Consider the following 57,426-nt stretch of genomic DNA (forward strand, 5'->3'; position numbering starts at 1 on the left):
ATTGATTATTTGCTTGTAAATAGGACAGCAGGACTCGTTTAAATCAATCATGTTGAGGAATTCCAGCGAATAAATATTTTGCCAATTATTTTACATGAATTTAATTATTTTGTTACGACGTATATAGGCAAAACATTGAAATATGATAAAGAATGATTCATTTTGCTTAAATAACATATTGTAGTGAACTACAAGAGATTTTTCAGCCTGACCGTAACTCGTGTACCGTTGAACCACTCAAAGGAAAAACTGGTACGTAGGTCGTACATAATGTGTCATGTACTTGCCGGCTATAAAATAAAAGACCTCCCTCCACTGGCTGTTGCTCCCAGTCTCTACGCTGCGTCGTGTTTGGCTGAACGTCTGGTTACCTTTCCCTAACAAAAAGTAAGTAATATTTTTATTATCTCTCAGTGTTCTATTTTTAATTTTAGCGGGAAGCGTTCGGATAGTTTTATTCAACATGAAATATTTTTAAATGTGACATTTGACTTTTTGTGCAATATTTTTCATAATGTTATATTCAACGCGTATGATTTGTTATTATCATGTTATTATGATTACGTAGTTGTAGTTTCGTATTATGACTAGTGTTTGAGTAGGTAGATACATGCAATTATTTTGTAGTAGAAACGGCTAGTGAACATCGAGTACAGGGACATCCTACGTACCTACTGAGGTACTTTGGACAATCGCCATTGTAATTTATATTCACAAATCTTAGCCTTTAAATTTGAAAATATTTTGTATACATAGCTACTAGTCTAATAAGTTGAATAGAATTGAAATAATTCTAACGACATACAGAAATATCATTTTTGTGAAGTGGTAAATGTTATCCAATAAATTTCATGCGATCAACTTGAAATAAATACAAGTAAAAGTAAGTGCTAACGAATTAGAGAGATACTATATTATTATTACAAAATATAGTGAAACATATTGAAGAAATAACTAGTAATAACTGGTCTAGCTAAATAATTTTTAAAACAAGCAACTTAAAGCTAATTCTATAGTATTTTATTGTAATTCAGATATTATGTTTTAAAATAATATAGACGAAGACTAAGAGGATAATTTTAATGTTTCATATTCATAAGTTGTACATAAAAGGTACGATATGTATAAACTAAAATATAACAAAAATAAAAGTAGCATACACATATAAATATTGTATTTTAAAGAAATATAGCCTTACTCGTATTCTACGTATGTCACCTTGAACCTTTTTTTGGCTCTCTAGCCTAAGTTCATGTAGATTCTATCATTGATTCGTGCATGGCGTAGTAAGGTGAATGGCTACTTCACTCTACGTGACTCTACATTGCCGCATAGCCTTCGCGTTCCCACGTATAATTGGCTATTTTGCACCTTGTTATTTAATAAAATATTCATGGTCTTTTTACTGTTATTCACGCATGTTGTTATCGGAAATTATTTTTCATTTTGACTTGAAATGGTAAAAAAATTACCAAAAATAACTTTTGGAAACTTTGCTGAAAATAATTTTATAATAGGAAGTTTTATTAAAATGTTTTATGCCGCTGCAAGCCATTAAAATGTTAAAATTATTTGTACAAGTGTGAAGTAATATTAAATGCGAAATAATTATAAACGCAACAGACCAGTGTCAGCCGAAACATATTTTTTTACCAACATTTCAATGAAGTATAATATAATACATACGTACCTCATTGTGGATTACAAACATATCGACACTAGTGACGATCAATATAAGATACAGAATAAACGTGAGTTATTTTTGATAAAAGTTTCTAAACGGCCTAAATATTCGATAAAGTTTATTAAAAGTTTTTATATATATAGCTCAACACTACCAACAATAGCGTGTCTAATAATTAATACCATATAATATTCACCGTGACCTTCTAAATTTATTATCATGAAACAAACGGAATCAATTAAAAACAGAGTAAAAGTACGATCTATAATAATAATAATTTATATTTCTTGATCGTTAGATTAACCTTTATAGGAGGAATAGGAACCTTCTGTACCTACTGCTGTAAAGTAAAAAAATAAACTATATAGGTAATTTTCCATTAGTGTGCTTCTTTCCAGGCGTTAAATATTGAACGATGTAAAGTTGTTTTTTGTCAAATTAGATTAATAATTTAGAATTGTACTGATTGATCGATAAATTGCAGTCGTAAAGAATAATCAGCAATTTTTGAAATGTTTCAAAGCGTAGAGAGAATTGCGTTGGCCATTTGTATTTATCCCTTTATAATCTTATAGCTTCATGTGTGTAAAACATATTAACTATCTTTACAGCAGTAGTTATAGCAACAAACGCCACATGGCATAGGCAATTATGGAAGAAATGCTCCTAGTGTAGTCAAATCGGCGCCTCAAAAGGTCGATAGCACTGGAGCCGTGCCAAGTTTGCATTCTACAATCTAATTTCCTATTCGGCATAAATACGTAGCGATATAGAGTAATAAATAATTTGAAACAGTGAGCTTAGAACCAGCTTTCGGAAGAAATGTGTAAATCATTTAAAAGTCATCCACATCTCGTCTTTATTTTTAAGTATGGGTTTAAATCTATCATTTCGTTTATCAAATTCTAAAGAGGGTTAAGAATCAACAATATTTTAGATGAACGATTTACTAATAATTTACTTTCACTTTTACCGAGAATTCTAGACTTGTAGAATTTTATTGTATCAGTACCATGGTTTGTGACAACAACACAAAAGGAATAGAAATAGCTTTCTCGCAAGGATTTTGTATTTTGACGAAGCTACTAAAGGTACAGTAAGTACCACCCTACCACATTGATTTTTAGGTTAAACACGTCTGTTACTAGTAGGAAAAATCAGCCTAACGTCATTACTTAGTATAATGGACAACGATTTCGTAGAAGCACGTAATACATCAAAGCTAATGACAGGATTGTGTTTGTGTCCTCGCATAACAACACGACATTTTTATTGATTGAACAGAAAATGGAAGTAAATGACAATTTCGATTGCTAGAAACATAACAATTTAGTAAATGGTCAATTCTATTCCGTCCTGTTGTAATTCGTTTCTGGAAAATCCGCTGCCACCAATTTTCTTCTAGCTAGGCTTAACGCAGAATAAGCGCTACTTACTAACACTTTGAGGCCTACTTTGATTTTAAATTTTAGGACTATTTGAAGGAAACAAGTGCGTGAATCTTAGTTTTTCTGTCATATGCCGAAAGTATCAGCGACATCGACAATTCATAAAGCTTTCCAATGTATCATTAATCTTATCATAACAGCGAAACATCTGCAATCTGTCGGCTTTCGGAAGACCGGCTTTCATGTTTTGTTGGCAGATGTCCATGGGCGGTGATGGCCGGTAATGTTCTACATCACACACATAACTACATATTGCAGTGTAGTCTATATGGTGTATGTGTACGAGTACTAGCAGTTAATAATGTCCTTGAAAGACAAAAGTCAATTTTTTCCTTTGAGGTGAACAACACTTAGGGGTATGAAAAATAGATAGTAACCGATTCTCAGACCTACTGAATATGCATATAAAATTTGGTGAAAATCAGTAAAGCCGTTTCGGAGTGACACGAGAATTTTATATATAAGATACTCAAAGCAAAAGTACTCTAGCTAGTGAATACTGACCATGACCAATGACTCTACTATTTATACTGCACCAAGAGTTGTCCCCGATGACATAATATTGCGGAGATACCTAATTACGAGTAAATTACCATCTATTTAGTATTCCTTACCGTATTAATTTATCTAACGCATACGCAATAAGCCTGCTCTTTGCAATGGTTTAATAAGTAATTATCTTATGTACGTACAATACAAAACTATTTCAGATAAGTTTACCTACTGTAGTGCTTGCTGTTATTTATTAATTATCTCGGATAGTGAAGTGTCCATGTAAGCAATTTAATGAAAGCAATAGATAGATAATACAATTGGTTATGACCTTGACATTGACACGAAAAATACTTATAACATTTATAATTTATTTATTGTATTTAGGTCATAATTTAATTTGTCGCGAATAATATTATACAATACACAATGGGCTTGCAAAATCGATGAAAATGCACAACATGTAACAGTATTCTCTCTTTCTTAAATATTGTAGTAGGTTAATTTTAATCTAGAATCAAAACGTTTGTTAATATTAACCTATATGAAGAAAATAACTATGTACAGTATATTTAAAATATATTTCTAAAGATGAATCAAGATCTCATAATAGTAAAGGTTTTAATTTGCAAAAATATGAGTAAAACATGAATTTAAGAAAAGTTTGGTATACATGTACCTATTTGATGTGGACTTTATGCCTTATCAATCTTAAACATACATGGTAGTGATTACAAAGGTATAAGTACTTTCATAAGTGCGTTAAAATTATGAGCTTATGTTTTAATGAGCGCACACTGTCACAGGAAAACGACAGGATAGAGCAACCACTTTAGGTAAATATTAATAAGACAAGAAGACTAAGTGTTATTTAATCTGCAAAAAGTAGCTTAACCGCTCAATCCTACCCAGACAATAGGGTTTTGTTGGCCGAACAAATCGATTTTCATCGTTACCTTTTTACAATGGTTTTTCTACAACCGGCCTCAATAAAAACATGAATTGATGTGGCCTTGTGTTGAGCGGTATTACTTCATAGCTGCAATTCCGCATTGAGTTAGGATCTGTGAATCAGTACCGTGACTTGCATTTAGAAGTATCGGATACTTTAATGAGACATTGAAAATTATCTATGCTCTTACTGTTGATAACAATAAACAATTAATTGCAACTCAAGCATTACACCGCTAAGTATGTACATTGTACATACTAAGCATGAATAGCGTTTTATAATCTATTGATCGCTACATCTCCACCGTACTGTTGAAAACGGGTAGTCAAAAGTTTTTGTCAAATACTATTCATCTCTTAAGAGTTTCATTAAATCTATTGGACTAAAACTTTACCAGTAAGGCTAGTTTCATAGGGCTCCGTATGAGAAGTTAAAGAGTGATTAAGTAGTCGTAATCTAAAGACGCAACTTACAGCTTGCTGAGCCTGAATACTGTCTCAGCAGAGTAGAGAACATTGTGTTGCATTCCATAGTTATCTATGAGGTAAAATATAAACATGAATCCAAAGGAAAAATCAGCGCCAAAACATGCTAACATAATTAATGGTTCCCCGAAAATATGTGCGAACAATAGTATTAAATTATGCTTCGTATACAAACACAACTAGTTTGACCTGTTTTTTGGAGCTCATAATTTATCCTCGTAATATTGCTTTGTGAGTAAGGGGATTTCCATTTTCTAAATCAATGTTTCCGTCTGGTGCTCGACTGCTGTTAATCGTTCTGGCAAATGTTTACTTAGTAATTAATGTATCACCAGACTACTCGTTAATCACTTCTATATGAGAGCCGCAGGTAAACTTAAAAGGACGATTACCATACCGATGTAAATAAATTGTTTTAAACCTAAAACAAAGTGTTGTTAAGTACATTTTCATTTCATAGGTTGATAAAGACCAAATCGAATACTTTACTCTATTATAATATTGGCGGTGACACCAAATATATGGCGGTGATACATGTAGGTACACTTTGGGTGCAACTGTAGGTGGTTAAGCCAGTGTCTTCTTTTTGGCCTTATCCACTTAAGGTGTAAATTGTTTTTTTTAGACTTGCCCTAATTTGCTTACCTGAATCGCTCAGCGGAGCGAATCTCATGCGGCGCGCGAAGTATATTTCGAAATCCAAATACATACTTATTTTTTACTATCCAATTTATTATAGTTTTCGTCATAACCATGCGAAATAAGTGATGATTATTGTGATGTACCGAAGTTTATGAGATTCGATCGGCCAGGAATGCATTCATAATTTTTTTGATTATTTTTTTTATTACCTAAGTAGGTACCAAGAACTTTTAAAAGTAACTAAATGGTCCTCTTATGTAAGCCGGTATATTGCCCTTGTTATGTGGTACATTCGATGGCAAATCCGCATGCAGTCCGAACCAATCAACGAATAACCAGTCAATACATTGTGGTTCGTGCACGTTTTATTAGTCATGTTTTTTTTCAATGTAGTAGTGTATCATGTGTACTGTTCTCATGTATGATGATTAGTTAGTAGTGTATTTGACTTACTGTTCTCATGTAAACCCTTGATCGCCAGCAATGCCCATCGATCTGTACTACGTGCCCGGCTCTGCGCCTTGCAGGGCCGTGCTGCTCACCGCCCGGGCCCTCAACGTCAACCTCAACCTCAAGATCGTGGACTTGCACCACGGAGAGCACCTGCAACCTGAATACCTCAAGGTAAATATTATTATTACAACTATCGCAAGCGCCTCTGCTCTTACGTTGCCGTTGTCCGGGATTACAGGATTGAAACAATCACTTAAGCAACGCCAAGCGCAGACGAAAGTAAGATAGGACACCGCTAGTAGATAAGCATTTAAGGAATTTCGTGCTTCGAAGACCAGGATTCTGGCTGTTGTCAATAGATAGTCGTTAAATCCTCATATGTCTTCTACTAATGGGGAGAGAGACGTTTGTCTTACGACCGGATATAAGAAGACTAGAATAAAATAATATTTTACATTTCCATAAAATGTACCTAATTATAAATAACAATCAGGAGGCATACATGATAAAACATAAAGAATAATAAATGTAACATACGATTCAGGACAATAATATAAATATTATTTCCTATCTATTTATAAGCTCATACTTCATTATGATTTCCTGTCGCCTGAGGACAGTGGACGTAAATACGCGGCAGGAAACAAGCCCATACCAATACTGCAATTATTTTGAAATTACAGACACAATTATTTATTCGAATAAATGTGGCAAAACAATTAGACTCGTAATATCACTAAACACACAGATACAGACATTTTATCTTGTGTCAATTAACAGCGCTTTCAATAGCCACAGCTCTATTGCCATGCAATTTTGAATCACACTGCATTATATTTGGAGCCAAGTTTGTACGTTTGTATTTTGAAGGTCATCCATTGCGTAAATGACGTAATTCTGAGGGCGTTGATCTTACATTCCGACTTGTTTCACCTGCAGAGCTTGCAGAACTACTTTTTGATTTTTTGGACTTTCAAACACATTCTAAAGCTCTAGCATTCTCTTTTATTATAGTAAGTGTATCATTGAGTCTAGCAGCTATGGGTTATGCAGTGTGAGGATATTACTTCAATTGAAGTTGGGTTCCGATCTAATACTCAAATAAATACCTTTATAAACTGTAACAAAATATTGCAATACCTTTCAAGTGTATATAAATAGAATTTAAATATTAAATTTCTTATCTTTCCACGATGTGATAAAACTAACAACAAAACTTCATGGCATTCCTTGCTATTTGTTTTCATCCAGGATACTGCAACATTGAAAATGTGATATTCTAAATTAATTTAAAATACTTTCAAAAATGTATGATCTAAATATAACGCGGATAGTTCAAAACTTCCTATCTCGTGGCGCGGCGCTAGCAGCGCCGGCATTCCAGTTTAATATACCGGTTGAATTGCAACCTCGACATTCCCTCATCTGTTGCACCATAACTCGTTACTCATGTTACTTTTAGATACAATAAGTACAGACTGCTTATTTACCTTACTTATACTTTCCTTCTGTACAATCTAGCACATATAAATGTGACAAAAAATAAACTGTAACAGAAATCAAGCCGACAAACAAATGAAATTTCTGCTTCTATGTTTCTCGTGTTGTCCCTTTTTATCCCGACGTACTACGAAATTTCTATGATGATATATAAACCTGTAAAATGTACCTTATATTATTTCCAAGTATGCGCCTAATTTTTGATGATTGATCGCAAGCTGACACTATAATTATGTTATGATTGTATCAAATTGGAGTGCCTATTCTATCTGCATAATTGTTAGATTTATTAAATCGATAACAAGTGAAATTGCTCACGCGATATTTCGTGCCAGCAATCAAATAAAGATATTCCGTCAACATGATGTTGTTGTCGATGTTTTTTCCAACTCAACTTAACCAAAATTCTTTTATTTCCCCAGCTGAACCCTCAACACACGGTCCCGACGCTAGTGGACGATGGCCTCTCGATATACGAGTCGCGGGCCATCATGGCCTACCTGGTCAACAAGTACGGCAAGGGCAGCAGCCTGTACCCCGAGGAGCCCCGCGCGAGGGCGCTAGTGGACCAGCGTCTCTACTTCGACATCGGCACCCTGTACCAGAGATTCGGAGATTACTTTGTAAGTTACGATACTAGGTTAATCAATGAAAGGTACTCACGGAATAAACACCCATAAGACCTTATGATATATTCACAACTCACAATTGAACTGGGATCCCCTAAACATTATAAGTTAATGTTCTGGTCATTATGCATTTGTAGCAAATTGGAATATCTGCATACAATCGCAACGTTTACGATTTAAAGTACTTATTAAACGATAGTCGAAGAAAATTACTAGTAAAGAATTGGTTCACGCGATATCTCGTACCCTCCAATTGGAAAATCAACAATCAATCATTGACGCTTCGCCAACGTGTTGTTAATTGGTTGGTACCCACGACTCCCGTTTTAGAACTCTGTACTGATCTGACACAAAAAGCGTATACGCGATTTAAATCCCTAGCTAGACAAACAGTAATGGAGTTAAAATTTTCTTCCGGATATTTAGTCTCGGAAAAAAGGAGTATACCTCCTCATATTCACCACGAAACAGGGAATTCCATTGTACGATCATGAAAAAAATCTTAATCAGTTGTAATCTTTCCACAGTACCCACAAGTGTTCGGCGGCGCGCCAGCCGACAAGGACAAGCTAGCGAAGGTGGATGACGCGCTCAAAATCCTCGACCTGTTCCTGGACGGGCAGAAGTTCGTGGCGGGCCCCAACCTCACCATCGCGGACCTCAGCCTCGTCGCCAGCGTCTCCAGCTTCGAGGCCTCCGACATCGACTTCAAGAAATATGTCAATGTTAAGAGGTTTGTCCAAGCTTTTTTCAAACTCCGTCAGTTTGATACGTGTTATGAAATTGTAGTATCAAAGTCATGCAGTTTTCCTAAAAATGCGTGCTCACTACCGCTCATACAGTATCACGGACGAGTAAGACATGAAATTAAAATGGAATATATCTTCAGTTTTCCTAAAGAGCCCTAAAACATGGAGTCTTCATAAAAAAGATCAATAAGAGCTCTTTTTCGGAGGAAACCTTTGTGGAAAAAAGGTTTACCACATCCTTCAAACCAGAACATAGCGATGCTAACAATAATGTAAGGCAAAAATAAATGTGGCACTGGTGGCACCCGAGTCTACCTAGAAAAAATGAGGTAGTCATTCAATTTGGAGTAATTTTTCACTTTTATATTTTCGGACAGTCTTATATCATGGTTAGGAAAAACGACAACTGAAACCTTTGTAGAACATTTTTTCCCGAGTCATTGATAAATTAATACGAAACTATTCCTTAATTCCAGATGGTATGAAACAGTAAAGAGCTCGGCGCCCGGCTACCAAGAAGCTAACGAGAAAGGCCTGGACGCGTTCAAGGCGCTCGTCAACAGCATGCTCAAGAAGTAGACGGGATACGCATGCTTTACAGTAACCATGACTGCTCTCCTGAATGTAGCGTGCTAGCACGTCAGAGCATGCTACATAAGGCTAAGACATAAATACACGATACGGCGTCGTGTCGTATTTTTTTTCGATGCCCTTGGTAGATGAATATTGGTGATGCAATCTTAAGATATTTTGGCTGAAATTAATATCCATAATTCACAATGGCAGCATGTACAGTATTTTCTGCGTTTCTGTCTGTTTTTGTCTCGTCATTATGAATGATAGAAATTACAAAAATAACGTAAGACCGTGTCCCCTATTTTCATCGTAAAACCACGACACACCGTCGTGCCGTGACACGACATCGGGACATTTCACGACCCGTATCGTGTGTATGTTTTCGCCGTAACAACTTTGTCACGCGGTCATTGGTTACTTCTGTCAACGGTGTGCTGTTTGGACCATGTACACGATGCGAATTATTAAGAACATTTACTGGAACCTCTAAATTTTCCATGATTAAACTAGCAAATTTTGTATAAGTACTCGCAACACATCCACAGATTAAAATAAATCATTTGGAGGGATGAATCCAGTTTATTGGCATACTTTTACTTAAAATGCGATATTTACTGAGGTTTTTATTATGGTTGAGTGTTAACAATTTGTATCGTGTAAATGTTCTTTAATCGACGTAATAAAGCATCTGACGTACCACGTATTATCTTAGTTATGAAGTATTTTAACGCTACGTCTACATTCACAAAGTTACTATTTTTCTGTCACCTTTCGTTGCTATTATACCTATTCTACTTACTTGTTGATCTTCAGAGTTTTGTAATATAAGCGATAGAGATTAAGGCACAATAAATAAGATAAATATGCAAGCGTTGTTTTATTTTTACGATTCCACAATCAGTAGCTATCAACTGGAACTATTATACAGGGTGCTCCGTAAGTACCACGACAAACTTGGGGAGAACATAGGTAAGGGTAGTAACACCTTTAGTAAGGTATTTTTTTTTCCAGAGAGGTCAGACCCTCACCTATGTTCTCCCCAAATTTGTCGTGGTACTTACGGTTCACCCTGTATAATTATTGTTGAAGTGCAAATGAATTTAAGCCGTGGCAACTGCTGTCCATAGACATCTATAATTAACCTCCGATCTTCAAAGAATTTGAAAGGAGGTCATTTTTTTGTTTTTGTTGACGAGGGGGAAACCTTCAATAGGTACCCGGTGCCGTGGGAGCGACGCAGGATTATGTGGGATTTTTACCGCACTAAAACCCCCTCGGTGGCCGTCCTCAGCGCTGCGTAGAGGGCTCCGGGATCTCCAAAGGAACGCACCGGAGTCCTCTTAGCGCGTTGCCCCGTCGGGCTCCGCCCAGGTGGTGTGTACGACGGTATGCGACCACACATACTGTCGTCCTTCCCGGGGCCGTAGGCCGGGCGGTTCCAACTCCCACTCTTGCCGCCCGCGACCCCAGAAGCCCCATTTTAGTCGCCTCTTATGACAGGCAGGGGATACCCTAGCGTAGCCCTATTCTAGTCCCGGAACTACAGGGACACAGGACATACCGATTAAATTTGGAAGTCGTTCGACGAACCGCTAAACAATGGTGTAGTAAAATTACGAAAGCAGGGAAGAGTTAAACCTTTTTTCATATTAAACTAGCAAACCCGGCGAACTCCGTTTCGCCACCAGGTGGCTTCGATTTAGTTAACATATCGTTTGGGGATTAAAAGATGAAGAAAAAATATTTTTTTTTGTTTTATATTTGAAAAGGAAAAAAAATATTTCATTTCACAACAGTAATGAATTCATTTCGATTAAAAAAATGAAGTGTAATTTAGTTGAACTTTATTTGCCCTTGCCAATAAATGATTGGATATTGTAACACATCGTACAAACGATGAGTCTTGTTTATACGATGCATGATATTGCTTCTTCGCTGAATGACAATGTCTCGTGATGTAGTTGGATCGCCAACAATAATTGCAGCAACATCATCAACGACGGGTGCATTGAATCTTCGCACATGTTCTCCTGTTGGGGTACGATCCGCTCTTATCCGATGGCATTCGTCCAATGCTGTTTTGAACATATTTACCGCAGCGTTTTTAGCTTTCAAAAATGCTTGCAATTGTTCAATAATTCGTCTCTTTAACTGTTGTGTTCCCTGTATATTGCACCGCACATTCAGCTGATCCACCATCGACGAAATGAAATATATTTGCAGAAATTGATGCGGTTCATCTGGTGTTGGCACCATCGAACCATGCAAATGATATATTTGTCCAGATACAATCTGTGATGGCAAACAATTAAGATAGAATAATTAATTTATTTATTTTTGAAGAATATGGTTTGACTTCTGATCGTGTGATGGTGTAGTGTGTGGTGTATGTGTAGATGTTGTGTTGCAATTGGTTGTGTTGGTGTGATTGATTGGTGTGAGTGATTGGTTGTGTGTGTTGTATCTTTTACCTTGCAAGTCGGCATGAAGCCGACTTCTCGAATGATATTAGCTCCAAAGGAAGCCATGCGAAAGCAGTTATTGTATTCAAGGATGCGTTGAAATCGGTCGAAAGAAAATGGTTAGAATCGTGATCAGTTCCATCGAACAATGGTTTCAGTGGCAGTGGTGGTGTAAGTAATGGATCCAGTTTGACTTTTCCACTTATGCAGCACAATCCAGCCGTTTCTCCTTTGAACTTTAACGCATTGCAATATCGGCATACAGTCGTCATTGGTCCAATATCTAAATGGTCATCATCACTGTAGTTCGCAGTGGGATCATATTGGAATGCCAAGCGATTGTATGATGCCGATGATCTTCGTGTGCTCACGCGTTGTCTCAATCGGGCATTTTCTCTTATTATATTTTGTCTTGAATACACTTGTTGCTGGCTTGCATGTCTTGTGCGGCGGCCGATGTTCGCACGTCGTCCTCTCGGCATTTTGGACTATGGACCGACTGGTGAATTTAACCTCAAATGCACGATCCACATAATTTACACAGTTCAACTTACCACCTTAAGGACAAATGCCTGCTGTTAAAGTTGAATAAAAATTTGCACAATACACGTGATTGATTTGATGGTTTCCAATTGAACTCTTAGCGTTTGAAAGATCGTGCGCATAATAATAAATGTCACATGAAATTAACTGAGCAGAATACAATGAGTAGCTGTCAAACAATGTATCACGCACCGGCGCTTGGCCGTTGTAGTACATGCTATGTATCAGAGATGGCGCTGTATGTGAAAAATGTGATTTTCCCTGTTTTCCTGCTTTTCTCTTGAAAATTTTCCTGATTTTTTTTGCTATAAACCTCACGGAGCCCAAGGCCTTTCCAACGAATGCAAAATCGTGGAAATCGGTTCGTGCGTTCTGGAGTTATAGCGTCAGGAAGGAAAACCCGACTTATTTTTATATAATAGATAAGTATTTAAATGAGTGGACCCCTTTTCGTGTCACGCAGGTTACTCCGCACGCGTATCCCACACGTAGGTACACGTAAATTAACTCCCTGAAGTCTTTCACTATCTAGGTGCGTGTGGTAAGCATGACACGAAAAATATCCAAAGCCTATGAAAAACTACTTGTCATCACACATTTTAATAATTATTTCAGATGTAAAAATATATTTTAATGGGTAGTTGATTTTTTTTTTGTTTTTTGGAAACCTTCAAAAGGTACTCGACGCCGTGAGAGCATGAGGGATAATGTGGGACTTTTACCGCAGTAAAACCCCTCGATTACCTACCGCCATCGGCACTGCGTAGAGGACTCCGGGATGTCCAAAGGAACGCAACCGGAGTCCGGAGAGAATCAGTTACTGTCTAGTAGTAGGAATCTCCACCTTTCAATCGGAAGATCCGTGGTTTGAATCCCAGGCACCACCGTTTTTTTCAAAGTTATGTGCGTATTGGGAATGGAGTTATTACTACGCACTAAGCCATTAAAGAATAATATGCAACTTGTATACTAGGCATACAGGTTTCATATTATTATTTTCATTAATTCATTGTATATGCCTAGCATACAGGTTGCACATTATACATAGACAGTTAAACCTGCCTGGTAGAAAGAACCTCTTGTGGTTCGACTCCGTCGATACCACCGGCACACCTATTTCTACCTCATAACAGAGTTAAGCGTTGCTGTGCTGGTTTGAAGGGTGTAGTAAGGGAGACATACTTATGCGAGGCGTTCCAGCTTAGTTATCAGGTGTAGCGGCGCATCTGTGGCCGACCTCAGGTAGGAATCGTAGGTAGGAATCAGGTAATCAGGTAATTCCTCAGGTAGGAATCCTATCTGAGGTTGATTACCGATGTCCATGGGCGGCAATAGCCAATTGCCAATTACTTCAGATGGACTGCATGCTCGTCTACTACTCCTATATTATAAAAATAAATGTTGGTACTTGCATAAGATTTTTAACATAATTTGCAAGTATATTTATCTTAACTGATCTGAAAACCGGACCTGAAATGAGTGTTCATTGATTACTTACAGTTAAATATTTACTCATGACCTATGGTTGACCGCTATCCACCACCAACCAAAACAAACTCTAAAACAAATATTTGTAGAGTTTAAAACAGAACGAACGTTATAAGAACGAACATAATGATGACAAAGCGGCTATGAATCTTATCTCACGCAAAATACACAACAGCTTATCACGATGACAGTGCAAAATTTTATCCCAAAAATTGTCGAATGTTCCAAAATTTTCTATTACTATCGTAACTATGAATCAAAACAGAATACTTACTACTTTATTTATCTATGACTTATATCTACAAATAAATAAAAACATTGTTACTTGACACTTTTCTACAAATAAAAACAAATGTCAGCTTATATGGTAATTATATTTTACATAGATATATTTTTAAGATAACCAAACAAACAAATTATTTTGATATTGTACTTTTTTGGAACTGGAAAATGGTTAAATATTAAAATCTATCTAAGTATTAATCTAAACGGGTATTTTATGATCGACTATTTCTTTATTTTAATCCTAAAATTACTTCAGCATGGTCCAAAAAAATAAAATACGGTTTTATTTTTTTGTGAAATTAGACAGTTGTAGGCTTCTTGTAGTTCTTCTTTCTGCTTTTTTAGTACGGGGTTCTTCTAGAGCACCGCCACTGTGGTTTTCGCTACTGCCAGTATTTGAATAATATGCATAGTGTAGTTACGCAGAGGCTGTAAAGTTCTACATTCCACCTGTACTATTGTACCATAAGTAGTTAGGTTTCAAGAATTTTATTGTCTAAATAAATAACAAAATTTCACTTATAAGACAAACTTAAGCTAATACAGTAAAACAATTTCAGTAAGCTTGCTTATACATAATGAGTTACTCTAATTAAATTTCAATATTTTTAATGACGTGCGCTAGTGCTTCCTTTTTAAATTTATTTATATTTTTTTTTTTTATGGGTTTAGGTAACTATTGTATAGTTGTAATACTCATTCCACTAAGCGCACTAAATAACACTTACCAGTTTCAGGACCTTGAGGGGTCTTAATTATGTCGCCAGCGGAACAACAAAACAACTTTTTTATCTATGGAAGATCTAGTAATTATGAGGTGTGTTCATATTGCACCATGTATTCTGATATAATATGACCAAACGTTTACGAAGCCGTGGCAGTGAATTTGTTTTCAAGGCCAGGCATATAAATAAAATACCAGCCGTTGTACAATTCAATGTGCGATATCAACTCGTTGGTTCCGAACGTGTGTTCAGTTGTTGGCTGTTGCATTTTCCACACCTTTTCCGGTGATTCTCAAGTTGTCTACTAAGTTTTCGAGTGCATTTGAAATTAATTCGTGATAAAACATTTAGTAAGTATCTGTGTAAGTGGTTTGTTTATTAAAATTTATATACTTACTGCTCTCCGAACTTCAAAATGTCTATATCTTAAAAGTAATACAATTAAAATTATTTTGATATCAATACGATTACAGATTAGGCTTTTTAACGACACATAAGTATTTTCCAGCATTTCTGTTTATTGAAAAGCTTCTTAAAAAGTAGGTGTGTAATTACACGAGATTTAAAGTTTACTAGTACTTTTGTTTGTTAGAAACCTTAATCTAAATACAAACGGAGAAGACTTAATTAAAAGATAATTAGGCACCTATACAACAAACTTATTTATCGATATCTAAATATCATCATTTTTTAATTGAACGAAGCAGAGTACATACATTAACGATTATTTTCGGTAAAGCATCATAAGAAGTATAAACTTCCAATAACATTAACTATTTGAAACAACAAGTCTATGGAGCCTATGCAAGTACAACGTTCTCAACGGTCGAGTGTTATCTCGCTCTTAAAAAAATTTCAAAAAGGGTACTATTTGAATTCAAAGCTGCAACAGAAACATATTTTAAGGAAATTAATGTAGAAATGATAATGCAAATGCACAGATCACAGATGCAGTATTACTTCGTGATAAGGGTGAAATGCCTCGTGGCGTAACATACACTGAACTGTACCAGAATACAGCAACTTAACACCATAGTTATTAGTATATCCTTCGTAGTCGATCCTCTAATAATAACTTCAGATTTTTTTTAATTTGTTACCCTAACAATATTTTCAGAAACAACGCACAATGACGATTGATCTGTACCTTATGCCCGGTTCGGCTCCGTGCCGTGCAGTCAACCTAGTAGCGTCAGCTCTCGGTATTTACGACAAAGTAAACCAGCGTAAATTGGACCTGATGTCTGGCGAGCATCTAAAACCTGAATTCGTCAAGGTATAACTTCTTTTACCATTTTTTGCATATAATATTTTACGCCATTGAAGGATGTTGATTTTACGACTCGTAGGATAATTGTTGTAATCATAATAATATGACACGTATCTTACTCAAACAGTTGTAATATAAAAAATCAAACTCTTAGTATCGTTCTACATCCGCTTGTGATTTACGAGATGTGATCCGATCCGCTCGTAAGTTCTAGCGTTTTACTAGAACTCAAATCACTTCTCATTTATACTTTGAGTCCGGCTCGAGGGATGAAAATATATATAAGTATTTCACAATAACCCAAACTTTAAAATATTATATCTTTTATTACATTATCACGACATAATTTTATCAAGTAGCAATAAATGATAATCGTGATATATGTATGAAATAAAAACAATGTTCATTATTTTACTTTTCTGATAAACGATGAAATTTTAGTAAATATACCTTTATTTCACAGCTCAACCCTCAGCACACAATTCCAACGCTGGTGGACGATGGTTTCTCGCTGTGGGAATCCAGGGCCATTTGCAGGTACTTGGTAAACAAGTACGGTGGGGCCAACAACCCTCTCTACCCTGCCGACGTGAAGACTAGAGCTGTTGTAGACCAGAGACTAGATTTCGACATGGGTACACTGTACGCCAAATTTGCAGTATACTTCGTGAGTGATTATAAGAAGCCTTGCTTATAAGAGTATTAGTGAAGGTTTCATAAAATATTTTGTTTGCAAGGTGTGACCGTAAATAATGTTTGGAATATTTGGAAAGCAACAAAATCTAAATAGACCTTTTGCCACTAGTTGAAAGAATAATAAAGTTTCAGCATTCGAAGTAAGACGTTGTCGGTTACAGATATTAATGGCCGGAAGAGAGCACTTAACACCATACTCTACTGCATCACTTCAGTACTATTATCGCAGTATATGAGAGTCGTATGCGTATCATGTCACAAATTATGTTTGTAGGGTGTGTTTTTGTGGCTGAACATAACTTATCGAGATCGTTGGCTTATAGAAACGCACTCTGCAAACATTCAATTGTTTGAAACTTTGAATGCATTGCTAACGTATACATATTTTAAGAAAAAGAATTGCACATTTAGTTTAATTTGATTTGAATCTCAAATATTATTTTCAGTACCCCCAATTCTTCGGTGGCAATGTAGAGGAGGGTAGCCTACAGAAGTTGCAGGACGCCCTAGGCTTCCTGAATGTGTTCCTAGAAAGCAGCAAGTACGTTGCTGGTGATAACCTGACCATCGCTGATTTGTCCCTTGTGGCTACACTTTCCACCATAGACGTAGCTGGGATTAGTTTGAAAGAGTACCCAAATATTTTACGGTAAGTAACAATAAATTAAAAACTAAGGTAACTTACGCATAATGTGTGCAGCTTGTTATTATCTGATCGATTTTTATGGTTAGCCCCATGTCCTTTTGTCTTAGAAAAGTATAGCTCCGCTATTGACCTTGGACAGATGCCCGGACAAGACATTAGGCGCGCCATTGTAGTACTTTTGTGCGGACGTTTTCTGAGTAGGTACAGAAAGCTGTATTTGGAGTTGGTTATGTGTAGGTAGGTAGGTAGCGACAGTGACAATTTATCACCTATACCTATGTTATATTAAAAAAACTAGATAGTCGATAAAGCCACCATATTACACTCATTGCTCCTGACGCGTAGGTATGTGCATTTACATTAACACTATGTCCGAGACTCGCGTATAAATTTAAATAAGATTTTCCTATTAAAGCTAAATGCATTCCCTATCGAGCTGCTCTACAATATAACTCGTTCTACATGAAATGGATCTGCCCAATATTTTCCATTCCATTTTTTAGTTTGTATTTTCTTAGGAAATACACAGAACTCAAAATGCATTCCACATTTATACACGTGTGTCGAGGTCGATTTTATGTGCCCATGTGCTGTTCCAAATATATCTTGCTATACTACTATAGCATAAAATATTTTATGTAAAACACTTGTTTACAGCATTTTGTGTTACAACATTCCCTTTATTTCAGCTGGTACGAATTGGTAAAGAAGACAGCTCCAAACTACCAGAAAGCGAACGCTGAGCCTTTGGAAGAGTTCAGGACAATGATCAAGAACAAGAAGTAGAGTTACTACCACTAACAATTGAATATTCATTTTAAGTGTATTAAGATATTTCTCAATATATTGTTATACTAAAATAAGAATATTATGTATAAGACGCTATGCAGCATTTAACAATTTTTTGTAAGTAACTTTGTAACAATATGTGATACACTTTTTTATTAATTGTTGTTCTTGATTCAATTTATTACAAATAAACATTCAAAACACCACTTTTTGTTTGAACTTATGGTCCTGGGAGCCAGTTCCAGACACAACATAAAAAGACAGAATTTACTTAATATTTTACTAGCTGACCCGGGAAACGTTGTTTTGCCATATAAATAAAAAAATGTTGTACAACCCTTATCACTTAGGGGTATGAAAAATAAATAGTAGCCAATTCTCAGACCTACTGAATATGCAAATAAAAAGATTATGTCAAAATCGGTAAAGTCGTTTCGGAGGAGTACGGTTACTAAAATTGTGCCACGAAAATTTTATATATAAGATTTATCTTTGTCTTTAATAAAGTAATTTCAGATAGGCACTAAAAATAACCATGCATATGTAAGACATTATGGTCTTATATAACTTATACAATACAACTTATACAATAACATATTTTAGATACAACAACACCGCTCGTCTCTCGCGAAATCATATCTCAAGCGGGCGCGAGGCCCTAGTACCGATGTGTTGGCGATTAACACTGTCAATAAGTGAACCTTACCAAAAACCATGGAGTATTAAAGGAATTGTAAGCTAAAATAATTCCAACGCTGTGTAAATGTGTGAGCCACTATCATATATTCAAGATAAGACTATCAAAATCGAGATAATTCAGAGTTTTGTGGAAAAATCTTGAATAATAGTGACAAACATATCTTGAATGTGTGAATGTAAACGCTTTCTGACTTTACATCAATTTTAACAGGACAATACCACAAAATATAGTTGTGACAATACTGTCTGCGGTGCGAATGTACTGGGCGCCGACATATGAGGGGCGCCAAAACCCAAGCCACAGTATAAGGATATACAGTATTTTATCTTCATACAAACGCACGAAACGCAAGCCACGCCTACTCGCCTCGGGCCGGTACTAACTCGGTACACGAACATTCGTGAATGTGCCACGGTGACGAGCGGGTGATGTGACGGTTTTGTAAGATATTTTGTTGTTTCAAGAATAATATGGCGAAGAAATGTTATAGACTATATTGTGTTGTTTTTGGTTGCTTCAATTCGTCAATAACACATCCAGATATAACATTTTTTAAACTGCCTGGAAACTACGAAAGGTAAGACAATTACAATGATTTTTATGTTAATACTAGATACTTAATCTACTAGGTACTACTACTACTAAATTAGATTAGTTTTTAATTAATACAATTTGATATTTTAAAAAAATACGTATGATTGTTGTAATTTTGGTTCAGTAGACAGGTGTCAGAGTTTGTTATTTGAGGTTATCCCTCTTCTGAATTAATAGAATAAAACTATTTCTTCGACCAATTTACAACTTTTATTATTCCCGCGCAAAATAAAACTCGAAACTGTTGATAAACGAAGGGCTTGCTTGCACAACGCACGCGTCGTATTTATTCGTCGTCGCGCGGCGCAACAAAGGCTGAGGGCGTGGCTTAGCGGCCTTTCGGCACCCGTTTGTTCGCGCGATATGCCGCCGAGGGACTATTCTGAATGAGGTAATATAAATATTAGAAAATGAGAATTGATCTTAATTTATTTAGATCAATATTTTATTATTGTTGTATTATTTTAAGATCGTCAAAAATAAGAAACTACCATTTGAAAAGTATTTTCTTGATAGGTCAACACCTTTGTTTACATTTTGGACACCCAATTATGAATAAGGGCTGCCTGCCTACAGTTTTTTAATTACATCTGCATACTTGACTTTCTTTTTAATTTTTTGATTGTAAATGTTGTATTTTTTATTTAAACAAATGAATGTTATAGTAAATTATATAGAAAGTGTTGAATGAAAATGCATGTTATGTTTTTTAATCTATATATATAAAAGCGAAAAGATACTCACGTTCAAAACGTATGAATCAAGGTTTTGACGAAACTACTGAAGCTACAATCATGAAATTTGAAATATAACTTCATTTTATAATGTAGATGCGCACTAAGAACGGATTTTTTGATATTCCACCGTTAAGGGGGTTAAATGGGGGTTGAAAGTTAATATGAAAGTCCGTCAGTTTTAAAGCAAACTGGATGAAAATTGGTATTTAGCTTTCTGATTTAAAGTAATAAAAATCTAATCTAAGGGTTTTTCCAAAATCAACCCTAAAGGTTGTTAAATAGGGGTTGACAGCTTATTTTAAATTTTGCTAATTTGAAAGCCAGAACTATGAAAGTTAGCCATTGCTTTACTGGTTAGATATAATAGAACTTTAGTTCTACCATTTTTGGAAAATCAACCCCTATGTGGGTTAAATAAGGGTTGTAAGTTTGTATGAAAGTCCCCTAGTTTTGATGTAAACTGTATGAAAATCGGTATTTGGGTTTTCGATTAAAAATAATTAAACACCTATTTTACCATTTTTGGAAAATCAACCCTTTAGTTGGTAAAATAAGGGTTGCCAGCTTATTTTAAAATTTTCCAATTTGAAAGCCAGCACTATGAAACTAAGCCATTTCTTTACTGGTTAGATATAATAGAACTTTAGTTCTACCGTTTTAGGAAAATCAACCCTTATGTGGGTTAAATAGGGGTTGTAAGTTTGTATGAAAGTCCTCCAGTTTTGATGTAAACTGTATGAAAATCGGTATTTGGTATTTCAATAGAAAATAATTAAACATCTATTTCACCATTTTTGGAAAATCAACCCTTAAGTTGGTAAAATAGGTGTTGACAGCTTATTTTAAAATTTGCCAGTATGAAAGCCATCACTATGAAAGTTAGCCATTGCTTTACCAGTTAGATATAGTAGAACTTTAATTCTACCGTTTTTTGGAAAATCAACCCTTATTTGGGTTAAATAAGGGTTGTAAGTTTGTATGAAAGTCCCCCAGTTTTAATGTAAACTGTACGAAATTCGGTATTTGGGTTTTCAATAGAAAATAATTAATAACCTATTTCATTGTTTTTGGAAAATCATCCCTTAAGATCGTTAAATGGGGGTTGGAATTTTATTTCAAACTCCGTTAATTCGGAAGCAAGGAATATAAAAAATTGCATTTGGCTTTTTCCTGTTGGAAATAATAGAACTTTTTTAACACCATTTATGGAAAATCTACCCTCAAGAGGGTAAAATAGGGGTTGAAAGTTTGTTGGGAAGTCCGCAGATTTTGAAACAAAGTCTATGAAAATTGGTATTCAGCTTTCTGATTGAAAATAATAGAACACATATTTTACAGTTTTTGGAAAATCAACCCTTAAGGTTCTTTAATAGGGGATGGAACTTTATTTTATAATCCGTTAATTTGGAAGCAACCGCTATGAAAAATTATCATTGGACTGAATGAAGCATCTAAGTGACTGTTTTTTTAGATGAACCCTTAGACGGCTATAAAAGGGTGTATTGTTGAAGATACATATATAAACTCAATGTAAATTAATTTACTTTTAAATATATCTATGTGTCACTCTTTGATTTGATCAGTCTGTCTGTCAAGTGTATGTTGAATGTAGTGTACAGATTCCAAGTAATATATCGTGATTAATCCTGCAAGTTCGTTTATATTATCCTATAACTCCTTCAGGTTATGGGCCCAGATCACAAGAACACCGCGCGAATATTAATATTGGATAATATTGAACAATATCTTGTAAAAATAAAAGTCGCCTACAAAAACAAAATACGGCGAATTTTCACAAAATGTCTTCGAATTTTATTTCCTTTGAAAAATTAAAAGGAATGGAAAATTACATTTCCTGGAAATTCATGATGAAGATAATTTTAATACAAGAAGATTTGTGGGAATGCGTGGAAAATAAGGAAGATGATAGTAAGAAACAGCAGAAAGCGTTAGCCCGAATTGCTTTGTCTGTTGAATCATCAGTGATTCCACACATACGCATCGCGAAGTCAGCACATGAAGCCTGGACCAGCTTGTCGAAAGCATATGAGGACAAAGGTTTATGTCGCAGGCTGGGTCTCCTCAGAAAATTATTTGCAATAAAACTCAATGAGAGTGAGGACATGGAAAGCTACATTAACAAAATTACGGGATTGTCACAGCAGTTGAGCGAGATAGGCGCACCTTTAGAGGATGATTTTGTAGCAGTGATTATGTTAAGCGGTTTAACATCTGACTACGATCCTCTTATAATGGCTTTAGAGAATTCGAATGTGGTACTATCCAGTGAACTTGTTAAAGGAAAGTTATTGCAGGAGAATATCCGAAGATATGACAAGGGTGAAGATGCTTCCGCCTTGTTTGTTCGAAAACAAACAAGATGTTTCCGGTGCAAGAAATTAGGTCATGTCATTAAAGATTGTCACAAGTCGAGCTGTAAAAAGAAGACCAATACTGACAAATCGAAAGGCCTACTATCTGCGTTGTCAGCGAACATTATGCATGGTTCTTGGTATGTGGACAGCGGTGCCACAGAACACATGAGCGGTGACAAAAGTATTATAAGGAATTTTGTAAATGAAGACAAAATAGATGTAACCATAGCGAACGGTGATAAGCTATATACCGCTGGCAGAGGTACAGTGAGGGTCAATATGCGAAAAGGTAACGTTAGAACAATAAATAACGTATATTATGTACTCAATTTAACAACAAATTTGTTATCTGTTAGCGCTATGACTGCAAAAGGGCTTAAATTGGTCTTTAACAATAGCAAGTGCAATATTTTTGATAATAAGAATATAATTGCTACAGCCACTTTATGTAATGGTGTCTATTAGACACAGTTGATTCGTCTAAATTTAACTGTAACATTAGTCTTAATAGCATTTCAGATTCAGGTTGTACTAAGAAGAAATTAGATGTGAATAAGCAAGATACAGGTACAGCTGTGGCGATACCTGCCGTTACTGAGAAAGATAGTGTTTCTCAGCAGGTATGGCATCGTCGTCTTGCACATCTTAATGTTCGTAGTATGGAGTTATTAAGACAAGGTATGGTTACAGGAATTTCATATGATAAAACTAATTTCCAAAAATGTGTATCATGTATCGAGGGAAAGCAAACTCGTGCATCATTTCCTAAGCGTTCTTTTAATAGAGCGACGGAAGTCTTAGAGTTGGTTCACACTGACTTGTGTGGTCCAATGCCTTCTACGTCGATTGGTGGAGCTAGATATTTCGTAACGTTTATTGACGATTTTTCTAGGAAGACTTTTGTTTATTTTTTGAAGAGGAAAGATGAAGTTTTTGAAACATTTAAATTTTGGAAGGTTTTAGTTGAAAATCAGACGAATAAGAAATTAAAACGTATACGTAGTGATAATGGAACTGAATATTGTAATTTTAGATTTCAGACATTTCTGAAGCAGAATGGTATTGTACACCAGACAACAGTGCCATACTCTCCTCAGCAAAACGGAGTTGCTGAACGTGCTAATAGGAGCATAATGGAGAAGACACGCTGCATGCTTCGAAAAGCCAACCTTGGGCAGAACTTTTGGGCTGAAGCCGTAAACACAGCTGTCTATCTCAATAATAGATCTCCAACTTTGGCAGTTAGAGGCTGCACTCCGGAGGAGAAGTGGATGAATAAAAAGGTATCCATATCACATTTACGTACTTTTGGCTGTATTGCATATGTACATATAAATAAAAGAAACAAATTGCAAGCCAAAGCTAAGAAGTATATTTTCGTAGGCTATTGCGAAGATACTAAGGGGTATAGATTATTAGACCCTGACAACCCTAGGGACTGTACTAAAGCTAGGGATGTTACATTTTTAGAGGATAGATTTATTAATGTGTCAAATGATGATAATAATCATAAAGAATCATTTAAACGAGTGACTTTCAATTTAAATGACAAGCAACCTCCTAAGGAATCATCTACTGAGGAAAATATCTCAGTTACGGTTAATTCTGATGACACATCTTTAATTCAGCTTGAACCGAGATATAGCGTGATATCAGTACATGATTCTGACAGCGAGGAGAGTTTTTATTCAAATGATACTGCGGATAAAACTTATGTTCCAGAGGAAGAGGAGTCATCTTCTAGTTCATACGCGGAAGAAGAAATGAACTCTGATTCTATGTTGTCCTATATGGTCAATGAAATGTCACGTACTACTGACGGTGATGAACCACAGACAGTAAAGGAAGCCTTGAGTGGTCCAGAAGCAGACAACTGGAAAAAGGCAATGCAAGATGAGTATAATTCATTTCTTGTCAACAAATGTTGGACACTTACTGATCGAATTAGTGGTCGCACACCGGTAAAATGTAAGTGGATATTTAAAAAGAAACTAGGTCTCAATGGTGAACTTCTTAAATATAAAGCTAGATTAGTAGCTAAAGGCTTCACACAAAAATACGGGATAGACTATAATGAGACGTTCTCTCCTGTTGTTCGTTATTCAAGTATTCGAACACTGTTAGCAATAGCTGCTGAATATAATATGGATATTCAACACTTGGATGTAAAGACAGCTTTTCTTCATGGTGATCTCCAAGAATTAGTATATATGGAGCAGCCGGAATCCTTTAAAATTAAAGGAAGTGAGAATAAGATTTTTAAGCTTAATAAAGCTATTTATGGCTTAAAGCAAGCAGCTAAAGCATGGAATGAGAAGATTAATATGGTTTTGTGTGACAAGTTAAAATTTTCGAGGTCAACATTAGAAGCATGTGTTTATTATAAACATAGCAAAGATAAGCTTATTATAATAGCACTTTATGTTGATGACATTTTGGTAATGTCAACACCTAATACTTTTCATGAAGTAATTGAAATTAAGAAAAAACTCAACAGTGAGTTCGAAATTACAGATTTAGGGCCAGCAAGACACGTCCTAGGAATGAGAATCTGTAAGTTGAAAGATAAGATAACCCTAGATCAAACTAACTATATTGAGAAAGTTGAGACTGGTATAAAACTTGAAAAATCACTTAATGATGAAAGTGGTAAGTTTGAGTACAGGAGTCTAATAGGATCGCTGATGTATATTACGGTAGGATCGCGTCCAGATATTGCACACGCGGTCAGCTATCTGAGCCAGTTTAACAATTGCTACAACAAATCTCATTGGATATGTGCTAAAAGAGTACTTCGTTATCTTAAAGGAACAAAAGAATTATGTTTGAACTTTGAGAAGAGTGGAACAATAATAACAGGCTATGCAGATGCTGATTGGGGGAGAAATGACGTTGATAGAAAATCCTACACCGGGTATATCTTTCGAGTCGGTAAATCTGTAGTTTCCTGGGAGAGCAGAAAGCAGAGAACCGTAGCGTTGTCAAGTACTGAGGCGGAGTACATGTGTCTCTCTGACACTTGCAAGGAGGCTATTTTTCTTCGTAATCTTTTGCAGGAAATATTAGGTATGTCATCTAAAGTTACAATTTTTAATGATAACCAATCTGCACAAAAACTATGTAAGAATACTGTCTTTCATGCTAGAACTAAGCACATAGACATTCGCCACCATTTCATTAGCCAACACATTTGTGATGGTTTTATAGATGTAAAATATTTATGCTCTAAGGAAATGTTAGCCGATTTATTAACCAAACCATTGTCAAAAGAAATTCAATAATTTTGTAAGTCAATTGTTCAAAGGTTAAGTTAGTTATTATTATGTTGTATTGAGATTGTTAAAGTGTAAAGCGACACATAGTATAATTTATATTGGTTTAAGGGCTAGTGTTGAAGATACATATATAAACTCAATGTAAATTAATTTACTTTTAAATATATCTATGTGTCACTCTTTGATTTGATCTGTCTGTCAAGTGTATGTATAATGTAGTGTACAGATTCCAAGTAATATATCGTGATGAATCCTGCAAGTTCGTTTATATTATCCTATAACTCCTTCATGTATGCATTATGCCTTTCTGTTTACACATCTGTTTCAGGATTTTTAGCAACTCAACAATCAACCCCATTAGGGTACTATAAGTAAAGAAAGTTTCTTTAAAAACCGTTATTGAAGTTACTTCCTTTGGTGTGTCTGGAAAAAGAACATAGTGCAGAGAAGTTTAGTGTAGGGCGAAACTCCACGGGCCGTCGTAACATATATTTGTAACATGGGAATGTATTGCGCGAGCTGAAGTGCAAAACAGCGGTTTTTTAGGGTTCCGTACCTAAAGGATAAAAACGGAACCCTATTAAGTACTAAGACTTCGCTGTCTGTCCGTCTGTCCGTGTGTCACAGGGCTCTATCTCTGGAACCGTAATAGATAGACATTTGAAATTCTTACAGAGGATGCATAACTGTGGCCGCTACAACAACAAATACTAAAAATAAAAATAGTTGAAAACAAAAAGGGGTCCCCATACAACACAAACTGCTATTCGATATTTTTCCAACTAACTTTTGAACCGTTAAAGGTAGACAGTTCAAATTTTCACAATGTGTGTACTTTAATGGCTTCTGCAATATTAAATACTAGAAATTAAAAAAAAAAAAATTTTGGTTGTAAGGAACCCTCCAGGTGCGGGTTTGACTTGCACTTGGCCAATTATTAGTAACGCGCAGACCCGCGGGCCACAAGGGAAAGTCGCGGGCCACACACCACCCGTGGGTATCGAGTTGCCGACCGCTGGTGTTGAATATTAGCTTTCAGAAATTTGCTGATAAAGTATTTATTGATGCATATGTACATAGGAATGTTTTTGAAATTCTACTAAGGAGGTAAAATAAGTGTTATATGTATGTATACGGGAATCTGTTAGGTTCGAAGTCAGAAACGTGAAATTTCAGATAACGTCTATTCAGACAAACATACGACAACGTGGACGGGTGCAAATTTCGTATATAATAATGCGTAAGTTTATTCAAATTGGCCTACATTTTGGTATACTGATTAGGTACATCGCAACTACTTTGGACACACTACTTGCCAACATTTTGTCCTGCCGTGGGGTATGGTTGTGGTTATGCGTGGATTAGTGATGGTGATGTGGTAGACACATAGACCTTGGATTAAAATTTTGGGCTAGAACAGGGCTACAGTATCCCCTGCCTGTCGTACAAGACTAAAAGGGGACTTCTGGAGTTGCGGGCGGCAAGAATGGGAGCTCTAACCGCCCAGCCAGAGACTCTGGAAAGAACCACTGTATATAAGGCCCCATATAACATGGAAGGTTCCCATGGAATAGTGTAAATAATAATTATTGTATCCTACATGAATCTTATATTTTAAAGAAATGTTCATTACTGTCCACTAATTAGAGTTTTTGTGTATATTTCTGAAGAAAACTTGACCAATTTAGGTACACAGAGACGAAAAAAAAAGATTTTATTAATTAAATATTAATGCTACTTTATCGTTAAAATTGTTAAAAGTACGAATTTACGATTACAGTTATTTGTATGTCATATCATATTTTTTTACGCGGGCGAAGCCGCGGGTTCTGCTAGTACGTATATATTACTTAATAAAAACTATTCTTATAATTGGGTACCTGACAGTTACAACAATAAAATATGAAACATGTTCGACATGATAGCTTATAAATTAACATAAATTATGCAATATTTAGTTTAATTTTTTATATAATATTTAATAATAATTTTAATCTATACTCCGATTCATTATTAGGTATCCAAAATGTAAACAAAGGTGTTGACCTATCAAGAAAATACGTTTCAAATGGTAGTTTCTTATTTTTGACGATATTAAAATAATACAATGATAATAAAATATTGATCTAAATAAATTAAGATCAATTCTCATTTTTTAATATTTATATTACCTCATTTTCGTTCCATATGGTAATAATATTAAAAAACAAGGTTTATGGTAGAAAATTAAAATATGATAATGGTAACACAATCGGGATACAAAACATTTTTAAGTTTCGTAACCGATATTATGCATTTTCGTGATCACGATCGAACTCGAATGTTTTCTCATTTTTATAGCGCGGTTGTTAAATTGTATGTAGTTGTTAAAGATTTTGATTATTTGTTGAGTTTTAAAAAAAAAATGTTGTAAATTTGTTGAAGTTTACAAAACCTGTTATCGTATTTTGACAATGACATTTCTTTGTTTACATTTTGGACACCTAATTATGAATCAGACTATAGGTATTTTTTATTTTTAAAAATAAATTTTGAAGTTTTATTTGTAGATTGCAAATTCCAAAACGGCTACTGTGCTGCTTCAAATGTCATGTGACGTCACCTCACTAACTGTTCTAACTGTTAGAAACATATTCAGATAATTCAATTATAGCATTATTTTAATTAATTATTTTGCATTATTTTCATGACGTCTCATTTTTATAATAAAAAGTGCCCATTTATATAGTCACTGGCTGTATTTGGTTTTTAATAATTTGTTGCGCCTTTTGATAGAATGGTAAATTCTATATCTGACAAAAAGTCGGTCAACTGGTCAATTGGAAAGCGTTTCAGAATATCATTATATCATTACTAGACATCGGATTATATGCACTATCAAAATGTCGAAATATGCATGCAAATATGCACTAAAAAGGGGAAAACATGGCCAATATATGCACTATTAAATTATCATTGTAACGCACTACAGAATAGGGCCCCTACAGAATAGTCCCTCGGCGGCATAAGGCCCTAAGCCTTTGTAGCGCCGCGCGACGACGAATAAATACGACGCGTGCGTTGTGCAAGCAAGCCCTTCGTTTATCAACAGTTTCGAGTTTTATTTTGCGCGGGGATAATAAAAGTTGTAAATTGGTGGAAGAAATAGTTTTATTCTATTAATTCAGAAGAGGGATAACCTCAAATAACACTCTAACACCTGTCTACTGAACCAAAATTACAACAATAATACGTATTTTTTTAAAATATCAAATTGTATTAATTAAAAACTAATCTAATTTAGTAGTAGTAGTACCTAGTAGATTAAGTATCTAGATTTAACATAAAAATCATTGTAATTGTCTTACCTTTCGGAGTTTCCAGGCAGTTTAAAAAATGTTATATCTGGATGTGTTATTGATGAATTGAAGCAACCAAAAACAGCACAATATAGTCTATAACTTTTCCTCGCCATATTATTCTTGAAACAAAAAAATATACTTCTTAAAAAACCGTCACATCACCCGGTCGTCACTGTGGCACATTCACGACTGTTCGTATACTAAGTGAATACCGACCTCGAGGCGAGTAGGCGTGGCTTGCGTTTCGTGCGTTTGTATGAAGATAAAATACTGTATATATCCTTATACTGTGGTTTTACTATCAATAAACATATGTTATGATCCCCCACCAAATCTGCCGCCGGTAGCAAGCATTCTTGTATCGCCTCTTTTTTCCTCAATAGCTCTTGGATAGTGTATGGGTGTTCTCCAAGATTTCGGTAGAGCGCCTTGTGATCATATCTCCAGCCAGCGAAGATATCGCAAGTTCGGAGCAGATGGTCGATGGTTTGCGATGAAGAGCCATCGCATGGACAAATGTCGTCCGGAACAATGATATTTTATTATGTCTATGGTTCGCAAGAATCTTGAACCAGTGTAAGTATGCCTTGTGGTACCTGGTGAGAATTTGGGTTAGATGGAATTACCTATCGATATGATTGTGAAGCTCTTTGACGTCGGCATAAATTAGTAGACGTCGGACAGGTTGGGCAAGAGAAGTTTAGTGTGCCGGCTTTTATTATGTCTATGGCATCATGTATTTCGATATAACCAAATATTTATGACGCCGTGGCAGTGAATTTGTTTTCAAGGCCAGGCATATAAATAAAATACCAGCGGATGTACACTTCAATGTGCGATATCAACACGTTGGTTCCGAACGTGTGTTCAGTTGTTGCATTTACCACATCTTTTCCGGTGATTCTTAAGTTATCTACTAAGTTTTTGAGTACATTTGATATTAAGTCGTGATAAGCGTGAAAATAATTTAGTAAGTACGTATATATGTCAGTGGTTTGTTTATTAAAATGTGCATAATTACCGCAGCTTAATACTATAGGCCATCCTCCGTAGGCCATTCTCTAATAATAACTTCAGTATTTTTTAATTTGTTAACGTAACGATATTTTCAGAAATAATCCACAATGACGATTGATCTGTACTTTATGCCCAGTTCGGCTCCGTGCCGCGCTGTCAACCTGGTAGCATCAGCTCTCGGAATTTACGACAAAATAAACCAGCGTAAATTGGACCTGATGTCTGGTGAGCATCTAAAACCTGAATTCGTCAAGGTATAACGTTTTTTACCAATTTTTGCATATCATATTTTACGCTATTAAATTGAAGGATGTCGTAGCCTACGATTCCCGTGCCAGACATAGCACAAACATTATTGAACACATGTTTGAAGTTGTGGCAACCTCATACCCTGGATGGACTGCACTCAGCATCCGTTCAGCAGCTCATCAGGTGCATCGCAGTGGATCATGAACACATTTCCTGTACCTGGTCCAGCTGCTCTCCGCGACCGCCCGGACGGCTCGAGTAGCCCAGCTCGTCTCTCTTCGCTCCAACCTCGAGACTTCGGTTCGTCCGCACATCTCGTTTCACCGCAGACAAAGGGCGTTCCGAGGCGCTTGCGACCTGTACGAAGTACGTTCGGTATTTCACGGACGGCTTGGGTAGCCATTACTCGTCCTCCAACTTCAAGGCCTTGGTTTTCCCTCACATCTCGACTCACCGCAGACAGAGGGCGTTCCGGGGCACTTGTAAGCTAGGCAAAGATCACCGCAGTACGGATCACTGAAAATATCCGATCTCCGCTCTGAGCAGGTGGTGATGTGGCGTCCTCCCGCTACATCAAGAGATGGCGCCACGAGTATTCTGAATCGCGCTATCGAAGTTTTCTAGATATGTTGCATATATAGAAGTTCCGAACTGAGACTGTCGGAACACGACCGTTCCCCACGCATGATCATGCGTGGGGAACACCTGGCCCGGCGGGAGATCTCCCGTTGCCAAAGTATTATCACGACATGATGTTATCAAGTAGCAATAAATAAAAATCCTGATATATGTGTGCAAAAAATACAATGTGCATTATTTTATTTTTCTGATAAACGATGAAATTTTAGTAATACTTTTTTTACAGCTAAATCCCCAGCACATAATTCCAACACTGGTGGACGATGGTTTCTCGCTGTGGGAATCCAGAGCCATTTGCAGGTACTTGGTAAACAAGTACGGTGGCGGCAACAACCCTCTCTACCCTGCCGACGTGAAGGCTAGAGCTGTTGTAGACCAGAGACTAGATTTCGACATGGGTACACTGTACGCCAAATTTGCAGTATACTTCGTGAGTGTCAGAGTGATTATTCTTGCTTATAAGAGTATTAGTGATGGTTTCATGAAATATTTTGTTTGTAAGGTGTGACCGTAAATGTTTGGAATATTTGGAAAGCAACAAAACCTTAATAGACCTTTTTCCCGCTAATTGAAAGAAAAAAATGTGAGCCGTCACGGGACGCCTGGCAGATGTGAAACATCGACATTATTTTGTAAAAGTAATATGCAAAAAAGAACATATTGTGATAGGAACTAAATATGTCATAATGATAAAATAAAATATTACGATTTTTTTCCAGATAACGATGACTATTTATTGAATTCGATTGCACATGGCGACGCGTCGCCACACCGTACACACTACTGCATATAGATTGTATATATATACCATCGTATAGCGTGGCGCCACGGCATGCGTCGCCACGCCAGAAATCGGTTTTACGTGCGGCTATAGATGTTTCACATCAAAAATAATTAACTTACTGATGACTTGATGGTGTGTCATAGTGTGATTTTGCTTTCTTTGCAGAAGGCTGATCACTTTCACTCTCTAAATTATCACGGTCAGACATTTTATTATCAGAAAAATAAGCGGGCAATACTTAAAACATACAAAATACGTCAAGTGGTGTAAAACGAGTTAAAACGACTCCAGTCGCTCTCGCGCGGCGTAGTAATACACACGAATGTCACTGAACACGTTAAACGTCATTATTTTGAATTTTAAGCCTCAAAATGCCTTCTTGTGCAATGCATAAATGCAAAAATTATGCTCGAAAAAGAAACAAGATTCATGGAATCACCTATCACACGTAAATGAAGAGAAATTATTAAATTTTGTTTATTTTTCGTGTTCGATCCGCCATGATTACATGAGTAACCAGAAAGAGACAAAGTATGTTTTTGTCAATGAAAGTCAAAATGCATGACCATGCATTTTGCGTCTTTATCACTTTCATTGACAAAAACTTTCATTGATTGAATTGAACTGTCATAGATCAATGAAAAAATTTTCATTGATCTATGACCATAGATCAACAGAACAGAAGTGACATTTTATTGAAGCTCACGATGTTCATACGTGTATGTTATAGTTTAAAATCCCACTGCTTAATTTTTATATTAGTGTGTTTTAGTCAAAATATAACTTTTTATAGTTTATTTTAATAAAATAAAATCGATATATGGGAAATTCTGTATCCTAATCTCTAAATTTTCTTCGATATCTATGGTAAATAATAAAAAATATTTATATAGGATAGTATACGGTATTTTAAAATTTCTTTAATTGAATAAATTAACCTAAACATAATTTAATAAACAATCTTTGTATAGCCAGAAATTAATCCTCAAAAAGACCACGGTAAGATTATATAAAATTCGCATGTCACGATGTTAGTTACTGTACTCCTGCGAAACGCTCTTACTGATTTTCATCAAAATTTATATGCATATTCAGTAAGTCTGAGAATTGGCTACTATCTATCTATTTTTCATATCTCTTAAGTGATAAGGGTTGTTCACCCTTAACATTTTTTTTTATTTATATGGCAACACAATGTTTGCTGGGTCAGCTAGTACATTTATAAAATGTACACAACTTTGCAATTAATGGTCGTGTGTAAAATAAAACTGAAAATAATAAACATAAATTAGTAAAGATACTTCGCCGCCTTGAAATTGAATGAAGCCACAAACGGCTTATTAGTAAGTTTTTTTTGAATTCTTGACAAATAAAAACATTTTTAGAGAAAATTTACAAATAAATAACTAATACTGCGTAATTTACATAATAGATAAATAATTATTTCAAATATTTTAGGGACATTTTAGCACGGAGACGTGGCAAAACTTTTTTACGCAACTATTTCAATTCTCAAAACTGGGTACATTTTCTTGTTAGGAGTGAGTAATCTTTACTAATATACGATAATAAATATAAACAATTTTTAAATCGTATATTTTAAACCAGTCGATACATCTGTATAGATACATTCTTTCATCAAATTATATATTTATATAATATTAATTAATAATTTAGTTAAACTGTACTATAACATTTCTACGTAAACGATGTACTAAAACTATTATCGACAGTTCTGGACATTTTTTACCTTCTGTTCCATTATTTCATTGTCTTTGACAAGCATGAGTATCAATGAGAAATATACGTCCATACGTCCCGTTTTTAACGGGACAGTCCCTTTTTTCGATGCTTCGTGCCGTTGTCTCCGAAATGAACCGTTGCCATTGTCAATTAAGTAACAGTAAATATTATAATTGTGAAAAAAACATGGGGTGCTCCATTTATCAGTTTTCATAAAGCGCCCCACATTTTTTGCACAATTATACTATTTACTTTTCCTTAAATGATTCCTAGATTGAAAATTATTTTCTACTTTTTAGTTAATTTTATCATAAAAGCGTGTTTTTTATTATTTCTAACTATATTTTTTCAAGTAAAAAGTATTTGACATAAAAAAATCGATGTCCCGTTTTGACTGAAGTAATCATTGGTCACTATATTCCATGGTCAATATTTACGTTTGCGTACACTTGAAACGCAAGGTCAAACACTAGTTGTCTTTTTTTATCACATTGTTCTAATAGCTCTGTCCCTTATAGAACATTTGTCTATGTAGTTAAAGGTAATCGTCGCCACGCCAGAAATCTTTTTTACGTGCGGCTATAGATGTTTCACATCAATAATAACGTTTCAGCAATAGAAGTAAGACGTAGGTACATATTATATTGTCGGTTACAGATGTTAATGGCGGAAAGAGAGCACTTAACATCGTACTCTACGTCATCACTTGAATACTACATATTATAATTATCGCACTAAAAAAGTTGCGACTCATGCGTGATCATGTCACAAATTATGTTTGTAGGGTGTGGAGTTGTGGGTGACATGAACATAATTAAGTTATCGAGATTGTTGACTTATAGAATGATAAGATAAAACGTACAAATATAGGTCTGTGGATAAAACGCACTCTGCAAACATTCAATTATTTGAAACTTCGAGTGCATTGCTAACGTAAACAACTTTGAAAAAAAAATATGCATATTTAGACTAATCCGATTTGAATCTCAATTATTATTTTCAGAACCCCCGATTCTTCGGCGGCCATGTCGAGAAGGATAGTCTACAGAAGCTGCTGGAAGCCCTAGGCTTCCTCAATTTGTTCCTAGAAAGCAGCAAGTATGTCGCTGGTGATGACCTGACAATCGCTGACTTGTGTCTTGTGGCTACACTCTCCACTATCGACGTTATTGGGTTTAGTTTAAAAAAGTACCAAAATATTTTACGGTAAGTAACAATAGATGAATCACTAAGATAAGCATCATTAAGCGGCTTGTCATTATCAATATGATTTTTATGATTATCACCCATGTCCTTTTGGCTCAGAATAGGGTAGATCTGCTTTTATTGACTTTGGACAGTTTCCCAGACGAGACATAACGCGCGCTAATGTAGTACATTTTATTCGGGAGTTTTTGAGTACAGACCTAACTTCGTTTCGGACTATGCTTGTATTTAGCATCTATAATTTGTTACATGTGATGTCCACAGGCGACAGTGACCACTTATCACCTCGTAGTCTTGTTAAATTGTTGTACAAATTATTGTACAACAATTGTAATAAACTAAAATATAACATTTTGTGCCATTACTTTCTAAAGGATTTTAACAACTTATGGTCTAAAATACATATTTGTTTTATTTCAGCTGGTACGAATTGGTACAGAAGACAGCTCCAAACTACCAGAAAGCGAACGCTGAGCCTTTGGAAGAGTTCAGGACAATGATCAAGAACAAGAAGTAGAGTAACTAGGTAACACACTCACTTGTGATGTGATCCGCTTTGGGCAGGGTTGCCATGTGATGTGATGGGGCTAACTATTGAATATTCATTATAAGTATATTAAGCTGCGTATACGCTAGACGAGCCGAGCACGAGCGAAGCCGAAATTCATGGAGTGTGGACTGACTTACGAGCCTAGAACGAGCGCGCTTCGAACATTCGGCTCGTGCTCGACCGTGCTCCGCTCGTTGTCGATTTTTTGACGAACACAAAGGGAATTGCGTAGCGCTCGCTGTGCGCTCGTGGACGCGTTAATCGACACACGCTCGTTTTGCTGATCGGAGCATCATGAAAACGTGGTCAGAAGATGTTTGTTTGCAATTAATTGAATTATACCAAAATATAGCCACGAACACACTGCGGAAAGCCATATTCGAGAGTGATCGTTGTAGGCTCGTTGCACGTTCCACACTTGATACCGCGAGCAAGCGGCTCGGCTTGCGCTCCGCTCGTGCTTGGTTTATCTACCATGTACGCAGCTTTAAGATATTTATCAATATAATGTTATACTAAAATAATATTTTGTATAAGAAACTATGCAGCATTTAACCAACATGATAAAAATATGTGATGTACTTTCTAATTCATTGTTGTTTTTGTTTCAGTTTATTGCAAATAAACATTCAAAACATCTAACTTTTGTTAGAACTTATGGTCCTGGGAGCCAGTTCCAGACGCAACATAAAAAGACAGAATTTACTTTATATTTTATTTATCTTTGTCTTTAATAAAGTAATTACAGATAGGCACTAAAAAAATAACCATGCATATGTAAGACCATAATACAATAACATATTTTAGATACAACAACACCGCTTGTCTCTTGCGAAATCATATCTCAAGCGGGCGCGAGGCCCTAGTACCGATGTGTTGGCGATTAACACCGTCAATAAGTGAACCTTACCAAAAACCATAGGGTATTAAAGGAATTGTAAACTAAAATATGTAATTCCAACGCTGTGTAAATGAGCCACTATCATACACTCAAGATAAGAGTATCAAAATCGAGATAATTCAGAGTTTTTGGAAAAATCTTCAATAATAGTGACAAACATATTTTGAATGTGTGAATGTGAACGCTTTCTGACTTTACATCAATTTTAACAGGACAATATTCATGTGTGCAAGAATTGTGAATCCAAGAATTGTTCCAAATCTAACTAGTCTCCGACCGACAAAATATCTCTCTGTACGCAGATTCAATAATACTTTAGCTTAAGAAAAAATATGAGCTCACTTATTAACAGTGAAACATCTGCAAAACAGGTGATTAGACCATTCCCATGGCACGTGAATGAGTATTGAACGGCGGTACTGACGCGAGGCAATCTCCCGAGTGAAAGCGATTCGGTCTCTCCACATTCTCAACAGGAATCCGATACCGAAGCTAGGCTTAGCTTAGTGTCAGGCGAATATAACAATCGCTATAACAGTTAAAACAATATATTTATTGATTCCGAACGCTGTGTAAAACATCATATACCTAAACGCCAATTCGAATGCGATGTTAACGACATCTATCGACGTTATATGCTTCGCCATCTAGTCTCAAGTGAATCACATCATTGCAAAATGATCGTAATTAGCTATGTGAAGATACTTATCGCCGAGGCCACCGTTGCAGCGTTTTCCAATGTCAAAATGCCCTTGAATTTTAATATTAAACGAATTTATTTTCCCGACATCTGTTGAATGGAATAAGAACTGTGATGCGGCTCAAGAAAATGGAAATCATGATACCTCCAATAGAATCTTCCATAAAGTTCTACCTTTTCAAGTTTTTGATTTACTTTCAAAGAGATTTTTAATTCGAGTCAATGTTTAAGTAATTCCAAAAGCCCTGTCTTCGCACATTAGCACTGCAAATTGGTGGTGCTAACGCTAATTACATTAAACAGCTCATAACGTGGACATCCTGAATCGATAAACATTGATAAACTATTTTAATTGGGAAGGCGGCCTAAAGCGCTGTGTAGATAGCGCATTTACAAACTGTTAACATTTGATTGTATATGTGATTATTTTCGTAGCATGTACGGTGGCGCCTCTAGCGGCGAAAGTTTCCGACAGCCTCCCCATTGTTTCGCAGGATACGCGAATCCACATCTTAAATACATTCAATCGTGATAACTTGGTGAACAGCGTTGCATACACACGCCTATACAAATTTCAACGTGGGGCAAATAAAACAACAAAAGCACTAATAAACGTACATGTTTCACCATGTCCAAGGCACGTAATATCCGTAAAGAAAGAAAAAAAAAACGACCATTTAAAAAAGCTATCTCTTAGTAAAACTACTATTCTAGTGTTATGCAAAAACAATTAGACAATAATACATACAATATTCCTTTTAAACCTCCTGAAGCTATTTGTGTGTTGAATAACAATTTTTATTTTTTATACTCCATAATAATACAGACTGATTTATTGCTATGTGTCACGAACACCTCTCTCTCAATGATACAATGATAAATTATATGTATATCAAGTATATTCCGAGGTTACTAGCCATCAATTATTATTTTTTATTAGCTAAATAAATAGATATAATATGCATTATCTACTAAATCGAAACAAAATATTTTTTCTCTTAGAGTAATTAAAAAACATCGGAATAAATTACACAGGGCCTGTGTAGTTGGAATTTCAACTAGAAGCGCCAAAATTATATTTTCGGGTGCGTTAAAAATTCAGCTCGTCCCCTCCACTAACTACGTCGTGTAAACTTTGCCATTTTCACATTACAATAATAATAATTAATATTATTATAGATTTAACTTTATTCGTTCCGACACTAAATATCAATAATTACACAAAGCTATCTACATGAGCCACACTTGTTATTGGTATTGCCAGTCAAAAATACAACTTTAAATTATTTTGCCCATATCAGTGGTAATGTGATTTGCCGATTTAACAAAACTACTTACAACTGTTTTCCGTCGTGACCACATGAAAAGCAAAAAAAAAATGAATAACAGTGTATGACTTTTCAATAAAAATTGTAATTCAAAATGGCGACGTTTGTATATCTCTCGCTCACACATCAAAGCAAACGAGCGGGATGCATATAGAAATTACGCCATTATGAAATAAAATCTTTATTGAAATCAGTTTTCAGATATTTTTACCCAATACTATCTCACAAGTAACGTGTAGGTTTCTTTTCAAACATAATTGCATTTATATTTTATTCTATACTTATATATTGGTGTTTTCTGCTCAAAAACTTGCAAATGACCACGTGATCATACATCAGCGACATCTAGAAACATTTCTTAGAAAATTGGTGTTCTCTTTGCGATCCGAGACAATTTCAGATATACTGTGTACAAAATGTCAATATTCATAAACATGACGTCATAATTCATAATGGCATGTGATGACGTATTTCCGGGCTGGCAACGACGTGTTGGTACAGAATAGACCGATGTCTGGGAATGATTCGTAATCTTGCGTATAATATTCCTTTCGTTTCTCTTTTCGGCTCCAACATTAACTGGACTTTCTGAAAATAAGAAATAAATGGTATTATAATCACAGTTTTAGGCTTGAATGTGCTTTAAAGAGTGTAATAATTTTATTTAATTGTATATTAGTCCGGTGGGCGGGCGAAGTGTGTCTTGACATTTTAGGATGTAAATCGTAGGTTTCTAGAACGCGAGATTGTAATGTAACGCGACGTCGCAACGTGTCATGACGAGCCGACGTAGCATGTTTGTGTTTCGTCCTTTCTCTGATCACGTCGGCCTGCGAGGAGCGCACGTCGGCGGGCTCGGCGTCCGGCCGGATGACGTCACCTCGGGCGGGTGACGTCACGCCCACGCCCTGCACACTGGCGACGTACCTGCGGCTACTGGCAGCAGTTCTTGCGCACGGAGTCGGCCTGCGAGGAGCGCACGTCGGCGGGCTCGGCGTCCGGCCGGATGACGTCACCTCGGGCGGGTGACGTCACGCCCACGCCCTGCACACTGGCGACGTACCTGCGGCTACTGGCAGCAGTTCTTGCGCACGGAGTCGGCCTGCGAGGAGCGCACGTCGGCGGGCTCGGCGTCCGGCCGGATGACGTCACCTCGGGCGGGTGACGTCACGCCCACGCCCTGCACACTGGCGACGTACCTGCGGCTACTGGCAGCAGTTCTTGCGCACGGAGTCGGCCTGCGAGGAGCGCACGTCGGCGGGCTCGGCGTCCGGCCGGATGACGTCACCTCGGGCGGGTGACGTCACGCCCACGCCCTGCACACTGGCGACGTACCTGCGGCTACTGGCAGCAGTTCTTGCGCACGGAGTCGGCCTGCGAGGAGCGCACGTCGGCGGGCTCGGCGTCCGGCCGGATGACGTCACCTCGGGCGGGTGACGTCACGCCCACGCCCTGCACACTGGCGACGTACCTGCGGCTACTGGCAGCAGTTCTTGCGCACGGAGTCGGCCTGCGAGGAGCGCACGTCGGCGGGCTCGGCGTCCGGCCGGATGACGTCACCTCGGGCGGGTGACGTCACGCCCACGCCCTGCACACTGGCGACGTACCTGCGGCTACTGGCAGCAGTTCTTGCGCACGGAGTCGGCCTGCGAGGAGCGCACGTCGGCGGGCTCGGCGTCCGGCCGGATGACGTCACCCTCGGGCGGGTCGCGCATCTGCTTCTGAGACACGATCCTGTAGATCTCTGCAAGGGAACAATACAATACGACATTAGTTATAGTATGCATAGATAAGTATAGATATCTCGCCGCCTTGCAATTGAAGGAAGCCATTAAATGGCTTAAACGGCTGACAAATGTGTCACCAATTTAATGTCTGTTATGGTGTAATTTACGCGGAACAATGCCGACATGTGCAGTTAAGTTCTGAAAAAACACGAAATCGAAGAAAAAGTGCGGAGAAATAAAAAATCATTTCATTCGTAAATAATCTAAAAACTACATTTTTTTATATTTTTCAAACACGTAAACAGATGACAGTGACAATTTCAATTGTCAAAACTAATTACATTTTCTTGTTAGGAGTGAGGAATCTTTTCTAATCTATGATAGTATGGCGGATGGCGAATATTAGCAGCTCGTGGAGAGATGGCGCTGCGTGTACTCTGAATTACGCTATCGAAAGTTTGGAAATGTCGAACTGGGACTATCAGAGTATGGACACTCCACAGGCCCTCGTGCGATAATGCTTTTGTAGCTAACAATCAGCTACAAACGTGTATGATATGTATCTTAAGACGAGATCTATGCACAACATACTTCTCCCCACCCACATCGAATGTATTGGTTTGAACTTTATAAAATAAATTACCGCAACGCCATATATTATATAAAATGTATGTTTTTTAACTTTATGTATGTCATACACGAGTGGAACATATTTCCTATTTTTTTATTACTATTTCTTACTTATAGAAGTACTGTAGCAATTAACAGAAGAAAGTACAGAACGGGAATACGATTTATATTATGTTACTGTCGGACACGTTTTTTGATATAACGCGTTTTGTTTCGTAAGGACTACTTTTACTTAATACTTAATTTTGACTAGTATTAGTCAATTCTAGTTTTAACATAGTCATTTAGTAAAAACTACTTGTAACTAGGAAAAACGCGTTCTAAATAAAATCGGGTTTTAACTGTAACATATATTTTCTAGTAAATGCATTCCAATCCAAATCACTCCCATAGTTACAAATCAATTCATATCACCGAAACTATCTTAAGGCGCTGTGTATTACCGTGTAGATAACGTTATCACCGTTATCGATCGTTATCACATATCAAATATCAGTATAATGCACAGAATTGATTAATATTTTTTCCCACAGATAGGTAATTAATTTATGTACTGTAAAAAATGTTAATGTACAATTTTAATACAATCGCGAAAGTTCATTGGCTTATTTTTAAGATAAATAAAAAAGAATGATATATGAATGGCTGATTTTAGTGAAACTTTAACTAGTTCATAATAATTTGCTATAAGACATTTTCCATCCCGAAGATATTTATGGTTGATTACCACTAGACTACTTTCGTTACATTATCAATGAATGACTAAGTACAAAGTAATTATTTTTTAGTAACTTACCAGTAAGAATATTCTGGAATGCCGGTTCCACGTTGGTGGAGTCTAGGGCGGAGGTCTCGATGAAACTGAGTCCGTTTCGCTCCGCGAACGCCTTCGCTTCTTCCGTTGGAATAGATCTGGAAGTATGATGAAAACGAAATTTCTTTAAGAATGTTTCTTATTCGTAAACCTTAAAAGACGAACACATTATTATTAATTTGATGTTATAATGATAATTTAGTAAATCTCGTATTTTAATGGGCAGCAGTGATCAATTACCAGATATTTCTCAAGTTCTAGTCTTCAGTGAGTCTAGATTTGTTTTTATTCTCGATAATAAATCACACACACACACACTTCACCATCAGCACTTCAAAAACATTAACTCCACTGACCTGAGGTGCCTGAGATCGCTCTTGTTCCCCACTAGCATGATGAGGATGTTCTGGTCGGCGTGGTCGCGCAGCTCGCGCAGCCACCGCTCCACGTTCTCGTAGGAGAGGTGCTTCGCGATGTCGTACACGAGCAGCGCGCCCACGGCGCCGCGGTAGTACGCGGACGTGATCGCCCGGTAGCGCTCCTGGCCCGCCGTGTCCCATATCTGAGCTTTTATGGTTTTGCCGTCCACCTGATGAAGAGAAAATTGTACACATTATATACTTGTGTTATCGTTTATAGATGGATGAATTCTTGAGGACACATAGAGAGATAGAAGACCCGCATGAAAAAAGTACAGTCTAAAAATCCGACGCGCAATTTTTGTGAAATCTTATCTGTCTGAATTCTAGGCAGAAAATAAATTTCTATTCCGGTCTGTAATTCTTTAAGTGTAAATAAATATTATTAATGTTTTCCCTTATTTATTGACTTCTGGCATTTTAGAAATTAGGCACATGTTAGAAGACATCTTCTTTAAAAATAATACCAAATGAAGTTCATTCAAATGTACGACATTTTTATCAGAATCATCTATTTATATTATAACTTAGGTCATAGGTCAGGGTAGGGTAGTAAAGTTTCATATTAGGCGTTTCCGTCCTTCAGAGGGCACGCAAGCTGTCAATCGTATTGTTATCAACGTCATTACATTGAAGACGTTTCCCTTTACCGTGGAGGCCTTCACCACGACTCGTAATTTCGACAATTGTGCCGACCACTAAACTGATATGACCTTCTACAGTGAGACCTGACTTCGCATTGGCTATTTTTGGCAACGTGCACCGAGATAAATATTTCGAGCTAAGCAAAACAGAATCGCAAAACTTTGAACAATTCTGTTGATAATACGTATGGTTCCTTGAATAGATTCTGGCGACGAAGTAGACGGGCTTCTACCAACGACGCGTGATTATCTAATATCATGTTCGATTTTGACGGAGTTGTGCTGTCTTTAAAGATGTCAATAGCGCATCAGGATCCTCAAAAAGAAATTCAGAATGAACTAATGTCTCAAGGAACTTAAAAATGAATTTGAAAGATATACTATATGGCTTAATGTATTTCATTTATGAATAATAATCATAACCTATTAAGCAAGCAAGAAACAATACAATAGGCGTTCTTATCGTTAAACACCGATTACTTCCAGACCTTATGGTGCGGAGTTAAAGTTGGAATGAATAGAAAAATAGGAAAAAATAATAAAAATAAATTAAGATCGAATGAATGTTAGATTTTTAAGCAACCTTTAATTTGAGTACAGCTTATGGTGACAGCGATGAAGTCATAATGACGTAAAGGAAAGTAGATAGTTAAATGCTGCTCAGATAACGGTAGACAGACGGACACGTAACGCCAGGTCATGTGAATAATTAGGAGGTCAAGAGCACTTCCGCTCAATCGCAACACGTTTAGGATGCGCGCAATCAACTTTCATACGTATCACAATGGTGACAACGGCCATATGAGCCTTTGGTGCTTTGAAAGTCATGAAGATTGGATGTACGTTATGAAATATAAACGATATTGATGTAAGTAGATAGAGTTAGACTTACGTTGAAAACCTTATATCCACCTAATTAATAGCAGTGTCAAAGGTCGCCATGTTTCCGGGTTAAGGGTGTAAAAAGGGAGACATACTTTTTCAAGGCTTGGTTAGTACTCAGGGATATCATGGTCACCCTCAGGTATGTATCTAATCATATCTGGGGTTAATTCTAGATGTCCATAGGCGACAATAGCCACGTATCATAAGGCGGACCACATGGTCGTTTGCTACTCCTAAATATGTAATAAAAAATTGCTGTCCGTGGGGTCAATAAGGCGAGTAAAAAGAACGCCGCCTGATGTTCTATCTGTAGCACGTACCGGCCTTCATCATCATCATCATCACTGACAGCATATGACCCCTCGGGCTTTGGACATCACTATTATGGTAATAGTGACGTGGACAATAGACTTCATGCTGATTGACATAAATAATCCCGATCTACAAAGTTAGACAATTCTAACGCGGTCGGAAATTATAATGTAGGCAAAGTGTACAGTATCCACAAAAACATCAGAAAATGCTGCTCAATCGCTTTAAAGAGACATTACAAATTTAATAATATGAAGGAGCACGTTCAAAATAATTAAATCCAGTGAAGTAAAACGTATATCACGACATGACATAACAGCAAATCGCTTAATAAACTGCATGATTGCACCGGCTCCGAGCCGCCGCCTCGCTACGAACACACTTTATTGCTTATAACGTCATGTCATCACACATAAATTGCAAAGGAAATACGCATGCTGTTAAATTTTCCCACTGGCATCCAACTAGTTTGGATCGATATGTACTCGGCAAACTTACTTCTGGTTTGCAGACTTTACTTAGTTCTCGGCGGTAGAAACAAATGTTAAAGAAACCAGTCTGACATTTGCCCTATTTTCGGAAAATTATGATTAGAAGGCGTTTAAAATTAGGCGAAATGGTACCCGTTTGAATCAAGCCAGTGGGCCTAATCTCGGTTGGTTATGGAACGCTACTATAGGTAAGTTGTACCTGAAGAAGCGCAATATTCTAACAACTTTAAAAGCTTTCACTTATACATTCTTTATGTAAGTCATGGAAATTATAATGTTTATTTGATGAGAATAAAGCTCTTTATTCGTTTCTGACCTAGAAATGCATAGACTGTGGACTATTTTGAATTTGAAAGACTACAGGAACAGCTTGTTCTAGGCCGCCTTCCTAATTGCATAAAATCTTATGCGTCTCCTAATGGACTAATGAAGGTAATTAAAGGAATTTAAGACTATAACCATTTTCAGGATGCTAGTAGATATGTATAATAAATTTGAGTCATTACAGATACAGATTGTTATGAGCACGGTGAGATTTTTTGCCATTGACAAAACACGACAAAAATTTTGTAGAGTGCCGCATACATTATTGTGCTCCAGCTAAGGAAAATGCCAATGGGCTGGGGAAACAATTAACAAAGTGATTTTACCTCACATTCGGAAGAACAAATCTTGGAAAACTGTACCTATATTTCCGTGTAATATTTTGTATCCGCATTTTACAACAATGTTATGTTTTATGTTACGTCTTATGTAGCTTCAAAGAAGTTTACGCACTAAGAAGAAAAGTTAGAATACATGGGGGGGGGGGGGGGATTTTATTTTATAGAAATTGATGTAGTGTTGGTGGAGTAAGCATATATTATTGAAAAGTGGGAGAGAACATTGAAACATTTAAGCCCTCTTCGTTCTAATTATTTGACGCTAGATTATTTTTAGGTTTCTTTCGCGGGCAGAAGGCCACACCCTCAACGTGTAACGAAAGAAATATACATTGTGTGGCTGTGTTATTCGTCATGTTACATGTCCTGTCCAATGACCCCTCTGTTATCGGTTTTTAGGGCAAGTTTTTTAGCTTTACAGGAATGAATGATGAATGTCGCGAGTAGGGGAGTGTTTGTAGCTGGTAAAAGAATATTCGGTATCGCACTATCAATAACAATATCGGTAACAGTATAAAGAGCATTGTATGACTGCTAGGGCAATATTCTCGGAAGCGCGACGAACAGTAGAAAGAGCATATTGTGTTTATAGTGGTTATAGTAAAAAGTGTTATGCCACCTTTTCTAATTAGTATTTTATGACTGTTGGTGCACTTTCACAAGCCGTATACAAGGTAACATAGCCCCTACCTTTGACAATGACTTTTGGCATTTACATGAGACATTCACTTTCTGGGCTCATCCCACCAATCGTTACAACGTATGACGTGGATCTGTCTCCGTATGCGTATGTGTCATCGTACTATCTTAGATCTATATAAAATTGAAGTGTTTGGTCTGAGATTTCGCAATAATGGTTTTATTTTTAAAGTTATCACATGGCTATCTAACTGTAATCCGGGTCTCACTCCACAAGTAGGGAAGTGGGCACTGGACACGTGAACAGTCCACCACGCTGCTCCATTCGGAATTGAACAGAATGAACAGGCAGTACGAGTAAAACACATAAAATTCGACTAAAACACAGTCCACCGCGCTGGCTAAGTGCGAATTTGTAGACTTCACATACCTTTGAGAACTTTCTTTAAATGTTGTACTCTCAGATATGCAGGTTTCACAATGTTTTCCTTCGCTATTGAAGCATGTGATAATAACAATATCCACATAATTTTGAAAACTCAGAAGTACATGCCTGGTATTTGAACCACGGACCCGTCGATCGATAGGTCAAATTTCAACGTTTAGGCTACTACTACTTTGCATAGTCAAATCCGAATAGGTAGGATCATATTGACGTCGCGAACTCCCGAGTGTCAGTGTTTTCATTTATACGTGTAACTGCAATGTGGGTAGAACAGTAGGGCACAGCTAGTGTTAGTGACGAGGCTAGGCGACCGGACGCGAGCCGGAAACCGGAATGACCGCGACGCATTCTCAAAGGTACTTAAATTTTATTAAATTCAAACTGTGATCTGGATTGTAACGCTTATGACCAACTGCTAAGCTACGGAATGGCGTTGTCGCGTACCCGGAATAGGATGGGTGGATTATCGTCAACATGAAAGCAAATTGAAACAAAGGAATGTTCAACTAATTCCCGGGGAACGACGGATGTGTTGGGACATATTCATTTGTGTAAATAGTTTAGAAACATTGTTTTAATTTTCACCAAATCCGGCTTCGTAACACCAGTCATGTTTCGATAATCTTTATAGTTTCGGGTTTCGTCATCGATTCACACTTGATAAATACATTCTGTATAGGGTTAAACATTTCATAATGATACGGTGGGTGTGAGATACATTTTTTAACTACAAATCAGGCATGTTATTAATGTTAATATTAAACAAAGAAATAAATAAATAAATGAACAAAATCAAAGGTGGTACATGAAGCCCCTTCGTGTTTTTTTTGTTAGTTGTCGCTTATTTTTATTAGATGTCACTTATTGGATTCCTTTGTGAGATAAACTCAACACATGCTTTTATACACACATGAATGGTTTAAAAGTGTAATTCAGTGAGATACACCGACAATAAATTAATTTAAGACTGCTTACAATCTCGACTTGACCTATATAATGAAGGCACTCAGGATATTTGTAATAATATGCACTTTCCTGTAGTATTACATAACGGGAAGAAACATAAATATGTATTTATATATACTTATCGTGAAATAATTAATATTGGCGGTATTGTTTATAAAGCTGTTTAATATATAAACTCATTTCAATTAACTGTATTTATGAAAGTGATCTTATTGTCGAAATCTATTGTAATGAGGAGTAGTAGAGCCTTTAGAGGTTCGTTTTAGGAGGCCACCACCGCCCACCTATTATTGTCCTAAAATAGCAGTTATCAATGGGCAGTTCTTTTGATACTTCATTTTTTTATAAGATTGAAGAAGTAAAGTTTGTTGCAATACATGATCGTAAGAGATCACTGCCGCTTATGGATCTGTGACCAACTCCAACTATAAAAGAAGTTCTATCTGAAGCCGATGACAGATGCGGTGCCACTCCTGAAGAGCAAGATGGTCGCCTTATGTGAGACAGGCAGCATCCACAGCCTCCTACCGAAAAGCACAACTGTTTAACGCTAGAAACAGCTATGACGGCGGTACCTTCACAGTCTAACCACACCAGTTCCACCACCATTCGAACTACTTCAATCTCATAAATCTTCTAAGAGTATTATTTTTAGACAAAGCCCCGTTAATATATTACGGCTCTGAACCTAATGAACTGGGCATGTTATCGTACATTGACTTAGTTCGAACGATTTGGATCCGGGCCAACGCAATGTAACTTTGTAGGGCCATGACCTCCCGTAATGTGATAAAACTTGCACAGATTTCTTCGCAAACTGTGTCTCATAAAGTTTTTATGGGCGTGTGACCTATCCAGACATAATGGTCAGTTTACATGGGGTCGGTTTGTCACGCGGGTCAGTTGCTAGCTCGTCAGTATTATCGCGAAATGAACGCTACAAGTTTGACTTCATTATAATATCGGTTAACGCCTCCTTTTTGTATGATAAAAGTGGCAAGGGGGCGTGTAGTTCGCCTGACGTTAAACGATCACTGCAGGCTATGGACATTTGTTGAGAAATTTAACTTAACTAAAGTTGGTCAGTCATAAAAACCGAATTGGAACGTCCTTTAACAGAATCTACTCTGTACGACCGTCAATGGAGATTCGAATACGTACAAAAGGAAAATGCTATAACTACACGATGAAACAACTGTAAAATTAACTTTTTCAGGCAGGCTTACAATACTTTACAGTGTAGGGTTTAGCTGCCAAATGACTAACATCGTTCATAATGCGTTCGTACGGATTTCATGCGTACTGGTTAAAATATAGAATACAGACAGCTTTATATTACTGATGAAGAAGAAAAGTTATTTATTACGACAAAACTTAAATAAACATCCATAAAAATAGTGTGGATGTAAACCGGGCTTAATGGTCATTTTCACACACGTTGTTAGAGATGATACTTCTATTCACAGCCAATCAAGCACTTGTTGTCAAAATGCATATCTCCTGTTCTAAAATAACGTTCACATAGAATTGAGCCTGTAACTGGAAGTTGCTGAGGTCTTATTTGCTTTTAAGCAAATATGAAAGAATCTGTCTATACTGGAAGACTTTTTTTAAAAAAACGACGAAAAATGTACCCGCTAAGTGGCGGTTGTACACACGCGACACATAGGACATTTTTGGGAAAGTAGGGGGTACCCCCCCTACTTTCCCAAAAAAGTAGGGGGTACCCCCCCTACTTTCCCAAAAATGTGAAAAAATTCTTGCCTTATTTTCATTTGTTTTTATAAAGATTCAGAAAATAAATAGTTGTTAATACAAATTTTGATACTTTTATTTTCGCGCTTAACGGGTTGGGATTTTGTGAGAAAATCATTGGCTTTTAGAGAATGTCTTATAATAATTTTATCTTTGTTTCTGGCTTATGGATTTGAGAATATATAATTACAAAAACCCATTTTGGACACCAATCTCTGGCACACTAGTAAATATGCCTCTTCGTAATGAAACTGGCAGTAAGTACTCTTCAGAATACAAATATATTTTTTATTTACACTCTGTCAGCCCATCACCCTTGTTAATTGCATATATTTACTTATTATTATAACACCTGAATCGTTATCTAATTATGACCTTAATTTATCTGATAAATGATTGCATTATTATCATCTGTGACTTACATGATACTTATGTGTGGTATACATTTTGAAAAGTATGGACTGTTTTTTTAGATTTGTGTAAATAGAATCAAGATTAAATGGGGCTCCAATTTATTAAATATGTATACTTTTATTTACGAAAGTGGTACACTATGGATATCTAGACTTAGCTGCACTAAAAGTGCAGTTATGAGAAAAAATAAAATAATTCACATACTTTATTATAGGGATTGAAGTCATAAAGAGATGGATACAAATTAAAATAGTCAGATGTCATAGAAAAAGGAATGAAGTGGAAGAAACCTTATGTGTTTCTTCCACTTCATTCCTTTTTCTGATGAAAGAAAACTGAAAGAATTAAAAAAGGGGAGGTTTTTTGAAAAAGTGTCCATACATAAGTAACTAAAGAAAATGTGTATGCTCTTCAGTGAGTGCTCTACGTGAGTTTCAATAACAAGGACTAACAAATAAGTAACACATTCCATAGTTGTAACTAAAAACAGAAATAAGATATTTAAAATATCAGGAAGTATAGCAATAATGACTAACTGATTGAATCTGGTCAATAATGAGTCATGATTAAAAAATAAACATGTACACATAACAGACAAAGAAAATGTATGAATACATTTATTTTAAACTGTATCGTTTAAAATAAAATGATATATTGGTCAAATCAAATCATTTCACCCATAACACTTAAGTTCTACGCAAATATTTTGTGAAAGGGATTATAAAAGACACATTAGAAGAGTATTTGTATTGCAACCATGTGTTCTTTATGTATTCTTTAACAGTTCAAAACATATTAAATACACAAATATATACAATGTGTACTTAAAAAAAGTGCCTTTTAAGAAAAAGTGATAATAGTAGTATTCTATGAATCCATATTTTGTGAAGGCCTTAATTGTTATTTTATTATAGATGAAAACCTACAACACCAATTATATTTTACATCTTTTTGTCTACATCAAAACATTTACCCTGTATAACCATCCTATTTATATATAAAACATATTAGTGAACATAAAATTATTTAAATAAATATAATAATACTTCTGTTAATTAAAAATGTGTTTACCTCTATACTTCTAGTTGCAAACTCCACACCTATTGTTGATTTTGACTCTAAGTTGAATTCATTTCTAGTGAAACGTGAGAGAAGACTGCTTTTGCCCACTCCCGAATCTCCTATCAGGACAACTGGAAAAAAAAGGAATACAATTTCATAAACTACCATACTATATCTATATTTTTAAATGGATATAGAAATATAAATAAGCTTTATTTTACACAAAGGAGCAAGTAATAATAACAATAAAAGTCAGTACATTGACACAGAAATAAGGCAACCTTATCATAGTAAAAACTGCCAGACAAATTGACTAGAGGAAAAAACCAAAATAAACTTATCAAATAAAATGTAAATGTATGTATCAAATAGTAAAATGTATTCAACATTTCTAATTTGGAATATATCATTATCATGTATCTAATAAGAATTTAGTTCACACAAACAGGTATCAAACTATAATTATTAGTTCATTGAAACAATTACTTGACAATAAAATTGATCAACTTCATTCCGATTCAGCCTTGGTGGCATATTATAATATCTTACTTTACAATGAATGAACAAATAAGTTTTCATATATCCACTGTTATTATTTGTATTTGTATGACTAAGAATATTATGTAGCTAAAAATAACTATAGTAAACAAACTCCTACACTTAAAGCGTAAATAGCTAAAATCAAATGTAATTAAAAAATTAAACAGAACGGAATTTATTTCCAAAAAATATTCCAAATCTGTAGCACTCTAATGATTAGATCATTGATGGGTAGAAAGGTGAGTCATAAAGAACACAAACTTATGAGAAATCGATTGATCCCAACACAATCAGCTGATGAATAATAAAGATCACTTTATCCAGATACAATCGTAGCACAACCAATTCCAACTAATAGAATCCTCTTATGTTCTCATCTATGTTACAATTTCATACATTTTAGCCAAATTACGCTACAAAGAACACTTTTTCTACGTCATTCTGCTCCGAACAATGGTTTCTTACATCGAAATTTAATAACTTTAGATACTACATTTCTTCACTTTATTCATACACCCTATCCAAGAACTAAACTATATAAACACTTTACCTTTGAACAAATAATCGTATTCGTCCTCTCTTGTGCCCATTTTGATTACAATAAGTTTTCGTTCGACGTCAAAATCGGTCAGCTAATAACGTCAAGATAAGTTTACGTAAACAAAAATAGTTGTACACAAAAATATCACAGGCTCATTAAACACTGCACTTCTTCCCAAATATCACTTTTGATAACGGATTCATTAAATATAAACGGGTTGAATTAAATAAAATCCTAAATTGTCATCGGGACAAAATGGCGGATTGTTTTACGCCCCTATCCATTGGTGCGTTCTGAAACGTCATCAGCTGTGCTGTGTGCAAACAGTGCCAACAAGAAACGTTTGTGATCTATTTTGGGTATTAAAAAAAATCTTTTACGTCATAATCAAAATTATTTTTATTTTCCGTCAATAAATACAGATGAAATCATTACGATACCACGTTATTCGTATGCGGAAAATTACAATGACGAAGATTATTTAATTCTTTAATAATAGGTTTTCATGTTTTTGAACGTTATTAAATACATCAAAAATGTAATAAAATTTGACATATATTGTAATGTTGCCATTACTTTAATATTTTATATTTTTGTAATATGATTTTACCATGATATAACGAGATTAAAGCTTGAAACTAGGAACAAAGGAACTAGGAACTTGTGGCACGATCAGTGTAGATGGGTCCGGTAAGATATAAAGCAAACGAGACCCTTTTTTATATAAGCATACCATAAAATATCTAATAGAGAAATACTATGCATCAAGTAAAATACCTAAACAATATTGCCATTTATAAAAAGCACGATACGATACGTTATTCAAAGATTCCTTCATAAGCTTCGTTAAGAGTATAGGTGTTCTGTGTTTATAAGACAATAAGAATAAGAATCTTGCGTCCATGAAATAACTTTTTACGATACTGTCACTAACCTCTTACATACCATTACTGTTGCTGCTAGAAAATGGTATAATAAAACAATAAAATAAAACGACAAATACAATTTATACTTTATTATAAACATAAATCTACACTACTATTGCCGCTATACTAGGCTTTAGCGGCAACTGCTACTTCTGCCTCATCATCACTTTCCTCTTGGACTTCCTTCGGCATTTCACGTTCGACGTGCAGGAAAGGATCAATTTTGAGTTTTTCCGTTGAAGGAGGGCAGACAATTAGGCATCTGAAAAAAATACTTATCTTACTTTTCATACACAATAATTTATTTTGGCATTGCTCAGGTTCTAGCGAAACTATTATATTATATTATTACTATAAACTTTTGTTTTCTTTGCATGTGGCGGTTTTCGGAAACAGCGAAGTTCTATATTGTCTATGGTCTATGGTCATTTCTACACTTAAGAGATTTGATTTTTTATATCAATTTACATAAAAAAATTAGGTACATCCTTAAAAACTGAACTTAATACTATTTGTCGATAAAATGAATAACTTTTAACATTATCATATGAGGTTCGTAATAATATTCACAAATATAATCGTTAAAATTTCCCACTTCTAGTGTAGTTTTGCAAGCCTTATCGCCAGGGGCGCCATGCTTTATGTTAAATTCGAACTTCATTCATTAACTTTTTAAAAGGCGGTATTTTAATTTTTGTATTGTTATTTTTCTGCATGTAATCCAAATATAACTTGACATTAACTCTACAACCCACATAGCACTTTTGATAAGATCAAAAATTGATATCAAGAGTTTCAATTATTTAAAGTTAATTTAAATATTACCTAGTAATAAATAATCCTTCCCTCTTCGGTCTCGCCTCCTGCACATCCTTCAGCAATGCGTCAATGTTCTCCGCTACTAGTTTTGCCTCCATATTACACTGTAAATGACACTCAGTAAAATGTAAGAAAGAATTTATTTTGAGAGGTTGACCAATGAATATTTTTATTATTAATGCATAAGTAAGAAAACTATGTTCTGGTATATGTACCATTATCTCCATAGTACAACACCTTAGTAGATTGATGCTGATATAACATGGTATGAGGGTTATACTACACTAGTGTGAAAGATAAATGATGAGGAGTTTTACCACCTCCGAGCATAGATAAGTATAGATTTCTCACAAATTAATTGTCAGCCGTTAAAGCCATTAAATGGCTTAAACGGCTGACAATTAATTTAATGGCTGTCAAGGTGTAATTTACACGGAACAATGCAGACATGTGCAGTTAAGTGGTGCAAAAACACGAAATCGAAGACAAAGTGCGGAGAAATATCGTTTCATTCGTAAATGCTCTAAAAACTATATTTTTTAAATATTTTTCAAACACGAAAATAGATGACAGTGACAATTTAAATTGTCAAAACTGGTTACATTTTCATGTTAGGAGTGAGTAATCATTACTAATCTAGGCATCTGGAAAACTGGACATTCTGAAAGTATCCTTACCCTGCCAATAGGAACTACAGTAAACCCAAAGTTCTGCTGTTGATCATCCTTCAACACCCTGTACTGGATGCCCCCGGAGAACTTCTTCACCATCTCGCCGATGTTAGGGTCGAGGGTGCCGGAGCGGAAGTTGGGGAACCTCCGCTTCATCAGCCCACGGATGGGGACCAGCTCCGTTAGGATGTTAGGATGCGCTATCACGTAGTCGTAGTCACCTAGTTTCAATTCACCTTCCTTTTGACAAAGTTTATATTCTTAATGATGCATTGTAATTTTTAAAATATTTTCAATCAATATTGACACATTGAGAATTTTGTACAAGCTTTCTCCCATAATTGTGGAGTAATTGAAGTATGATGTCTATGATGGCCCAATACAGATTTGTGTGGTAAAATTTGAGTTTATGGCAAATCCATGTTAGATATTTTCAAATCACAATAAGCCACAGAAAGGTTTGACTGAATGACGTATGACAATAGCAAATACAATATTATAAATTTATAATAGTCAACTAAGTTCTTACTGTACCTGTCCATGCTTAAATTTGTAGACCACTGTAGAGTTACGCAATACACAAAAGATGAAGAGGATTCATACTTCAATAGTATACCTGAATTTTCTTGATTAAGTCCGCGCTGCCAGCAGTCGTGGCACCTGCATCAAGTGCTTGCTTGACCAGCTCTGGACCTTTGGCGAAGGCGAGGATAGAGCGCTCCTCATCCCGCGGGAAGGGATTCGGGAGCAGGGCTAACCGTTGAAAGCTGTCTAGGAAGCGAGTCTGTGGAATTAATTTTGTATGAAAGAGTTAATAATTGACATACAGAATATTCAGCAACAAAAATAAATACAGCAACTCATAGACAACAAGTGTTTAAACTTTGGCGAGATCCTTAAACAATCATAAAGTAGATAGAACTGAAGCTTTTCCAAGTCATAAACAAGTAGTTCCAGAACAACCAATTTCAAACGGGAACCTTTCATTACTATAGCTTTAAGTTAATTTATTTGTATTAAGATATTATTTATATTATTAATGTATTAATCAATACAAAAAAAAAATGCAGTAATTTGTAGTTGTATATTTTTACAATAAACGTTGGTATTTCTTTTAAACAAATGCATTATACAATACAAAATTTAAAATATTTTTTAATGTTATAAGAGAACATTTTTATATTCAGGGCCTGATTAACCCGTAGGCTAATTAGGCTGCAGCCTAGGGCGCGAGGAACTAATATATTACTTTTGAGGTTTATCGTAATGGTGGGGGCGCGTCTTCATAATTATCATCCTAGGGCGGTAAGAACTCTTGATCCGTTGCTGTTTATATTAGTTCATTAGGTGTCTGACTTTGGCTAGCATTGCATAACTACATTTGAGGCATTTTAACCATTCTAATTCTAAGAATATACTTATGTTAATAACCCATTGAAAACAAAAGAAATATCGTACTTTTTTAACAGCCTGCATGTTTAACTCAACCCGTGCATAGATCAAAGCATCGGGCATGTTGTACATTGTAGGATGGTGGGTTTCTTGGTGAGCTTTGACTGCATCCTCGGCAGAGTACACCACCCAGCGGTAGTATTTCATAGGGAACACGTCGTCCTGGGACATCCTCTTAAACGAGTCATCTGCGTGCTTGTTTTCATTGATTTTTGATAACCTGAAGATATAGTTGTTTGAAGTAAGTAAGGTAAGATTATACAGACATTTGTTTTAAATATACTTAGCAGATATATTTACTTATATCAATATGACTAATCTTAGCATAAATATCTAAAAATACAGTTATTTTATTTGCACTGGTTTTGGTAGTAATATTAATGCATACACATTAATATTTTACCAAAGGAAATGTAAAAATTTATTACCGAGCATGTTTTTTTAAATCATTTATTATTATTGATCAGATAAAATAGAATTATTATACTACTTACCGATCCCTTCCCCTTTGGTTGTGTGGTATAAAACCGACTTTAGTAACCTCAACTTTGACTTTCTTTGCGCGAGCCTTCGCTCTGGTGCCCTTACGAGCCGCATAATACATTGTGGCAGTGTGTATTGATCTCTGAAATTGTATATGAATAATAAGTAATATAATAATGCAAAATTATTGAAGTAGTGTGTAGAATTGAATTATGCTCGTACTTACATAGTTAAAACTATTCGGTTGATAAAGTGATAATGTATTACTGAGCAGGGAACCTGAAAAGTGGATTATTTTGGATATTTATGCTTGAAATAGGCACATAATAAAAATAAATACCGATGTATAAAAATTAAAGGGTTATGTATTTAGAACTAAAAATAATTAGATCATTATGTATAAACGTACGACATAACGTCCCAGCCATTTTTGTTTAATTATTGTTTTTTCTTAATTGTTTTTATTTGAAGATCAAGTACTATTTCCAGTTTTGAGGTTATTTTTACATAGACAATATTTTTTATCTTAAAATTTGATGTTTCGACAAGTTGCGTAAAGTTCAGAAACTGACCAACTAAAATTAAAGTATCATCACACTGTTAAATTAGTATTATTAGGCTGTAAATTTAGATTAAATAAAAAAAATAAAAGAAAAATATATTTAAAAACCTTCAATACATAGTACTATTTGAGTTCTTTTTTCATAAAGTTTGTGTATTTGGCGATCTTTTAATTTTTAATCGTTCGTTTTTTGTACGTAGTGTGATTCTGGCTTAACGTGTATGAATAGGGAATATGCACATTTTTATTTTATTATTTTAAACCACTTATTACATCGTTTTAACATAGTAAAAAATATAAACAATTTTTTTAGTGTTTGAAATATTTTTTTAAAAATTATTTAAAGTATCAATAAAATTTGACACATTTGAACGCCGCCATTTTACGCGCTCTTTGAATGACGTCACGTAGCGTGATTTGTATTGATAATGATGATAACTGTATGCACATAAAGGTATTATTAAACGTTTTCAGGTTTCATCGCTATTTACATCATGGGAAAGGCTAAATAACCACTTTATAAATATTTCCTAGAGTTATTGTGCAAAACCACTACTATAAATACATTATATAGTGTTTTTTCCTTTGCAAAAGATGCGAAAATACGAAAAATGTGGTGCAAGATTATAGGAAACAGATAAAGTATCTCCAAAATCGCATTAACATTTGTATTTACTGTAACAAACAATAATTTTAGGTAAATAATTTTAAAATATTGCACTGATCATCTACTTCGTTAGGTACTTATCGACTTCTACATCAAAGGCTATCATTTGAAACACACAAAATACATTATAATCTATTATAATTTACAATGTAATAAAGATAGGTGAAGATAGGTGATAGGCAGTAGCCACTTACCATCAGGTGGACTGTATGCTCGTCTGCTACTCCTATATTATAAATATTAACAA

At 35.8% G+C, this 57,426-nt stretch overlaps 4 protein-coding genes across 7 annotated transcripts; 2 read left to right on the forward strand and 2 right to left on the reverse strand.

Annotated features, from left to right (window-relative positions):
* The first annotated feature begins 230 nt into the window (after positions 1-230).
* Positions 231-18,720, forward strand: LOC140757905 (uncharacterized). Its single transcript, XM_083059037.1, is given in 9 exon segments — positions 231-387; positions 6,185-6,327; positions 8,079-8,279; positions 8,813-9,018; positions 9,511-9,622; positions 16,231-16,389; positions 16,847-17,050; positions 17,526-17,728; positions 18,415-18,720. Coding segments are annotated over 8 exon segments (1,323 nt in total). The 5' UTR covers positions 231-387; positions 6,185-6,186; the 3' UTR covers positions 18,512-18,720.
* Positions 18,721-29,905: 11,185 nt separating this feature from the next.
* LOC140757903 (glutathione S-transferase 1-like) lies at positions 29,906-36,491 on the forward strand. Of its 4 annotated transcripts, XM_073093777.1 has the most exons (6): positions 30,125-30,510; positions 30,649-30,807; positions 31,668-31,871; positions 34,972-35,174; positions 35,595-35,700; positions 36,336-36,491. In XM_073093777.1, the coding sequence occupies exons 2-5, from the start codon at positions 30,661-30,663 to the stop codon at positions 35,689-35,691; spliced, it is 651 nt and encodes a 216-aa protein (XP_072949878.1). In that variant the 5' UTR covers positions 30,125-30,510; positions 30,649-30,660; the 3' UTR covers positions 35,692-35,700; positions 36,336-36,491. The 4 variants fall into 4 exon arrangements, with proteins under 4 accessions (XP_072949881.1, XP_072949878.1, XP_072949877.1 ...); XM_073093780.1 differs by lacking the exon at positions 30,125-30,510 and adding an exon at positions 29,906-30,112 and having other exon boundaries at positions 35,595-36,366; XM_073093776.1 differs by having other exon boundaries at positions 35,595-36,366.
* Positions 36,492-37,927: 1,436 nt separating this feature from the next.
* Rab11 (RAS oncogene family member Rab11) lies at positions 37,928-51,916 on the reverse strand. The gene is made up of 6 exons (XM_073093781.1): positions 51,609-51,916; positions 50,528-50,649; positions 42,181-42,413; positions 41,807-41,922; positions 39,581-40,397; positions 37,928-39,241 (listed from the first exon to the last, which is right to left on the reverse strand). The coding sequence occupies exons 1-5, from the start codon at positions 51,646-51,648 to the stop codon at positions 40,267-40,269; spliced, it is 642 nt and encodes a 213-aa protein (XP_072949882.1). The 5' UTR covers positions 51,649-51,916; the 3' UTR covers positions 37,928-39,241; positions 39,581-40,266.
* Positions 51,917-52,599: 683 nt separating this feature from the next.
* On the reverse strand, positions 52,600-56,499 carry mRpL1 (mitochondrial ribosomal protein L1). Its single transcript, XM_073093782.1, has 8 exons — positions 56,360-56,499; positions 56,177-56,229; positions 55,962-56,092; positions 55,474-55,687; positions 54,632-54,799; positions 54,022-54,255; positions 53,351-53,448; positions 52,600-52,787 (listed from the first exon to the last, which is right to left on the reverse strand). Exons 1-8 carry the CDS (start codon positions 56,376-56,378, stop codon positions 52,652-52,654), a joined length of 1,053 nt encoding a protein of 350 aa, XP_072949883.1. The 5' UTR covers positions 56,379-56,499; the 3' UTR covers positions 52,600-52,651.
* Between the last annotated feature and the right edge of the window lie 927 nt (positions 56,500-57,426).

This window comes from Epargyreus clarus, unplaced genomic scaffold, assembly GCF_041222505.1.
Source record: "Epargyreus clarus isolate Ecla_fem2 unplaced genomic scaffold, WU_Ecla_fem_2.2 ptg000005l, whole genome shotgun sequence".
Classification (NCBI taxonomy): domain Eukaryota; kingdom Metazoa; phylum Arthropoda; class Insecta; order Lepidoptera; family Hesperiidae; genus Epargyreus; species Epargyreus clarus.

Coding starts and splice junctions, on each gene's coding strand:
- Rab11 (XM_073093781.1), bottom strand. CDS start 51,648: ATGGGCACAAGAGAGGACGAATACGATTATTTGTTCAAAG. Junction 41,923..42,180: donor AGCGATCTCAGGCACCTCAG/GTCAGTGGAGTT, acceptor TCATACTTCCAG/ATCTATTCCAACGGAAGAAG. Junction 40,398..41,806: donor ATTCCAGAATATTCTTACTG/GTAAGTTACTAA, acceptor GTTCCCTTGCAG/AGATCTACAGGATCGTGTCT.
- LOC140757903 (XM_073093780.1), top strand. CDS start 30,661: ATGACGATTGATCTGTACTTTATGCCCAGTTCGGCTCCGTGCCGCGCT. Junction 30,808..31,667: donor TAAAACCTGAATTCGTCAAG/GTATAACGTTTT, acceptor CTTTTTTTACAG/CTAAATCCCCAGCACATAAT. Junction 35,175..35,594: donor AAGTACCAAAATATTTTACG/GTAAGTAACAAT, acceptor GTTTTATTTCAG/CTGGTACGAATTGGTACAGA.
- mRpL1 (XM_073093782.1), bottom strand. Junction 56,093..56,176: donor AACCGAATAGTTTTAACTAT/GTAAGTACGAGC, acceptor ATACAATTTCAG/AGATCAATACACACTGCCAC. Junction 54,800..55,473: donor ACATGCAGGCTGTTAAAAAA/GTACGATATTTC, acceptor TTAATTCCACAG/ACTCGCTTCCTAGACAGCTT.